The sequence below is a fragment of the Hakea prostrata genome, chromosome 2 (genome assembly GCF_041222555.1).
Source record: "Hakea prostrata isolate BN-2017 chromosome 2, UWA_Hpros_2, whole genome shotgun sequence".
NCBI classification, from domain to species: domain Eukaryota; kingdom Viridiplantae; phylum Streptophyta; class Magnoliopsida; order Proteales; family Proteaceae; genus Hakea; species Hakea prostrata.
The window spans coordinates 74,866,647-74,931,508 of NC_142601.1; the positions used below are offsets into that span (position 1 = coordinate 74,866,647).

General features: G+C 39.1%; 1 protein-coding gene and 1 pseudogene across 1 annotated transcript; both read right to left on the bottom strand.

Annotated features, from left to right (window-relative positions):
- Positions 1–44,916: 44,916 nt before the first annotated feature.
- Positions 44,917–45,341, bottom strand: LOC149026488 (putative 2' cyclic ADP-D-ribose synthase BdTIR pseudogene; annotated as a pseudogene).
- Positions 45,342–56,448: 11,107 nt separating this feature from the next.
- On the bottom strand, positions 56,449–59,688 carry LOC149026489 (uncharacterized). The gene is made up of 4 exons (XM_089143328.1): positions 58,129–59,688; positions 57,546–57,686; positions 56,945–57,397; positions 56,449–56,832 (listed from the first exon to the last, which is right to left on the bottom strand). The coding sequence occupies exons 1-4, from the start codon at positions 58,761–58,763 to the stop codon at positions 56,721–56,723; spliced, it is 1,341 nt and encodes a 446-aa protein (XP_088999454.1). The 5' UTR covers positions 58,764–59,688; the 3' UTR covers positions 56,449–56,720.
- Between the last annotated feature and the right edge of the window lie 5,174 nt (positions 59,689–64,862).

A 64,862-nucleotide genomic window follows, 5' to 3' on the forward strand; every position in this document is an offset into this window, starting at 1 on the left:
TTTAATCATCTATACTTTCCTGTTTTGATTTGTCTTTGTTCATTCAGATTTCACAATTATTTTCCGAGGGAACCAAAAAGGGTAAAACCCTAATTCTTGGGTAAGATCAAGAACCTCTAGTTTAATCATGGTAACCCAATTATTATGTTTCCTTTACTAGATCTGAATTCTTTCATATCCTAGTTCATTATCTTTAATCTTTCTATTTTTTTTCCCTCCTAACCTATGATAACCCTAATCAGGTTAACCTCATGATTTCTAGGTTGTAACTTGAGAACTGTTTTGAGTTATGGTTTGATATCCTCTATACCCTAGAATACTACCATGATAATTCCCCTCTTAATTATACCCTTTTGAACCATCGAATTCGGTTCCGGATTCTCAAAATTCGGATTCTTGCAGGCCATTTATCGCATTGGTCGACTCATTGGTCGACCGGTCCAACAGACCAATCAATCGACCAATGAGTACAGCAACCTCAATCTTGGTCTGTTTCGATTGATTTATGATCTTTTCCTTTATGCATCTTTCCTAACATGTTGTGTGCACTTGTTTAGGACTGTCTTCTCAGGTTTTGTCAAGATCATACTTGATTCTTTAAGATTCCATTCAAGTTAGAAGGTAAGGACAGTTGATTCCTTAACTACATAGATTGCTTGTTCTTTGGTTTCTACTTTATGAAACTATGAGATTACCTACTATTATTGTATTTTAATTCTGATCTCCTATTGTGGGAACAGTAGCACTTAAGTATATCATCTTTTCATTGTTTATGTTATATGAATTACTTATTACTGCTTAATCTGATGTTGCTTTTACATTCTCTTTTATATGATGAACTACTGGTTGTGTATGTCATGACTGATCTGAGAATGTGTTTGCTTAAGTTTGGTTTGGGATTGGGAAGTGTCCTTTTGACACTTCTGTCCTTGGACATTAGAGGAAATAGTATGGGATGTTTCCGGGGTTGCCCATCGACACTTTCCCGAATCAATGATTGTCATACCTAGGGATGTCTAGCAGTGTTTGGCTAGGATATACCCCTGTTATATCAGACCCGATTCGGAAGGGTATTGAGACTGAACGACCCATGGTAGCAATGGGGATTCACGGGCCTCAAGACCGGTGAGTTATATCCGTGAGAGGACGGGAATCACATTGTGGGGGCCATTTATTGGAGGGTTGCATATGGCTAGACTTGGGCTCATGGGCGCTCGAGACCGGTGAGTTATATCCGTGAGAGGACATGAGAGCTTCCCGTTTACCATATGTGGATAACCAATAGGGTTGATGAGTCCGGTGAGTAATATCCATGACTCTAGTGTGAAGGATACCGGAAAGGATCCCAAGAGGGGAGGAATGGAAGTATCTGGAACTGACTTGATGTAACTAAGTAGATGACTTGCATTGGGCTAGGCTTTTCCCTGACATGCGCTGGTACTTATGCCAAATGGTTGTGAGAGAGTGTGTTGACTTAACCCCCTACCATGGTTTGTCCGAGAGGGATGCCCGGACCCACTACCAACAGGAGCCGTATGCGTGACCTACCCAAAGAAGTACGGTGCTATGACTTAAAGCATGTCTGCCATAGAGACCAGCATACATAGAGTTAGATGCATACATACATTACTTGTTTCATACTGCATTGCATCATGTTATGTTTTGCCACATGTTATCTATGATGTTATGGATTAACTACCTTACTGAGTTTCTTCGAAACTCATTCCTGTTGTATATTTCTTTTTGTTAGATTATCCTAGTCGTGAATACAATGACGAGCAAGACAACGAAGCACAAGCTGATGAAGTGTATTACACGCAAAGTGCTGGCAACGATCAAGATTACTTTGATGATCCCCCGGAGGATCAAGCTGCGTACTACTTTTGAGAACGGCATTGAGTTAGAACGGATTCAGTGGATTGATGAAGTCCATACTTATGAAGACGTTATCTATAAACTCGAAGACGCTTGATCTTAGTATATTTATTAGCACATTTGTTTCAGTTGTAACCCCTTTTTGATTTTTATACTACGTTCCGCTATTTTGGTAAAGTGAGTTTCCGCCTCACTTCACCCCTTCTTGATATCATTGGATATCTGGTATCTTTCCGCACTCTGATTATTCTGAATGTTCTTTTCTTGTTTTGAACCTTGTTTATAATATTAAACCTTGATTTATTATGTTCATGATTATGTTATTGCATATGTGGGAGGATGATTTCCTCGATACTTGATCTTAGGGGCTGTGGATCACCCTCTCGGGTATGCCAGTTAGGGTACTGGCAGGGAGGATGTGACACTTGGTATGTGTGCAAAACCCCTTTAGGTTTGGATTTGATCTGGGCCTTCAATTCCCTGTTTAGAAGTTGCTGAACTGATTGGTCGACTGGACCAGTCGACCAATCCAATCGACAAATGGGTTCTATCTTTGGTAATTAGGTCTTGCTTGCTCTATTTAAGTCCAATCTCGAGTCTACTTCGTATTTCCTGCCTCCAAACTCTTTGGAACGAACCAAAGACCTCTGCAAGTCATCTCCCTTGCGTCCTTGGTGTTTATCTTGACGGATCTTCGTCAAAACTCGTGTTCTTACACAAAAAGGTATGTTTACACTCTCTTCTTCTTCTTCATCCTTGTTTTCTTTCCTTTTTGAGTTGAGACAGTAGAGGAGATGCTGCATTCTCTGTTGCAAACATCTCTGAACTAGTCTCTCATGATCTTCCTAAGGATTAATGGCTAATGCGATGATCTTAACCATGATCATTGCAAGCTTTTGAAGGAATCATGATCAAATCATGATCTTGTCTTTGTTCATCTTTTGATTTAAATTCTGATCTTCTTAGATCTACTATATTGATCATGTTAGTAGTCAATCACTGTGTTTTCTTTACATGATCCTTGATCTATCAATCTCTAGTTGTTTCTCTTCTACCATACCATGCTTTCTTCAAGAATCATGACTGATATATCTATGGTAGGTTTTGTTTCCTTATTTAGATTTATGTTCTTAGATCTATTTTCTTGAAGATCTAAGTATGTCTTCCATGATATCTTTATCAAAATCAATGATTCATTCTCCTATTGTTCTTGTCTATGATTTGTATCTTGAACTCTTCAAGAACCATGATTGATCTAATTATGGTAACTTTTTGTTTCCTAATTTGTAACTTGAAAAACTTGATTTGATTAGTGTTTTGAGGTCCTCTATATGTTAGGATACTACCAATGTAGTTTACCCCTTGTTTAGTACCCTTTTGAACCACCAAATTCGGTTCTTTATTCTTAAAACTCTGATTTTGTAGGCCACTGTCTCCATTGGTCGACTGATTGTTCGACTGGGACAGTAGACCAATCCAATCGACCAATGAGTACAGCAACTCCAGATTTGGTCTGTTTTGGATGTTTTGATATCTTTTCTGTTAGGGATCTTTCCTAATATGCTGTATACACTTGTTTAGGACCTTCTTCTCAAGTTTGTCAAGATCTTACTTGATTTCTTAAGATTCCTTTGCAAGTTATAAAAGGTAAGGATGGTTACTTCCTTAACAACATAAATTGCATATCTTAGTTTCTATATTTGAATCTTGTTAATTTATTTCTTTAATTAGATTCTTACAATGTTATACTACTTGTGGTACTTGTCTTAATATCAGTAACATTACTTGTTTATATTAAATTGACTCATGTATGATTTACTTACCGATTATATACAAGTTGTTTGTAATTATTGATTTCTTTCCATATATGAAGTTACCATATATGTGATGTTATGAATTGATGCTTGTGTATGCTTAAGTATGGTTTGGAAAGGAGAGGTGTCCTTTTGACACTTCTGTCCTAGGACTACTACGGGAATATTATGGGATGTTTCCAGAGATGCCCTCTGGACACCTTCCTAAACTGTTGGATGACATATTTAGGACTGTCTAGTAGTGTTTGGCTAGGATGTCCCGTTATGTCAGACCCTAATCGGAGGGGTATTGGGACCGAACGACCCGTGGTAGCAATGGGGATTCATGGGCGCTCAAGACCGGTAACCAACCCGTGAGAGGACAGGAATCACATTGTGGAGGCCATTTATCGGTAGGGTTGCATATGGTTAGACTTGGGCTCACAGGCGCTCAAGACCGGTAACCAACCCGTGAGAGGACGTGAGAGCTTCCCGTTTACCATATGTGGGTGACCTATAGGGTTGATGAGTCCATAGTCAGTGACTATGAGGACTCTAGTGTGAAGGATACCGGAAAGGATCGCCAGGGGGAGGAATGGACGTATCTAGATCTGACTTGATGTAACTGGGTAGAAGACTTGCATTTGGCTAGGCTTTAACCCTGACATGCGCCGGTACTTAGACCAATGGTGATGTGAGAGAGTGGTGACCTATACCCCAGCCATGGAATGTCCTGAGGGATGAAGGACCCATTACCAACTGATGATGAGTGAATGAGACTTTCCTAAAGAAGTACGGTGTTATGACTTAAAGCATGTCTGCCATTAGAGACCAGCATACATAGAGTTAGATTCATACATTCATTGTTTGTCTCATACCACATTGCATTTATGTTTGTTTTGTAATCCTGCCATTTATGTTATTATGGATTTAACTGTTTTACTGAGTTTCTTTAAAACTCATTCCTTTTGTACAATGTGTGTTAGACTACTCTACAGGTTCTGAGTATCATGACTACTCGTATGAAGAAGCGCAAGGAGAAAAGGCATATCTCCAGGAAAGTGATTGCGGTTACGACAATTACACTGAAGATCCCGCGAGTGGTTATGCTCCGTACGATGATTAGTCCGACCATAGAGTGGAAGCGCCCTTGTGCCATTTATGAGATTTATACTTATAGGGATATTGTCTATAAGATTGAGAACAATTTAGTTACCTATTGTACCTGCTATTGGGATTAGATGCTATTCTGTTTCTTCTCTTCTAGAACTACATTTCCGCTGGTTGTAGAGTGGGATTTCGCCTCACTTTACTTATTTGATTTAGACACTCTGATTATATTTAGTACTCTAATTTATATATATGATTCATTCTTTCCTTATTTGGATCTATGGTTTATCTTTCGCACATCGATTATTATTGTTCATGATTATGTTATTGTTTATGTGGGAGGTTGATTACTCGATACCTGATCTTCGGGCTGTGGATCACACTCTCGGGTATGCCAGTTAGGGTATCGGCTGGGAGGATGTGACAGATTGGTATCAGAGCCCAAGGTTCGAGGAAATCCTAACCACAAAAGACAATAACGGAACATTCCTGAGTCATAGATCTAAAATGACTCCTCTACTCTTAGAAGTGAATAATAGAACACTTGGATTAGAATTTAACCGATGAAGCATAACAGAACATTTCCGAATAACATACCATAATTATACTTAAACAAATGTCACTAATGCAAATAAAAGAAAGGTGCATAATATACAATAATTAAGTGAAACAAAATGAACTTCATTAATTTCAAAAGCTTTTACAACGATTACATCTGAAATGCATAAATGAAAACCCTAGGGTACAGTCTATCTAGGTGATCTCCTCTGATCTCTGTATGCTCTGAACTCCTCCGCTAGCTGAGTCACCTGATGCTCTATCCTATCCTGTCGTGACTCCATCCTCTCATACATCTGCTCCTGTCTGACCTCCATCCTCTCTAGCATGGAAGTCATCGATCTCATCTATGCCCCAAGATCTGAAGTCTCTGGAACTACATGAGAGGGGCCACCTGCCTCGAAGTGCGATGAAGGAAACTCGTGATGCACTGGCCCAGCCTCGTGCATCTCTGTATCGTCTCCGGCCTGATCATCACTATCAAGACCGATATCCTCTCCTCCATCCTCTGACTCCTGATCCTCATCCTCTGTCTCCTCATCATCCTCACCCTCCGGACCAGGAGATCTCACAGTCTGCTGCAGTCTCAGCTGACGAATGGTCTGAGTCCCGATGACATATCCCTGTGAACCAGTGTCCACTAGTGTATCCTCAAAACTCACCCCGAAATGCCTGAAGATCAAGGTCAGTAGCCTCCCATAGCAAAGGTTCCGCATGCTAGGCCGCAGAACCAAGTCCAGCATGACCTGCTGAATGATGTAGGAGAGATCGATCTCAAAGCCCATGTAGATGCGGTAAATGACTAAGGCCTCCATCACTGTGACCCGATGGTGATGTCCGGCCTTCGGCATAATGTTTCGGCCGACTATGTGACCGATAATCCGTGCAGAATCCGTCATCCGTCCGCTGGTCCACGGAGTGAAGCATCGACGACTATCCCATAGTGTGGAGCATATCTCGCGTAGCTCATACGGCATCAGATAGCTGTCCAAATCTGCTCCCGCAGGTATCCTTACACACTGCTGTGGATAGTAAGGAACCTGCAAGATCTCAGCCCGGTGATCGGGTGGAAAAGCGAATCTGAGTCTGGAAGACCCTGCTCCTGAGGACAAGTCTAAGTGGATGTCCTTGACCTCGAGCCTCCTCTGTGTAAGTAAGGTTGCTGAAGAACAACCTCACTAGCTCCGGGTATACCGGCAGATCCTCAGTGAAGAGATGTGTCCACTGCAACGTGTCGAATCTCTGCCGAATCCTAAAGACTTTGAGCTGGCGTAGGTGAAGCAGACGTCTCAGCTCGATGTTGCAGTAACTGAAGTAGGCCTCGTACAAAAACTCGGCCTGAGGTGTGTCGAACATGTCCGGTCTCCAAACCTCCTGTCTAGGCTCTGAAGGAACCTGACCTCTGTCCCTAAGTGCCCCTACAATACGACCACGACCTCTACCTTGTCCTCGCCCTCCCCTCTGCATAGTGTGTATCTGTGAAAGAGACAAGAGACATTTCCAGTTAGTGCTACTTTAAGATTTAAGTCAAAAGGGTATTTTCGTAATTTTTCAAAAATTTGAAATTTGATTTGAACATACTAGCATGTGCGCAATACTTGGAATTTCATGTCTATGAAGTTTGTTTGAAGAAAATCGATCGAAAACTTGAATTAAAGGGAAAAATTCAGCAAGAAGGAAAATTTGGGGATTTTGCAATTTAGGTCAAAATTGGATTTTTGAAAAGTTGAAATTGGTTAAATCAAATTTTATGGACCTATCTACAATATCATCTTGAGCATGTAGCATTTGATTTCGTGCGAAAATTTCAAGCGGTTTGTGAGAAAACAAAAATTTTCTAAAGTTAACAATTTCGGTACGAAAACGTTGCGAGATGAACACCAATATGTTAGAACTTGTTGTCTATGCATGGCATTGTGTTTAAAACCTAGGGAATATGTTTCTAAGTATTCCTAAGCATGATTTCTAGCATTGGATACAAGCAAAACATGGTTTTGTTGAAATGCAAGCATGAGAAGATGAAAATGGAAGAAAGAATGAAAGATTTACCTTGTATGTGATGGTTGTGTGTTGAAGTGTTGTTGTTGAAGCACCAAAACACCTCAAGAGCACCTGGAAGAACCTTTGGAGACTTTCCCTAGAGCTCTCTCACCTTTGTAAGAGGATAAAATGAAGTTGGAATGTGGAAATGAGGCTTATAATGCGAATTTTCGTATTCTGTCTTGATTGGTCGACTGGGTCAGTCGACCAATGGACACAAAGACCTCATTTTCTGCTGAATTTTTGGAAAATGTGATTTTTGCCTTATGGATTATTGTTTGATGACTATATGGATATATTTAAGCATGATTTAAGTTTTCAAATCATTTGGACTTGTGGTTTATGTTGAAACTTTGAAATTCGGTATTTTGATGTTCTCAGTTTTTGCAGAATGGTTACTCTGAGAAATGGGCGTGGTGAATCTAGTGGTCAGGGAGAGGGTGAAATACCTCAGGGAGGTGGTGAAATACCTCATGGAGGTAGTGAGATACCTAATGTTGATCAGGGTACCCATGAGATACCCGGTGCCCCGAATGTTGAAAGCTTTCGTGATATTGCCAATATTATGGGCAATATGATGCAGCAGCAAGCAGCTCAGTTCAACCAGATGTTGGCGTGTTTCATGACTCTACATAATGAGACTCGAACTGGTGCTAATGTGAATCCTCATGCCGCAGATCCTGAATGCGGGAGGTTTAGCTGGAACTCCTCATACTACTTTGATGGAGAGTTTTACGAAGATGCAAGTGCCCACTTTCACTTGGAGTTACCAAGGATCCCTTGTTTCCTAACAAGTGGCTTCATGAGTTGGAGAAGGCTTTCCGACATCCGCAATGCTCGGAAGCTCGAGAAGATTCTGTTCTTTGAGACGAAGTTGCAACAAGAAGCTGATGCATGGTGGACCTCCACTCGGCTGTTTTGGAAGGTTTGCATGCAGGAGTTGTAACTTGGGAGTTGTTCAAAGAAGCTTTTTGCTTGAAATATTTCCCCGAGGCGGTGAAAGATGCAAAGGAAGCCGATTTTATGGTTCTCACACAAGGATCTTTGTCTGTGTTGGAGTACCAACAGAAGTTTGAGGAGCTTCATTTCTTTGCTCCAGATTCTCTGAAGGTCGATCTCGCCAAAGCGAAGAAGTTCTTCAAAGGATTGCGCCTTGCCATTAAAGCTTACCTCACGATCCAGCCTATAGTGAGCTATGCTCAAGTGGTGCGAGAACTCGAAGAAGTTGGAAGAAACGAGAGAAGGAGAATGCTCGTATGCAAAGGCCCCGGCAGCCAAGGAACCCCGGGTTGGTGGATCGTAATGATCGGCGTTTTGTGAGACCTACACCCTACCCCACTCCTACTTTTCATCCTAGGAGTGTAGGTCAGAACTCGGGTTTTCAGCAGCCGGCCGGTTTAGACAGTATGGCGGAAACCGACCACCGGTGAGTGCAAGTGCTAGGCCTTGTGAATGCGAATCCTAGGCCTTTTGTTCGAAAGCCCCTGTTGCAGCTACCCCGTTGGACCTAGCAATCTGTTTGCTTTTACTTGCAAGCAAGCTGGTCATTTTGCTCGTGCTGTCCGAAGCGGCCTGTCCAATGCCCGCTCCGGTGGTGAAGAGTGCTCCTACTCCTCCCTCTGGTAGAGTGTTCAGTATTTCCAGTCTTTGAGCGGGATCCAAGCCATGAAGTGATTACGGGTACATTGTTAGTTGCTTCTATTTCTGCATTTGTCTTATTTGATACGGGTGCATCTCATTCGTTCATGTCATCTCGCATTCATCAAGAAGACTGACCTAATCCACGAGAAGTTGTCTAGTTGTTTATTGATTAGTACACCTACTGGTCTGTTGTGAAACTAGATAAAGGGTTAGTTAAATGTCCTGTGTTGATTGGTGAGAAGAACTTGGAAGCCAATTTTGTACTTCTTGATATGAAGGACTTCGATGTTATTTTGGGAATTGATTGGTTAACAGCCCACAAAGCTGTGTTTCTTTGTTCCTCAAAGAAGATTCAGTTCCATATTTGTGGAAGTCCGGTCTTTGAATTTCTTGGTGAGAAAAGAAGGGTTTGTAAGAGGGTGCTGTCTGCTCTGATGCAAGTCTATGCCCTAGTGGCAATGCTTCATCTGAAGGCAAGGGTAAAGTGGAGAAAAGAGTCGATGAAGTCGGGGTTGTGCCGTGACTTTGTTGATGTCTTCCACGATGATCTATCGGGAGTGCCTCCAGACAGGGATGTCGAGTTTTCTATTGATCTCGTCCCTGGTGCCGCTCCGGTATCTAAGGCTCCGTATAGGATGGCTCCTACTGAGTTGAAAGAGTTGCAAAACCAGTTGAATGAGCTCATTGATAGAGGTTTCGTACAACCTAGTGTATCACCTTGGGGAGCTCCGGTCTTGTTTGTCAAGAAGAAAGACGGTAGTATGCGCTCGTGCATCGACTACCGTGAGTTGAATAAGTGACTATCAAGAACAGATACCCGCTGCCCGAATTGATGATCTCTTCGATCAGTTAAAAGGTGCAGTTGTGTTCTCAAAGATTGACTTGAGATCCGGATATCACCAATTGAAAGTGAAGTCTAGTGATATCTTCAAGATAGCTTTCCGAACACGGTATGGCCACTACGAGTTTAGGGTCATGCCTTTCGGATTGACCAATGCTCCTGCGGTGTTCATGGACCTCATGAACCGAGTATTTCACGATGTGCTTGATAAGTTTGTGATTGGTTTCATCGACGACATCTTGATCTATTCAAAGAGCGAAGAAGAGCATGCGAGCCATCTAAGTTTCACTTTGCAAAGGTTGCGAGAAAAGAAGTTGTACGCCAAGTTTAGCAAGTGTGATTTCTGGCTTAAGAGAGTAGTATTCCTTGGCCATGTGGTTTCAGCTGAAGGTATTCGTGTCGATCTGAAAAAGTCCAAGTTGTGGCTGATTGGGAAAGACCGAAGTCGGTAACGGAAATAAGAAGTTTTCTTGGATTGGCGGGTTACTACGAAGGTTTATTGAGAACTTTTCTCGGTTGGCTGCTCCTATGACTAAGTTGACCAGGAAAGAAGAGAAGTTTGTTTGGTCCGACGCTTTGTGAGAAAAATTTCCAAGAGTTGAAAGATAGATTGACAAGTGCCCCGGTTTTGACTATACCTGATAGTTCCGGTGGTATGACAGTTTTTACCGATGAGTCAAAGATTGGATTGGGTTGTGTACTGATGCAACATGGCAAGGTCATAGCCTATGCTTCTCGGCAATTGAAAGATTATGAGCTGAATTACCCCACTCACGATCTAGAACTTGCCACTGTTGTCTTTGCTTTGAAGATTTGAAGACATTACCTCTACGGTGAGAAGATTGCCATTTTCACGGATCATAAGAGTTTGAAATACTTCTTTACCCAAAAGGAGTTGAACATGAGACAAAGGAGATGGTTGGAACTAGTCTCTGATTATGATTGTGATATTCAGTATCACCCTGGGAAGGCAAACGTTGTTGCTGATGCTCTTAGTAGGAAGAACCAGAAGAAGACTTTGGATTTGAATGCTTTGAGTCTACCATTGTGGTCTTCTATTGAAAGTTTTGATTTGGAAATTGTCCCCGAGAATTCTGATTTTATTCTTTACGCCATGACGGCAAGATCCGGCCTTAGAGATAAGATTGTTGCTCTGCAGAAGTTACGATCAAGAACTTTTGATCAAAGTTGAGAAGATTTCTTCGAATCTGAGTCGGACCCCGACTTTGGTATATCCATGGATGGTGCTTTATTGTTTAGAGGAAGACTGCGTGCGTGCACACAAACGAAGAAATTAAAAAGGAAATATTGAAGGAAGCACATCGGTCGGTCTTTACTATACACCCGGGAAGCACCAAGATGTACAAGGACTTGAAGGAACATTTTTGGTGGATTGGTTTGAAGGCTGATGTTGATAATTTTGTTGCCAAGTGTGAGACTTGCCAACGTGTGAAAGCCGTTCGTCAACCCCCATCTGGATTACTTCAACCCCTTCCTATTCCTAGTTGGAAGTGGGAGGATATCTCTATGGACTTTGTTACTAGCTTGCCTCGGACAAGTAAAGGCAATGACACCGTGTGGGTGATTGTTGATAGGTTGACCAAATCAGCCCACTTCATTCCTATGAAGATCACTCATACTCTGGATAAGCTAGCAAGGCTTTATGTGGATAATGTGGTTCGCACTTGCATGGTGTGCCAATGAGTATTGTTTACTGATCGTGATCCTAGGTTCACCTCAAGGTTTTGGAATAGTTTGCAGAAGGCCTTGGGAACCCAATTGAACTTGAGTACAGCTCATCATCCACGGTCGATGGACAATGCGAGCGGACAATTCGGACATTGGAAGACATGCTCGGATCTTGTGTGGTGGATATGGGTGGTAATTGGGATGAACACCTAGCTTTGGTTGAGTTTGCCTATAACAACGGTTATCAAGCAACAATAGGCATGGCTCCATTCAAGGCTTTGTATGGAAGTACTTGTAGGACACCTTTGTCTTTGGTGAGACAAGTGAAAGAAAAGTCTTAGGTCTCGAGATGATTGAAGCTACGAGTACTATGGTTGATATGATAAGAGAAAGGATTAAGTCTGCTCAGTCAAGACAGAAATCTTATGCTGATAAGAGGAGGACCAATTTGGAATTTCAAGTTGGAGAGAAAGTTTTCCTGAAGGTCTCACCAATGAAGGGTGTGATGAGATTCAATGTTAAGGGAAAGCTTAGCCCTCGTTTCATTGAACCTTTCGAGATTTTGGAAAAGGTTGGACCTGTTGCGTATCGATTAGCATTACCTCCGCCTCTTGCTGGTGTTCAATATGTGTTTCATATTTCGATGCTCCGGAAATACATAGAGAATCTGGAACACATTTTGCAACAAGCACCTGAAGGACTTAGTGCTTATTTGACCTACGATGAAGAACCGGACGAAATCTTGGATAAGAAGGACAAGTAGCTGCGGAATTGCACCATCCCTTTGGTGAAGATTCGGTGGAATAACCATACCCCTGAAGAAGCTTCTTGGGAGAAGGAAGAAGATATGAAGGAGAAGTTTCCTCACCTCTTTGGAAGCACATGTACGCTTTCAATTCCGAGGACAAAATTTCTTTAAGGGGGCGAGAATGTGAAACCCAGCCCTAACCTTGACCCGAAAACTTTGTTATTTGTAGGTCCAGTGACCCGAAGTAAAGCAAGAAGTCAGCTTTGGGCCATCCCAGTGGAGGACTTGGTGTCTGGCTTTGAATCCATGAGTGTTGATGATGAGGTTCTATTTATGGAAACTGAATCTTGATGAAGATCGGATTAGTTGATGGACTTGGAGTGCTGTCTATCATGGTTTGAAGGCATTTCTACCTATTAGGTAAGTCACATGGTATGTGTGCAAAACCCCTTTAGGTTTGGATTTGATCTGGGCCTTCAATTCCCTGTTTAGAAGTTGCTTTGCTGGTCGACTCATTGGTCGACTGGACCGTCGACCAATCCAATCGACCAATGGGTTCTATCTTTGGTAATTAGGTCTTGCTTGCTCTATTTAAGTCCAATCTCGAGTCTACTTCGTATTTTCTGCCTCCAAACTCTTTGGAACGAACCAAAGACCTCTGCAAGTCATCTCCCTTGCGTCCTTGGTGTTTATCTTGACGGATCTTCGTCAAAACTCGTGTTCTTACACAAAAAGGTATGTTTACACTCTCTTCTTCTTCTTCATCCTTGTTTTCTTTCCTTTTTGAGTTGAGACAGTAGAGGAGATGCTGCATTCTCTGTTGCAAACATCTCTGAACTTGTCTCTCATGATCTTCCTAAGGATTAATGGCTAATGCGATGATCTTAACCATGATCATTGCAAGCTTTTGAAGGAATCATGATCAAATCATGATCTTGTCTTTGTTCATCTTTTGATTTAAATTCTGATCTTCTTAGATCTACTATATTGATCATGTTAGTAGTCAATCGCTGTGTTTTCTTTACATGATCCATGATCTATCAATCTCTAGTTGTTTCTCTTCTACCATACCATGCTTTCTTCAAGAATCATGACTGATATGTCTATGGTAGGTTTTGTTTCCTTATTTAGATTTATGTTCTTAGATCTATTTTCTTGAAGATCTAAGTATGCCTTCCATGATATCTTTATCAAAATCAATGATTCATTCTCCTATTGTTCTTGTCTATGATTTGTATCTTGAATTCTTCAAGAACCATGATTGATCTAATTATGGTAACTTTTTGTTTCCTAATTTGTAACTTGAAAACTTGATTCGATTAGTGTTTTGAGGTCCTCTATATGTTAGGATACTACCAATGTAGTTTACCCCTTGTTTAGTACCCTTTTGAACCACCAAATTCGGTTCTTTATTCTTAAAACTCTGATTTTGTAGGCCACTTGTCTCCATTGGTCGATTGATTGGTCGATGAGGACGTGCCAATCCAATCGACCAATGAGTACATCAACTCCAGATTTGGTCTGTTTTGGATGTTTTGATATCTTTTCTGTTAGGGATCTTTCCTAATATGTTGTATACACTTGTTTAGGACCTTCTTCTCAAGTTTGTCAAGATCTTACTTGATTTCTTAAGATTCCTTTGCAAGTTATAAAAGGTAAGGATGGTTACTTCCTTAACAACATAAATTGCATATCTTAGTTTCTATATTTGAATCTTGTTAATTTATTTCTTTAATTAGATTCTTACAATGTTATACTACTGTGGTACTGTCTTAATATCAGTAACATTACTTGTTTATATTAAATTGACTCATGTATGATTTACTTACCAGTTATATACAAGTTGTTTGTAATTATTGATTTCTTTCCATATATGAAGTTACCATATATTTGATGTTATGAATTGATGCTTGTGTATGCTTAAGTATGGTTTGGAAAGGAGAGGTGTCCTTTTGACACTTCTGTCCTAGGACTACTACGGGAATATTATGGGATGTTTCCAGAGATGCCCTCTGGACATCTTCCTAAACTGTTGGATGACATATTTAGGACTGTCTAGTAGTGTTTGGCTAGGATGTCCCGTTATGTCAGACCCTAATCGGAGGGGTATTGAGACCGAACGACCCGTGGTAGCAATGGGGATTCATGGGCGCTCAAGACCGGTAACCAACCCGTGAGAGGACAGGAATCACATTGTGGGGGCCATTTATCGGTAGGGTTGCATATGTTTAGACTTGGGCTCACGGGCGCTCAAGACCGGTAACCAACCAGTGAGAGGACGTGAGAGCTTCCCGTTTACCATATGTGGATGACCAATAGGGTTGATGAGTTCATAGTCAGGGACTAGGAGGACTCTAGTGTGAAGGATACCGGAAAGGATCGCCAGGGGCGAGGAATGGATGTTTCTAGATCTGACTTGATGTAACTGAGTAGAAGACTTGCATTTGGCTAGGCTTTAACCCTGACATGCGCCGGTACTTAGACCAATGGTGATGTGAGAGAGTGGTGACCTATACCCCAGCCATGGAATGTCCTGAGGGATGAAGGACCCATTACCAACTGATGATGAGTGAATGAGACTTTCCTAAAGAAGTACGGTGCTATGACTTAAAGCATGTCTGCCATTAGAGACCAACATACATAGAGTTAGATTCATACATTCATTGTTTGTCTCATACCACATTGCATTTATGTTTGTTTTGTAATCCTGCCATTTATGTTATTATGGATTTAACTGCTTTACTGAGTTTCTTTGAAACTCATTCCTTTTGTACAATGTTTGTTAGACTACTCTACAGGTTCTGAGTATCATGACTGCTCGTATGAAGAAGCGCAAGGAGAAGAGGCATATCTCCAAGAAAGTGATTGCGGTTACGACAATTACACTGAAGATCCCGCGAGTGGTTATGCTCCGTACGATGCTTAGTCCGACCATAGAGTGGAAGCGCCCTTGTGCCATTTATGAGATTTATAGTTATAGGGATATTGTCTATAAGATTGAGAACAATTTAGTTACCTATTGTACCTGCTATTGGGATTAGATGCTATTCTGTTTCTTCTCTTCTAGAACTACATTTCCGCTGGTTGTAGAGTGGGATTTCGCCTCACTTTACTTATTTGATTTAGACACTCTGATTATATTTAGTACTCTGATTTATATATATGATTCATTCTTTCCTTATTTGGATCTATGGTTTATCTTTCACACATCGATTATTATTGTTCATGATTATGTTATTGTTTATGTGGGAGGTTGATTACTCGATACCTGATCTTCGGGCTGTAGATCACACTCTCGGGTATGCCAGTTAGGGTACCGGCTGGGAGGATGTGACAATTCTACTCACTTCTCTTCTTCTTTCACTGATGAGACGATGGCCAAGGTGCTGCAACCTTGCAAACACCTTGCCATGAATGTCTCTTCCCATTTATACATGCTTTTCCTTCATGCTTGCTATGCCTCACTTGCATCTTGATCCTTGCATATGCATTACCATGATTCTTTGCTTAACAACTTGATTTCTTATACTGGACTAAAATGTGGAGTATGATTAGCCTAACCAATTGGCTTGCAATTGATTGTAATCTTGTTCCTAACCCATTCCCCAACTTATTCTCTAGCTTCCCTTTCAATTACATCAATTTCTCATGAATGCTAGGATTCTTGTCTTTAGAACATAGGACCTCAATTTGGGGGTTTTCATTTGGACCATTGGATTGTGATAATACTTGCTAGGTAGTGTTATTACATTGTTATTAATCATCCCTCCAAGTTTCGGATCGATCTGAGCCCCAGAAGACCGATTTCGGACCAAATCACCAAAATCCAACTTGCTGTCCGAAACCACTTTTGGTCGATCCTCTTTGGTCGATGCCATCAACCAAGGAGCATTGACCAAACATGCTGCTGACAGCAACCTTGCTCCGTTTTGACCCGTTTGACCTCCGATCTTCCCGATTTCTTCTCTAATCTCTTATTTATGTTTGTTTAGGTTCTTAACACTATTATTGGATCATTCCTTTGTGACTCTTGGATCATCATCGACTTAACTTAAGGTAAGGATGGTTATCTCCATAAATACATAGGCTATGTGCTTATGTCTTGATGCTCATAACTTAGTGAACAGAGCCTCTTAATTACTTTTGAATATCATAGGACTGCTATACATGTTTTAGAACAGTAGTATTGTGATTTCATATACTCGTGTTATAATGATTTATTACTCTTGCTACTTGTATATATGATGGATCACTTTGATGTTATGATTTAACTTCTATCATGATGATGTATCAAATGTATGCGATGTGATGGACTTGAGTATGTGATTGCTTAGGTATAACTTGGGATTGGGGAGTGTCTTATTGACGCTTCTGTCCTTGGGCATCGTAGGGAATAGTATGGGATGTTCTCCGAAGATGCCTATCGACACTTTCCCGGGTTATTGGATGACATACATAGGATTGACTAGTTGTTTCGCTAGGATGTCCCTATCGTATCAGACCCGAATCAGAAGGGCATTGAGACCGAACGACCCGTTGTTGGGTATGGTTTGATGGGTGCTCAAGACCGGTAACCAACCCATGAGAGGACATAAACATACTACGGATACCTGAAAGGGGCCATTTATTAGTAGGGTTGCAAATAGCTAGACTTGGGCTCACAAGCGCACCGGTAACCAACCCGTGAGAGGACGTGAGAGCTTCCCGTTTACTATTTGTGGATGACCAATAGGGTTGATGAGTCCGTATTTTGGGATTACGCTGACTCTAGTGTGAAGGGTACCGGAAAGGATCGCCCGGGGCGAGCAATGGACGTATCTGGATCTGAGTTGATATGACTGAGTAGATGACTTGCATTGGGCTTGGCTTTATCCTGACATGCGCCAATACTTATACCAAATGGTGATGTGAGAGAGTGGTGACCAAATCCCCTACCATGGTTTGAGAGGACTTTACCCAACTACCACGGCAGACCCAAGATACGGAATTGGTTTAGGGGGGAGTGACTAACGACCCAAAGAAGTATGGTGATATGACTTAAAGCATGTCTACCTTAGAGACTAGCATTCATAAAGTTAGAATCATACTTGTATCATGTGTTTTATATCATATTGCATCATGTTATGGTTTGTATCATATGGCTTATGTTTTATGGAATAACTGCCTTGCTGAGTTCTTTTGAACTCACTCCTTTTTGCAACATCTTTTGTTAGACTCTATTGCAGGTACTACTACTATTGATTATGACAGTCAACACTCTGAAGACCAAGTTGGTGACTCATACCACACTGGTTACGGTGAACAGGCTGATAAAGACTAGTAGTCCGAGACTGAGACTTGTTTGGAGTAGTCTGGTTTTGCACTTATGTGTTAGGGATGGGATATCGCCTCATTCCCTTTTTAACCTTTTTATTTGATTTGTTGAGACCGTAGTTTAGTTTGTTCCCCTATCATTTTGGGAACCGGTTGTAACCCTTAATTTTATTCGATCTACCTTCCGCTAATGTTGTAGAGGGAATTTCAACCTCATTTCCGCATGTTGGTCATTTATTTTATTGGTATCTTTTCCGCACTCTGATGTCCTTTGTGATCCTTCTGAGATCCTTTATTGACTTTTATTATTAAATTATTTGAATACAAAGAATTGTTCTTGCTTTTGATTATATTATTGTGCTAAGTGGCTATGATCGTTCCTAACTTGATTGGCGGGATTGTGGATCACTTCCCCGAGTAATCCAGATAGGGTACCCCCTGAGTGGATTAGGCCGGGATGTGACAGTACGTGACTGACATAATATATAGGCCAGTGCTTCTTTTCCTTTTCCTAAATGAGAACTGCGCTTACGGCCGATTGTGAAGTAGCTAGATATACTTGTGAGGTTTCTCCCTTCTTAGGTTGAGAGAGCAAAGGTGGTTGCCCGAGCCTGACCTTTAGTTCCTTGAATGCTTTCTGATATTCGTCTGTCCATCGAGCCTCTTTACTTCCACTTAAACCTTTCAGGGCTTTACAGAAAGGTAAACATTTTTCTCCCGACTGTGAAATGAATTGGGTTAAAGCCGCTATCCGTCCTATTAGGCATTGCACATCCCGAACAGTCTTTGGAGGCTCCATGTTGATTAGGAATTGTATCTCGACCTTTAACAAAGCTGGCCAGGTGACCCTGGTTTATCAATCTCTTGATATCGGCCTTCAGGTGTCTACACTCATTTGTGTAGTGCCCGTCATCCTTGTGAAAACGGCAATATTTCTTCATGTTCTTTTCTCCCATTTTTGCTATTATTTTTTATGGTCATTTCAAAATATCTTGGTTCTTGATTTGCATCAAGATTTCCGATCGAGGAGCGTTCAGGGGTGTATAATCATCTTAATCGGGAGAGCACCATCTCCAAGTCGATCATGGCTTTCTGGCCCTATCATGGATGGGCTGCTTTTGTTTCTGGTTCTGTTTGGGAGCCTTCTGCTCCTTGCTGAGCGCTTTTGGCTTTCCTTGACGTGCGTCAAGTATCTCTGTTCACTTCGCTTGTTTTTGACACCGCTGTACCAATTCTGAGTAGGTGGTAGGAATGTCTTGAAGTAGTAACTCCAGTAACTTTCGATTTGTGAGTCCAGTAAACAAAGCCGTTTTGGCCACCTGTTCGTCCAAATTTTCAATCTCCATGGTGACTTTGTTGAATCTCTTTAGGTATTCCCGAATCAATTCATTCTTCCCCGCTTGATCGTAAATAGGGTTTCCTCCGTCTTCTTAATTGAAATGCCACTTTGGAAATGACCGATAAATTTTTGGACCAATTCCTCAAAATCGACAATCCTTTCTGAAGGAAGGTTTGAGAACCACTTTTGCACTGCCTCGGTTAGGGAGGAACCAAACACTTAGCATAGAATTTCATCATAGTTTCCTGGCTACGCCATAGTTTGTTGGTAGTAACTAATATGGGCAATGGGATCTCCCGAACCATCGAACGAAGTGAAAGTGGGGAGTCGAAAATTGTGTGGAAACTCGTACCATGAAATGGCCTCCACAAATGGAGTTTTTCTGATGACCGAATAGATGTCATCCGTCCTTCTCCCTCAGGAAAGCTGCCCTAGTCTTTGATTGATATTAGCTAGCTCCCGGTCGATATGCAGCGATCGTCCATTGTCCAACCGAAAGGTTCATCGACCTAAACGTCTGGCTGTTGGAGAGTGAGTGCAAACTCCTCTCAGCAATCTCGTTATGGATCCAATTCGGCTAGCTTGCAGCTTGTCATGCTGATCATCTCTCCTGGGTAGTTCCCCAGTTCTCAATTCATGGGCTCGCCTTCGGGGATTCTGGCCTTCGGCCGATTGTTTGTCTCCTTTGTTGGAAGGCGCTCGTGTGAGAGGTATATGCCCATTTGCTTCTCTTTCACGTCTTCTGGCCTCCACCTGATCAGGAGCCAGAGGAGCGACTACTTGCTTGACCAACGTACGGAGCATTTGCTGCATCTCTAAGAACTGAATTTGCATTTGATCCAGTTGCTGTTGAAGAGAATTTGGATGGTTTTCGTGTTCATTGCCATCTACTCCATCTTCATGAACTTCTCGACCTCGGCTTCCTTCAGGAATATCCAACGAATCATTCACATCAGGAGGGTGGATATTCAATTCTCGTTGAGCCGCCGCAGCTACAGCTGATCTGGTTACCATGACTTCTTGAAGCGTTTCCCACAGACAACGCCAAATGATGCGCCTAGAAATTGTTAAGCCTTTGGATCTATGAAGATGATCTGCAAAATAAGGTTAGACGTGGCCCGACCGCTGGGGTCGGGAGGCCACCTCTGAAGCTTAAGTCAGTCACTGAACTGATCACAATGCTCTGGCTGAATGCAGAGTCTAAATATGAATACTAATAGTTGGGAAACGATTCAAATACCTCTAGAATGAGTAGATCACCTGTTTGTTTATATAGACTTTACCTCAAATTCTCGATCGTTGGGTGAATTCTCGATCTCTTTAGATGGCCATCCGATCATAGGGTTTTGCCCTTGATATTCGGGGGTGCAGGTAGTTACCGATCTTAGCACGATTCTCTCTCCGCCTTGACGATAGTTGCTTCCTACAAGTTAGCTTCGCCTACCACAAGATTTGGGAGGTTGTTCGTGACTGGTAGCAAAAGTGTGGTGCCCTCACGATAGTTCAAATTAGGTTAAGGTGAGTCCCAATAGCGGTCTAACCGGAACAAAAGGTCCGAACTCGGACCGATGGGTTCGGTGCAATTTTCTTTGTATCACGATCCCTCAGCACAAAGAACTCAATGCGTTTCAAAATAACGTTTTGATTACAACTAACAATTTGGGGCATCTTCTCTATGACACAAAGAAACCTTCGGGATCAATCTTCAATTTCAAATTAAAGAAATACTGCTAAGAAGACAACTTAGCCTTCAAAGGGAATCCAAGGATCAGTGGAAACTGTGCTATGATAGAAGCTAGGGCTTCCCTCCATAGTGTGTTCCATGTTTCTATGCTTCGTCACTACATAGAGAACTCGGAAACACCTATTACCACAAGAACCTAAAGGATTGAGTGCAGATTTGTCTTATTAAGAAGAGGCAACTGAGATATTGGACTAAAAGGACAAGCAACTCCAAAATCAAACCATTCCATTGGTAAAGATTAGGTGGAAGAATCCACAGTAGAAGAAGCCTCGTGGGAGAAAGAGAGATGAAATGTGGGCGAAGTATCCTCCTCTTTGGCACCTCCAGGCACCTCAATTTCGAGGATGAAATTTCTTTTAAGGGGGGAGGAATGTGAAATCCCCCAGTATTTCTACCCCTTTAACCCGTGGTTTTAGGATTGAGAACCCGGACCTCGAGTCGACAACAACTGTGGGCCATTCAAGTCAAGCTCAAAGGATTGGAAATGTAACCAATGTTGGAGGATGACCCTTGTGATACTCAACAACTCTCCTAGAGTTCAAATGAAGAGAGAAGATTGATCACAATGGTGTAGAAGGGTGATTTTGGAACTTCCGTAAATCGATGATGGAGAATTTGATTGATGCAAATAAGGTATCAAATCGAAGATTGTTGAAAGACCTTTCAAACAAGACAAAAATCACCGAATTCGAAGTACGTTTGGGGTCCAACCATGGGCCGGTTGGGTTAACCAACCCCCCACCCCATTTTTTGTTTCGGGGCAAAACGGAATTTCGGGTTTTAAGCCCTATTTTATGTTTTAACTCATCCGTAACCGCATTTCTTTATGCTAGAACAAGGTTGAGGCTGTGGGAAGAGGAGAAACCAAGGAGAAGAGAGGTTTCCATCCTTCTAATGCTGATTTGTGATCCGAATCTTCGTGAAAACATTAGGAAATGTTAGTTGTCTTTAACCCTTCTCTTTAGACATATTTTTGTAGGTTTTTCTCTTCTCTTCTTTTTGAAATTTTGAAAAGGAAGAGTATTAGGTATCTTGGATGCTTTTTTTTTCTTGTATTAATGTGTCCCTTGAGTATGGGAGTAATGGTGCGTCCCCTTGCAAAAGATTTCGGAATTTGACTCTCCGAGTTACCCACGGGTGATTTAAGAGAGCTAAGTTGGGGCTTTTTGATCTAGATTAATTTGGATCAAATTGAAGGTACTTGTAGGATCCTTTTGGTGCCAATTAGACTTTCCCAATGTTTCGTTTTGATTAGATTTCAAATCGGTGGCGAATTAGAGACCATTCACTAATGAAGTTGAGAACTACCATTTTTAAACTAGTGGTCAGGATTCTGTTTTCGTTGGAAGATTTTGGGATATCCTTTGAGACCCAAATTGACTCTAATTTGTGATAATTAATTTTCTTGCATGAATAGGTTTATATATCTTTAGTCACCAATTTGTGGGAGTGAATTTTTGGACTTTGGAGAAAGGATCAAAGTGAAAGGTGAGGAATATATTTAACCTTATATTACATGTATAATGATGTTAGTTAAATTTTATTATTGATATCTTGACTTGTTTGAGTATTATCTTATGATTATGTCTTCTATTTCAATATCCTTTGAATGGTGATATGAGAATGTATGAGATGGATGAGATTGAATGGATTGAGTTTTTCTTTTACTTAAATTATTGTTATGAAAATATATGAATGATATTGAATTAAATTTCTCCTTTTATTCTATGTTACTTACTAGGGTTGTGGGTTAACCCATTGCCCTAGTGACCTTATGTGATTGCCTAGATTGTGATTGGGGAATGGGGAATGCCCTTTTGGTATTTCTGTCATTGGACATCAGTGGATGTGGTATGGGACACATTCCTATGGTGCCTTGGCACTTCCCTAATTACTGATTGACATACCTAGGGCATGTCTATAAATGTTTGGTTAGGTGACCTCATGAGTACTATTGCCCTTTTGGCAGGGGTATTGAAGACGGTTAACCCGTGATGTTAGTGGCTGGGTCTTGTATGCCAAACAGGCCCACTATCATCATAGAGAGGTAGGGTTGCATATAATAGATAAAGGCTTCCTGGGCTCTCAAGATCGGTAACCAACCCGTGAGAGGACATGGAGAGCATCATGTCCATTATATGTGGATGACCGCAGGTTTAAGGAATGGGATCCAACATATGCCTCCCATTGAAGATTCCATTCATAGGTGGGAAAAGATATTGAACCGAGTTGGTTGGTGCCATAGGGGAAGTATCTAGACCATATGTAGTGTGAGACCGTATGACTTTGCATTAGGCCTAAGATATTCCATGACATGCACCAGATCTTATACTAATGGTGATGTGAGAGAGTGGTGACCTAATCCCCAACCATGGCTTGGCAGAACTTTACCTAACAACGACGGAGAACCCAATAGACATGCTTGAGTGCCGTGAGGGAAGAGTGACTGAGACCGCCTAGAGAAGACTAGTGTATGACTTAACGTGTGTCTACCATAGAGACTTTAAGATAGAATTAGGAGCATAATATCATAATCATTCATATATCATATCATTGTCATTAATTATATTATCGATATTTATGTTATATGTGTGGTGTGGAATCTTGTGAATGAATGCATGATAGGATGTTGAGTTGACCTCACTGAGTTCGTTGAACTCATTCCTTTTTATATGTCTTTTTCTATTAGATTATACTACATGTTATGACGACTTCTTCCAAATGGAGGATTCATTGCCTATATATCTTCTTGAAGGAGTGACTGAAGAATGTGTAGACTCGCATGGAGCTTCATGCCAGTGTTAAGACTATTATTATGGAGTTGGATTCCATTAGAGAATTAGTTTAGTTTATTTTCCACTGCGAATAAAACTATCCTCTTTTCTTTTCAAAGCTCTGATGTTATACCTTTTGATTTGAAGTAATGGATGATTGTAACCATTATTTTGGTTTTGATAATTTTATATCTGAAACTTGATTTATTCTTGTTCGTTTGATTTTGCTATATCATATATTGTGTGGAATTTTCACTAAACCTAGATCTTGCAGTGTATCACGCCCACAGGTATTCAGGTATGACCGAATCCGGCTGGGTGGGGTGTGACAACAATCATCATGTCTTCTAGTGTGAGTTAGAGGTGAGTTGGTTCTTCACAGGGTGGATAGGGACAAACACAACCACAAGGAGAGCCTGAGAGACTTGCAGCAAGAGGGAGGACAAACCCATCATGGCAATATTGTGTGGCTAATGATGGAGATAAGAATAAAACACAATGTAATTTTTGTGGGAAGAAAATCTACTCAGGTGGCATCATTTGGTTTAACGGCCACATCACTGGGAGTTCGAAGGATGTGACAACATGCACAGAGGCTCATTCAGATGTATTGAAGGCACTTAAGGATTTACAGAAAGTGAAGGGGAAGAAGAAAGATGATCAAAGGAGAGTGAACAAAGCACTAGATGATGCTGTGTGGGGACTGGTCATCATACAGAGATGATTCGGATGATGATTAGGATGTTGATCCTGTTGACATGGTGAGAGATCAAGAGGAGAGGGACATGTGGCGGGCCATGGCAAAGAGCAAGTGATTGCACAATTAGGAGCAGGATAGGACCAGAGCTAGAGCTTCAGGAGCTGGTTCCTCTAGGGCTGTAGGGGCTAGACCATCTGAATTTGGGGGGAGGGGTGGTGTATTTGGCATATTTAGCAGATCACAGAGTCAAAGGGCCCCTTGTACATCAGATCCAATAGGACCAACACCATTTGATTATCCATGCCGTGGGGACCCGATCCTAGAGCAAGATCCTAAAGTTTTCAAGAAGGGGGCCAAACAACCCAAGATTTGTGGTGCATGGAAAGGTATGGCCAAGAAGGCTAAAATGGAAATATCAAAGTGGATGTATTACAGATCCATTCCAGGCAAACACGACGCGAGTCCATGCTACAGGCACATGATTGATACTATTGCAGATGCATGCCCTGGATATGAGGGTCCCACCGCTACAGAGTTGATGACCACTTTCCTTCAGGAGGAGAAGGAAGAGCTGGAACAATATATAGACAATACGAAACCCTTTTGGGATACATATGGATGCACCACCATGTCTAATAATGGACCGTTCCAATGAGAAAGTACCCTAACCGTGATACCTGGAGGTGTGATTCCAGAAGTCCCACAGTAAAGTCTAGAGAAACCATATAACCACATAATGCAATAACACAATTAGGGGTGTCAATTTATAGCCCGAACCGTTAAAACCGAACCGCACCGGCCCGTTATAGCAGGAACTGGCCCGAACCGAACCTTAATGGGCCATAATTGGGCTAAGGGTTGTGGAGCCCACACCAACCCAAAACCGAACCGCAACCCGTTTTGTAATTTTACATTAAATAGTATTTGAATCATTATATTACCATTAGGCAGTTGGTATAGACAATTAAAAAAATTAAGCATGAATTCAAAGATCAAATAGTCATTTTACTACTTAATATCTAGGTTCTTGATTTCTATAGAATGGGTGGGTTTTTTTTTAATGGAAATTGACCAATAGCAACTTTGCTTTCCATATAATTTTCACTTTTGCTGTAGGATGCTCAATTGTTTCTTCTTATTCTTTTTTCTTACACACCATAAACCGTTAGTCAACCCGAATATAAACCGTTAGCCCAAACCCAAACCGCACCAAACCGAAACCGGCCCGAAACCGTTATTTTGCTAATGGGCCGTGTTTGGGCTAGGTGTTTTTCAGCCCGAAACCGTTAGGCCCAGCCCAAAACCGCACGAAACCACCCCGTTGACACCCCTAAACACAATCATGAGCAAGGAATAATCAATTTTTACCTTTATTAATTAATCAAAGGAAATAATCTCGAAATATCATCAGAGTATAATCAGAGAAAACAACTATAGAGTGTAGTAGAAAAGAATTCTATAGGTCCAAAATGCGGAAGAGTAGATCCAAACCAAAGTAAGTCTAAAGCTATTACAATTGGAATAAACTAAGAACATAAAGAAAATTGTTCTATTCATACAACTCTTTAAACTCAAATAAAGTATTCTCATATTTGTGGACTTCCGTAATCAAAATCGGTCGCACTAGCTCCAAGCTAGGGCTAATCCTGGTATGCTTCATAATCACACAAGGCACCTTCACCATTATCTTCGTAATAGCTAACACCTTGCATAGAGTACTGGTCACTCATTGTTGCTTCGATGTCTTGACTTTTGAAGTCATTGGTACCTGCAACAAAACCTAAAAACATATCCCCCAAAGGGTGAGCTCAAAAGAACTTAGCAAGTAGTTCAATTCAAAATAATCAACTACAAGCAATTCATAGCAAACATGATGCAATGATATGAGACAATGTGTGCAAGTATGCTTCTAATTCTAAGTATGCTGGTCTCTATTGGCAGACACGCATTAAGATCAAACACCATACTCCTTTGGGTAGGTCTCAAATCATTGTCCCTCACGGCTTTGATGCACGTCTTTTGGGTTCTCGGTGGTAATTGGGTCTTGCATCCTTCTCAAACATTCCATGGCTGGGGTTTAGGTCAACACTATCGCTCACCACTATTGGTTTGAGTACTGGCGCTTGTCAGGGATAATACCTAGCCTAATGCAAGTCATCTACTGAGTCACATCTACTCGGAGTCGGATATCTCCCTTCCGTGCACTAGATAGTCCATTTCGGTATGATAGCCCCCCTTCCATGTCTATGCAGTTTGTTCAGATATCTCCCTCCCTAGAGTCACCTTCTACCATGAAGACTCTTAACCCTATTGGCCGTCCACATATGATAAATGGGAAGCTCTCATGTCCTCTCACGGGTTGGTTACTAGTCTTGAGCGCCCATGAACCCAGGCTTATCATGTGCAACCCTACCAATGAATGACCCCCACAATGTGAATTACGTCCTCTCATGGCTTTAATGCACATCTTTTAAGAATCCACATTGCTGCCACGGGTCACTTGGTCTCAATTCCCCTTCCAATAGGGTTAGATATAACAGGGTTTCCCTACCCAAATTCATCTAGACAAATCCTAGGTATGTTAATAAGTAATCAGGGAAAGCGCCAAAGGGCACCATAGGAAAGCATCCCATACCACCTCCACCGATGTCCAATGACAGAAACGCTAAAAGGGCATTCCCCATTCCCCAATCACAACTTAGACAATCACATCATATCATGATTTCATAGATATCTCTCCAACTCACAATCACATCATTCATAATCAATAACGGTATGTAAATCATATCATGAGTAGACTACTATAATTACAGAAGTAAGACCTTATAGAAAAAGTAAAACTACAGTAGCTAACACATGCATATAAGTCCTAACATATCAAGGCATGTATTTGTGCATATTGTGAATGAACGTACTCACCTTATATCCAACTTTGTAAACTTCGAAAAAGATATTAGAGAGCAAGTCCAAAATCAGAAAAATAACCCTAAACAAACATGCAGAAAGCATAAGGGACAAACTCTAATGATTGGAGACGAAACGGAGTCAAAACATAGCAAAGTTGCTGTCAGGCACACCCTTGGTCGATGGCCTTGGTTCATGGTAACGACCAAGCATTCTATGTACGGATAGAAGCTTCAAACTTTGGTCGAAAACTCTTCAAATCACATCGGAACACTCCGAAATAAAGGAGAATTCTAAACAACATATCGAGACTATCTATGATAATCTAAACATCACACAAAGCCATTGGAATAGAATTCCAACAAATCACCTAATAGGCTTAATCCGTGGATTCTCACGAAAATGTTAGAATGAATGGGGATTCATTCACAAGGTAAGAGAATAATAGATCATGCATAGAAAAAAACTTAGGAATAGATATAACATAGGTTGAAATCAAATAACTATAGTAAGAGTAAATCATTGTCTCATGCTAGATCAAAATATAGAATAACACCATATGGCTTAAGGAAAACATAGAGTGAATGGGGATTCACTCTAAGACAATGAGGATTAGAGACTAGATCATTACAGTAGTGTAAAATCTTCCTCACAATCAAAACAATTAGTAGAAACAGTAGAGAGAATAGATCAATGAAGTATAGGATTGCATACTAACCTTTTAGAAGAAGAATCAAAGGAGGAACTTTGCTTGGATTCTTGGGGATCTTCTTTGGCTTGAGGAGGAGGCTCTAGGGTTCTTCTCACACTCTCCAAAATTTAAGAGGCAAAGTGTTTAGGTTTAGTCCAAAGTTGCACATAAATAGGACTTCAAAACCCAAAACTTCCCAAAATACACAATTATGTTTGGAGATTGCCTTGGTCGATGGTATCGACCAAGGGGATCGACCAAGCAATGCCCATGGCCAAAATTACACAATTTTGGTCTTCAACAACCTCAAGCTTCACTTAGGTTCTCAACTAACTTAAGAAAGGATCTTACCTGACTCCATAGGACCTTTCGAAGTTGTCCACACTTTACTCAAGGTCCATCTTCCAAGTCCACTCCCATTTAGACTACATCTTCTTCCAAAATCACACAAGGTTTCTAAGATGGGATTTTTCACTATCAATCTCCATTGGTTCTAGGTCAGAGCCTATAGGTTCAATAGAGAGGGTCTACAACTGTCTTCTACCTTGATTTCGGGTCTTCAGACCTATTGCTTGGAAGTAGTAACGTATTGGTTGGTTATTGATCTCTATTGCTTAGAAGTAGTTGCATATAGTTATCTTTTCCGACTTTTTAGCAATGAGTTAGTCATGCTCTCTTAGAAATGAGTCCCATTTATGTATGCTTCTCTAAGGCTGTTTTGTATTGTTGAATAGAAGAAAAATAGCTCAGAAATTGCTTTGCTCTTGCTTGCTGCTACAAGTGGGGTCATGGTAGGAATTGTAACCTAATGAGCCTTTTCTCTCTCTAACAACAGTGTTTGAGTAATGAGTGAAAACCTATCAAATCAGAGATGAAGAGACGAAAAGAAAGACCCACAAGAAGAATTGAACCAACGAACTTAACTAGTAAATTATTGTGCTTGTGAAGAGAGCATGAGATCCAATCTGAGTTCATTTCCTTCACCGTTTTCGAAGCTTCCTCAAACTAAATCTGAAACAAAACATGGCAACAATCTCCTTCTTTCTTCTTTAGATTGAAGAACATCGGCAGCAAACCCTAGATTTGTTTCCTTTTTTCTTGTTCATCTCTTTCGTTGTGAGGGGGAATTTCAAATTTTCGACAACAGAGACTTAGTGTTGGTAAGTTGATTTGGGAATTTTAGAACCCATAAATCTGGTTCACTTTAGTCAAATCGGTTCGGATGATGGGTTCAAAAATTGGGTTCAACATTTAAGTTGTGGGTTTATGGCATGTGATGATTTGAAGGGTTAGGATCTAATTTGCAGACATGGTGCAAATCTATCGTTTTGGGTGTATGGGGGCAGGAACAAATTGGGAGCATAGGATCTGGACGCAAGAAGGAGTTGAAAAATGTATAAAGGAAATTTAAGTTGAACATTATCCCTTTTCATTTCCAATGAGAGTTACTTTTTTATCTTGAGAATGATGAAACACATCAAAGTTGTTTTGCAAAAAGCTTTTACAAACACAAAAATTGAACTAGTTTGTTTCTTGAGAATGATAAAACGACCCTATTGCCAAACGCATTTTGATTGTTTTTCTGTGTTCCAAGAACAATAGAACTTAGAAAATAGTTCTCTAGCCCGTTATTAAAGGCTCCCTAAGTTCTAGAACCGAGTTTTAGAGATGGGTTTGTTTTGCCAAAACAGATCATATCTTTCACTTAAAACCCACCCTTATGATCTCAGCCATTTATTCAAAATAAGACACCTATCGCATTGTGATGCTACACTGTTGTGCACAACAAACGATTTTTTCCCTCACCACCTCCATTAAACAAAATACTATTCCACTCATTTATATTACCTAGTCTCAGGGCTTTGGCTTGTTCATTCCTCTTCTCTTTTGGAACTTGACAATACCACATTCAATATTATTAAGGGTAATTTTCATCTGGACCCCTAAAGTTTGGTCCATATCTTTTTTAGTCCAAATAAATAGACACTTTGCATCTGCCTCCCTCGAGGTATCCAATAAGACCAATTAAGGACAAATTGTGATTTTTATGACCAAAATACCCTCACATCTATTCTATCTTAAGATTTTGAGTAATCTACCTCTGTCAACCTTGGACAAGTGCAAATTTTTATTATTATTATAACAATTGAATGACAACTGACACCTAACTTCTCACCATATCCATCTGGATCATGTGTAATGGTATTGAATGACATTTCCATTTCCATGTTTCCTTCCATACTTTCATGGCTTCTGAGCTGTATCTTCTCTACGACTAGATTTGCAACCACAGTAGTTGAAGTTTCTTCCAAATCTCCGAACACTTGAACCTCAAATTTCGGCAATGATTATCGGCGACTCAGACAGAATCTCAGGTACCCATGTCGTCGCAGTACCATACCCACGCCGTGGCCACAATCAATCCAATGCTAAATATGTGCACTCTTCTCACTTCCAAAGGCTTAGCAGTCACATTTGTAGTCACCGAGGAGTGGCTTTCCTTGATCGGTTCATTTGGATCTGCTTCAAACACACCCGGATTTCAATTTCTCACAATTTCGAATGTGATCCCATCGGAACTTAGTGGTGTGTCGTCGGATTTTATTGGATTCTTTGAGGCTGTTTCGACGAAGATGGAAGCTCCATTTGATTAGCTTCTTGATCTACTCGACCCACTTGCGACTTGTATTATAGGCGACACTTTCTTGGCATGGGCAGTTGCAATTGGGAACCGGAGGAATATTCCGGTGGCTTCGCTCTAGCCGATGGCATCTTCAATGTTTTTGTTGCATTATCATTATCACCTCCTCGATTGCAGGAAACTTGAGAGAAAAAAAAAAAAGAAGATTCCAAATATAACCAAACCAGAAAACAAACTGCAAGAAAAACAAAGCAAAGCAAAGCTTTCCCTTACCCATTTCAACCACCAAGTCTCTTTATCATCATCGTCTTCCTTTTCTCCTTTTTGGGTTTCAATTCAATGTAATTATTATTATTATTTTTATCATTATTAAACTAACAGATTCTTCATCTTTCGTCTTTTATTTTTCCTTTTGGGGTTATAGACGGTTATGGAGTATATACGGCAAATTGATTTAATAGAAAACCAAGTTATGGAATTTGAGGTTTCGTGTTTAATGGAGTAAATACCACTATCTCTTTTAATTTTCACCGTTAGATTTAATTATGAAGACATGATGCAAATCTTATGGTAAAATAGATGTGAGGGTATTTTAGTCATTAAAATCACAATTTGTCCTTAATTAATCTTATTAGATACTTTAGGGAGGACAGATGCAAAATGTACATTTATTTGGACTAAAAATGACATGGACCAAATCTCGGGGTCCAGATAAAAATTACCCTATTATTAAAATAATATAATTTAAATACGAGACATATTACACTTGTAGAACCAATGAAATACGGTTCAAAACAAGGGGTTGCAAGTAAGAAAATCATTTAATCAAAACAAATCAAATATCCAACTAAAAATTAACCAGACCCAACCTAATTAGATGGACAAATAAATCCAGCAATTAAACTTTACAATAGACTCTTATAGACTAAGGCTCTTTTTGGTATCAATTCTCATTCTCTATTATGTTTATTTAAAAGAAATAAGTACAAGAATTCATTATTGGACATGAATGAAAAATGGTTTGGTGACATTTATCGATAATAAATCATGGAATGAAAAATAAGTTTGGTGTCAAATAGAAAATAATTGTTAGAAATTGACAATGAAAATTAATACAAAAAAAAAAAACCCTATTAATCTAAATATTAACAATTAACTAATTAACAAAGAATGCATCAAACAAAATATTAACTAAATAGTATTCATATAAACTATGAGTCTTGCAAAAAAACAATCATACTCACTACAATTTCAATGTAATGTCTACTAAAATTAAAACTACATCAAACACTAGAAAGGAAAATAAATATCCATATAATCATCATCTATTCTAATAAACTTCCATGATTTGTTTCTTAATTTCTTTTCATATGCTTCCCATCGTAATTGCTTTGTGTGACCTACCATATAGGTGATGTCCAAGACCTCATCATCATTACTATCACTGCTTTCAAATTCATCATCAAGCTCTCCTTTCTCAACTTTCTCAAAATGCTAGCCTAAAGCCACTTATTTTTTAATAAAGTTATGTAAATTAACATAAGCAATAACGATCAAAACTTGGGTTTTGAACTTATATGGTGGCATTGTTTTTAAAATAGGAAAGTGTTTCTTTTATACCCCAAATGACTTTTCTATAATGTTTCTTAATGAAAAATGTGTAAAATTGAATATCTCATCTTGTCCTTGAGGTTGATGATGCCTAAAGTCTTGTTGATGATATTGTACATTCTTCAAAAGAACTTTTGCCCAACTTTTATATCACTTCCTCAAATTCTGTCTTAAAACAACTTAAAAGTCACTAAGTTAGGTAGACAGATATAGGTGTTGCTTCTATGACTGAAGAAAAGTGAAAAGAACATTTCTATTTAAAAGAAATCTATTTAGAAAAGTTGAGAAAGAAAATTAGAAATGACAGTTCTGTTAGGGTAATCTGGGTATTTCCTTTCCTATGTTGGTTTGTTATTGAACCAGTTGGTTCATTTGTTGTATAAGGCATAGTTGGCCGGTTCACTTTCATTCGTATGCAAAGCAAACGAATTAGGGGTTTCTAGAATTTGGGAAATCAGATTGAGCTCTGGCGATTCTGGCTATGGCATCGTTCTACCTTGTTCTTCATCTTTGATCCTTGCTCTTGTATGGTCCTTGTATCATCTGAAGAGAAGATGCTCAGTAGAAGGAAAGGAACACTCGATGGCTTTCTTGTGGCATTGCGGTGAAGGCTTGGCTATGTTTCTGGCTGTGTGAATCATCTTCTGTGGTATGTTCTTTGGAGTTATTCTAAAGGGCTTTTGTTCCTCTGATAAAGAGGGATACTCGATGATGACTTGAGCCAATTTGGTTGCCATATACGGTGACATCTGTACCTTATCTCTTTCCCCGTTTTTTGTAATTTTTGATTGATTATAGTGGATCGGACTTCAGTCTTGAGTCCCGGAGATGTAGGTTCAAAAGAACCGAACTCCGTAATCAAATGCCTGTCTCTCTTGTCTTCTTGCTTCCAATTTTGTGGTAAATCTCACATGACCAAATGGTTAGGCTAGTTTAGGGTTTATCGATTGTTTTTCCTTTTATTGTTTCAATCTGATTAATCGTATAGGTTAATTACCAAATGCAATCATAAATTAGACCTGGGAATATCAAATTGGCATCAGAGCCATGTTAGTCTGTTAGCCTGAGATAGCCTGTGTTTCGGTGGTTTTCTTTTTCTTGTGATTCGGTGGAGACTAATTAGAATTTATGTATGAGTTTTATGCTTAATTGGTTTATATGATCTCATAGGTAATTTTAGGTTAAATTATTGAATCATTTTTCCTGATTATATAATCTATGTATGCTTCGGTTGCTGCTACTTATGGCTAGGACTTGATCATATACAGTTTGTGTATATTCTTCTGTCTCTGTTGGTTAGAATTGATGATATACATTTGTTCTGTATAGTTTCAACCATTGCTGGTTCGGATTTGATTGTATATATATAATCTGATTTTTTGTTTAGTTCTCCACCGTTAGCCTTGTGTTAGCCAGTTAGCTTAGTTAGAAGGTGATGTTTGATCTCATACGGTTCTTAGGCTTTTACATTTGTTAATTTTCTAATTTTGCATATACCGCTTCGCTGCCCCCTGATCATATTTGGTCCTATGCTTGAGAAGAATTGTTAATTAAATGTATGGAATAAAGTCTATGTATGAGATGAATAATTCTGAGATGATTAATTCTTGATTAATCATTGATTTTTATAATTTTGCTGAATATTATTTTATAAAATTGCATTATTATATTAGGTTGTTAATATTGGCACTTTACTTGGTTTGTATTGGCCTGTTGTGTTAACATCTAATTAAATAAATGCTGATGTTTTTGTTTTGAATGATATTAGCAAACAAAGTGTGATTAATTGATGCTTGATTAGTTTAATCTTCTTTTTTTCAGAATTGCTTATATCAATATTGTTTGAATTATTTCTTATATACTGATTTGTGAGATTTACCGGTGTCAAAGTGGAGTTAAGCAAGAGATATAGTCTATCAGGGGAGGGTTCACCTCCCAGTGTGGTCACCACAGACTCTAGTAGAGCTGTAGGTCTAGGGGAGAATCCTAGTTACCTAAGTTTGGATACTCCTATGGGGGGGGTTCCAGGGTAGACATTGAGAAGTTTGATGGGACAGGGGACTTTGGGATTTGGAAAAGAAAGGTCAGAGCTTTAATGGCTCAACAGAAACTCCTAAGATCCATAGATGACCCAGTTGTTTTCTTTGAAAGCATTGATCCAGTCTTGAGGATTGAAGTGATGGAGAATGCAATTGGTTGCATGCTCTGGAACATCACTGATGGTGTTATCCGGTGTTTGGATGATGATGACAATACCCCTATTAAGGTTTGGAATAAGCTTGAACAAATCTACCAGAAAAAGAATCTAGGTAATAAGATTTATCTGAAAGAAAATTTGTATGGGTTTAAGATGGACCCTACAATCAGCCTTGATAAGAACCTAGATGTGTTTAAGAAGTTGATTCAAGACTTAGCCAGTATTGGGGAAAAGACCAAATTGGAAAACCAAGACCTGTCTATCATCCTATTGAATTCCGTTCATAATGACTATCTTGTTGTTAAGAATTCAATTAAGTATGCTTGTCAAAACATTTCCCTAGAACAATTGATTGATGCTCTAAAGAATAGGGAATCAGAGTTGTTGACTTTTGGAAATACTTCAGGGAGTGGGGATAATTTGTTTGTTAAGGGCAAGGGCTCTTACAAACATAGGAAGTCCAAAGGGAAGGGTAAAGTGTTTGACAATCATGAAAATAACAACAAGAATAATAATGGGAATAACAAGTCTGATGCAAGCACCAAGAGATGCTTTTATTGTAAGAAGGTGGGACATTTTAAGAAAGATTGTTTTGCATATAAGAGGAAACTGCAAAAAGGTGAGACATCTAACAATAATGTGCCTAATTCTGGTGAATTAAATATGTTTGAGGTCCTTTGATGACCTAGGTGCTTTTTGTTGTAGTACTTTGTTTTAAGACCTGGTTATTTGGGTTTCCATTGGATGCATACTTTGGTTTATCCTATTTTGTTCCTTTGTTAAAGGGAGGTGGTCTATTTATCTTTAAGGTGATATGCTTGTGTAAGGAAGTTGTTTATTTTATAAATCTGAGACAACATGTTTTGTGCCAGGCTTTCTATTAAAATTGGTTAAGATATGCCTTATTGTGTGAGAATTCTTGACCAATTATGATAGTGTTGGCATGTTAAGTATTTGTTGTTGTTTTGTACTCTCATGGATGCTTTTATTTGCATTGGTATAAATGTCTGACTGAGTTTTGTAATGCTAGAGTGGTAATAGGTGGTGTTGAGACTGTTTGGTACAGTTGGTTACACATGAGGAAATTCCTATTTCACTTGGTATAGCATTAGGTGTATCCCCGGTGTTTGGAGAGGTATAGTCTCCATGTTCAGCATGAGTGCTGGTTTTGGCACAGGTGTTGTCAAGTGTTTGGAGAGGTTTGGTCTCCAGGGGGAGATGTTTGTTCTCCAGTTCAGCATTGGTGCTGGTCTTGACATAGGTATTGTCAAGAGTGTGTGTCCTCACATGTTGTTGGGGTTCACTTCAGGGGATATGGTCTGTCAGCTTGTATGGTTTTGAGTGAGAGTAGTTATTGTTAGATTTATGGAGTTGTCTGGTAAGATGACTTGCACCAGTTTTATTGGTTATGTTATGTCTTGTTTGCAGTCAGATTTTTATGTGGTCATTGAGTTTGGTCTTGTAGGTCAGAGTTGTTAAGTCTTATTGATTTTACTTCTTTTATCTCTGGTTTGGTTTCTACTCTAGGTGACCTGGATTTGTCTAGTTGTTGACTTGTGCTCGTCACTTGTAGTGAGTGGGTGAAGAGATCCTAGTTTGAGTAGTGGTAGTAGACCAGTGATGGATTAGAAGTATTATTGCCTATTGGGTTTGTTTGGATTATTTTCGTCTTGTTGGTTAAATGTAAGACTATAAGAGTGTTTGCGATCCTGAGTTACTCTCTTTATTATTTTAATGGGTAATTGGATACTTGTTGTCTTTCTTTACTTTAATGTAGAAAAAAGAATGATTTGCAACTTCTTTAGGCATTTTAACAACTGATTTTGAAAATATGACTTGTTAATGAATCCTGTTGTGATTTCATTTGAATAGCATTCGCATTGATATATAAGACTTGATGTTTGAGTTTTTGCATTTTTAGGTTGATAGTTGCCTCTAGTTTCTCATTTCATTTTCTGTGTCCTATATCTGCCTTTATGTGGTTTACATATTGATTGCATGATTGTATTCCTTGGGGAAGTTTTTTTTAAATCAGAATTTGAAATGAAAGTATTTGGATCTGTTAGGAATTTTCCTAAGTTTTGGGATCTACTGGTTGAGGGGGGAGAGTTTATGTTTACTTGTCATGTTTTATATATTTGAATTGTTCAATCTCTCTTCTCTAGTTGGTTAATTTCTCTTATGTATCATGTGATATGTTTTAGACTTGACTTGGCTTATATTTTAAGCATTTGTGTATATTCATGGGCTGTGTTGGCATTGACAATTATGTCAGGATCCATGTTGTTCATCTGTTGATGTTTGTGAAGTTCTGTTAATCTAGGTTGGTTTTGGATATCACCATGGATTTCTTGAAGTTTATACTAGTCTCTTGTTTAAAGTCTTACTTGTTTAAATTATATATTTATTATGCTTTGGTTGGCATGAGTAAGTCTATGTGGTGGGTTATTACCTTTTGTGGAGATTGTATACTTTGTTTTTCATTTATCTATGGTGTGGTGATGTCCAGGTATGTCTTTTGTTTGTTTATATGGTTTGCATATATTGCAGTTTTAGGGGAGATGCTGCCCAAATTTTTTATGACTCTTGTTCTGTTTGTCTCTGTTATGAGATATATGCCTAGTGTGTGCATGTGTACTCTCCATGTTGATTTGGTTGAGTTGTGAATCATGAGTTATTGATTAGGGTTTCTCTACGTGGTGCAGTTTGTTGCATGGTGTATCTGCAGTGAGTCCTTTAGTGTTGCATAGTTAGTGCATGTCTAGGTATTTTGCATATTTGTTATTCGCTTTGTACTGTGGTCTCTTTGTTCTTTGTGTGCAGGTACACTTGGACGATGACGGTTGAAGCCCGGTCTACTATAGTTTAGAAATTACAGATTAAGGGGGAGATTGTTAGGGTAAAGATTGTTAGGGTAATCTGGGTATTTCCTTTCCTATGTTGGTTTGTTATTGAACCAGTTGGTTCATTTGTTGTATAAGACATAGTTGGCCGGTTCACTTTCATTCGTATGCAAAGCAAACGAATTGGGGGTTTCTGGAATTTGGGAAATCAGATTGAGCTCTGGCAATTCTGGCTATGGCATCGTTTTACCTTGTTCTTCATCTTTGATCCTTGCTCTTGTATGGTCCTAGTATCATCTGAAGAGAAGATGCTCAGTAGAAGGAAAGGAACACTCGATGGCTTTCTTGTGGCATTTCGGTGAAGGCTTGGCTATGTTTCTGGCTGTGTGAATTATCTTCTGTGGTATGTTCTTTGGAGTTATTCTAAAGGGCTTTTGTTCCTCAGATAAAGAGGGATACTCGATGATGACTTGAGCAAATTTGGTTGCCATATACGGTGACATCAGTACCTTATCTCTTTCCCCGTTTTCTGTAATTTTTGATTGATTATAGTGGACCGGACTCCAGTCTTGAGTCCCGAAGATGTAGGTTCGAAAGAACCGAACTCCGTAATCAAATGCTTGTCTCTCTTGTCTTCTTGCTTCCAATTTTGTGGTAAATCTCACATGACCGAATGGGTAGGCTAGGTTAGGGTTTATCGATTGTGTTTCCTTTTATTGTTTCAATTTGATTAATCGTATAGGTTAATTACCAAATGCAATCATAAATTAGACCTGGGAATATCAAGTTCCCAACCAATGAAAGTATCAATTACATTATTTCGGATAGTTCTATAACTGAGGTTCTATAACCTGGTTGAAGGATTGGCATTCTCATATTCCATTTTGCTCGAACTGAGGTTAAAATGCTTGCTAAGAAATTCATTAAACCAAATCTTACTTCTCCAAATTGACCCCAAAAAAGAGAACTAAACATGAAAACAAGAAAATTATTACCCGAATGCATGACAGGGTGTATTGAAAATCACTTTCTTAAAGAGGAAATCAACAATTAACATTTGTAGTTGTTGGTCATGAGAATATCTGGTTGGACCTAATTCTGAACTAGCAAAGAACAGACGAGGACATATCTGGAGTTTGGGCTGCCCAAACAAAACCTCTTAGTAGAGAATAAAATTCGCAATATGTTAAGAAACTGAAAATTGAGATTGTGAAGCTGCTGGAAATTAAGGACAAACAGGAAACAAGGATATTGTGATTGAACGGTAAGGCTAAGCCTTAGGTTTATAGTCATGAGCTAATAAACAGAGCAAGAATAGTAAAAAAAAATTAAAAAAAAAAAAAAAAAAAAAAAAAAAAAAAAAATTTTAAAAAAAAAAAAAAAAAAAAAAAAAAAAAAAAAAAAAAAAAAAAAAAAAAAAAAAAAAAAAAAAAAAAAAAAAAAAAAAAAAAAAAAAAAAAAAAAAAAAAAAAAAAAAAAAAAAAAAGAAAAAATAAAAAAAATTTTAAAAAAAAAAAATTTAAAAAAAAAAAAAGATGAGCAAACAAAATGAAATTGTGATGGAACTAACTGATTATCATTTAGTAGAAGATGTATTTATACAAGATGTAAACTCTAGATCTAAGTTAGTTACAGAGTATTCGTGAACCATAAATTCTGTCAAGTAATAGCTGTAGAAGAAGAACATCTGGTAGAGACAGCTGTCTTAGAAGTATTGTTACAGTGTATTGGTAACATAGGAGTACTCTCTACAACACACCCCCGCAAACTCAGCGCCGGGGACCAGAGACTGAGGTTGGAGCAAAGAGTAGCAAAGCGGCGATGAGAAAGTCCCTTTGTAAAAATATCAGCAATCTGATCAACAGTTGAAACATACCGAACAGCAAGTTGTTTAGAAGCAACAAGAGATCGAACAAAGTGGTAATCGATTTCAATATGTTTTGTGCGGGCATGAAACAAAGGATTCGCTGTAAGGTAAGTCGCACCAATATTATCACACCAAATAACAGGTGTAGAAGCAAGGGATTGACCCATCTCATGAAGTAAACTGCATAACCAAACCATTTCAGCAGCAGTAGAAGCAACAGCTCTGTATTCAGCTTCAGTCGAAGACCTACTGACAGTGCGCTGTTTATGGGAAGACCAGGAAATCAGATGCTTGCCAAGATAAACACAATAACCAGTGGTTGATTTACGATCCACCGGACAACCAGCCCAGTCAGCGTCAGAGTAGGCAAGCAGAGAAACAGAATTCTGTGGAGCAAACATGAGACCAGTGCCAAAAGAGCCATTAAGATAACGGAGAATACATTTGACGGCAACCCAGTGGAGATGTGTCGGCTGGTGCATGAATTGAGCAACACGATTAACAGCATGATTAATATCAGGGCGTGTAAGAGAAAGATATTGCAAAGCCCCAACCACTCGACGAAACTCAGTAAAATCAGTAAAAGAGTCACCCTCAGTGGTTAACGAAGAATTGGCAGCAAGAGGAGTTTGCACAGGTTTGACATCAGTCATATGAACACTAGCAAGAAGCTCCCGGGTATATTTGTTCTGAGTAACAAAAAGACCATAAGAGGAACGAGTTACCTCCAGACCCAAAAAGTAATATAAATCACCCAAGGCTTTAACAGGGAACGCAACCGACAGAGAGCGAACCAGAAGATTTATAGCAGTTGAGCTGTTTCCCGTTAATAGCAGATCATCCACATAGATCAGAAGAAACAAAATCACAGAGTCTTTGCGATAGATGAACATAGACGAGTCAGCCCGAGAAGCAGAGAATCCATAACTCAACAGAAAACCACTTAAACGATTAAACCATTCCCGTGGCGCCTGCCGTAATCCATAAAGAGACTTATGGAGACAACAAACAAAATCAGGTTTTGCTGGATCCTCAAAACCGGGAGGTTGACGCATATAGACAACCTCAGATAAATTGCCATGGAGAAAAGCATTTTGAATATCATATTGAAGTAATGGCCACTGATGAGTAACAGCCAAAGACAAAACCAAACGAATTGTTGTGGAACGCACCACAGGGCTGAAAGTCTCTGTAAAATCAATCCCAGGACGTTGAGTAAAACCCTTCGCCACCAGCCTTGCTTTATGGCGTTCAACAGTACCATCAGACTTGCGTTTGAGGCGAAAAATCCATTTACAATCAACTAGATTCTGATCAAGGGCAGGAGGAATAAGATCCCAGGTACCATTGCGTAGCAACGCATCAAACTCAGCTTGCATCGCAGAACGCCAAGCAGGGGATTTCATAGCAGTGGTATAACAAGTTGGTTCAATGTCATCCAAGGAAGAAGATGGTGATGTGGCCAAAAGAGAGAGACGTTGAACTGGACGAAGAGAACCAGTTTGGCGACGCGTAACCATTGGATGAACTGAAACTGTAGGCAAAGATGGTGAAAGAGGCATGATTGAATCCACTAGACCAGGAGAAGAAGGGGCTACTGGTAAAGGAGAGATTGGTGAAGAGTCAGAAGCATGTGAACAAGGCAAAACAGAAAGAGGAGAAGCATGGGCTGAGGGATGGAATGGGGAATGAATGGGAACATTAGCCATAGGTAATGCGCTGGGATGTGCTGAAGCAGGAGCCGTATTAGAAGAAGAGGAAGGAAGAATAATAGCAGGCGTAGTGGAGAGCCAGGAGTCAAACAAAGAAGGTGGAGACAGTGAAGCCGGATTGACAATAGGGGTAGATGATAGTAAAGGAAATGAATGCTCATCAAAAACAACATGACGTGAAACATACAACCGATTAGTAGCAAGATCAAGACAATGATACCCTCGGTGAGTAAGAGAATAACCAAGAAATAAACATGGTGTGCTACGAGGTTTAAGCTTGTGACGAGCATACGGACGGAGCCAGGGCCAACAAACACAACCAAAAACTTTTAACCAAGAATAGTCAGGAGGAGTGTGAAAAAGAGTTTCAAGAGGGGACAACGAAGAAGTAGTAGAAGGCAAACGATTAAAGAGATAGACAGCCGTCAGAAAAGCATAAGACCAATAAGCAAGAGGAACATTAGCATGAAAAAGAAGAGTAAGGCCCGACTCAACCACATGACGGTGCTTGCGTTCAGCAGCACCGTTTTGAGCCTGAGTATGTGGACATGAGATACGTCGAGAAATACCAGAGGCTTGTAACAAGGGATCTAAAGCCAAAAATTCCCTACCCCCATTAGTTTGCAAACTCTTTATAGAAGTAGAAAAATAGTTCTCAACCATAAGTTTGAATTTAGAAAAGATAGAGAAAACATCAGATTTATTGATCATTGGAAACAACCAGGTGTAACGACTGTAATCATCAACAAACAAAATATAGTAACGATATTTGTCCACAGAGACTATAGGAGCAGGGCCCCATACATCACAATGAAGCAATTGAAGGGGATGGGAACTAACAGTAGAAGAAATAGAGAAAGGCAGCCTGTGACTTTTAGCACATGCACAGGAGTTACAAGTAGAAGTAGCAGAAGAGAAGGTAGGTAAATTCTGAGAAGAAATCACACGACGAACAAGCTTATTCGATGGATGACCAAGACGAGAGTGCCAATCAGCCAATGAAGCACGAACAGCAGTCATAGAACAGAAAGAAGAAACGACTTGAAACGGCAACTCATAAAGACCATCTTTACTCGGGCCTTGATAGAATATCTGATGTGTCTGTTTGTCCTTGAGCAAAAAGAAAGTAGGGTGAAACTCAAAGTATACAGCATTGTCAGAAGCAAAGCGATTGATAGACAAAAGATTACAATGAATTTGTGGAACAAACAGAGTATTCGAAAGAATAAAAGTACGAGAAGCAAGAGATACAGAACAAGATCCAACACGATCAATGGAAAGCGAAGTACCATTACCTACTACAATACGATCAGGCCCAGAGTAGGGGGTGGAGATAGCCAGATTGCTAACATCTGCAGTACAGTGATTATTAGAACCAGAATCTAAAAGCCAAACAGAGGAAGAAGAAGAAGAGGTTAATGCAGAGTAAGAAACAAAACCAAGAAAAGCATGGTTGAAGCGTTGAGGGCAATGAGAGGAGCGATGACCAGGCTGATCACAAAGCTGACAGACAAGAGAAACGCTTGAGGGACAAGAAGCAGGCACAGGTGTTGGAAGAAGAGGAGCAGAGGAACGACGACCACCAGAGAAATGTGGAGAGCCCCGACCAGAAGAATTGTATCTAGAAGAATTAGCATTCTGATCTGCATAACTACGGCCAGAATAGTTACGGCCAGAATATCCTCTTAGAAAACCACCAGAAAAACCACGGCGATAACCACGAGTTCCAGTAGAAGAGACAGTAGCAGCAATATGTGCCGTAAGAACAGAGGGACTGCCGGAATCAACAGAACGCAGAAAACATTCATGACTAACAAGCAGGCTAGTTAACTCAACAAAATTCACTGGAGGTTGACGCAGGCGGATCGGAGTGGCAAAATCTCTGTAGTCACTACCAAGACCACGAAGAACAGCTAGAACCAAATCTTCATCAGTAACTGGTTCAGCAATAGCAGCCAAGGCATCAGCAATCGACTGAGCATGTTGAAGAAACTCAGCAATAGATTCAGATCCACGTTGCAATCGAAACAACTGATCTTTAAGATCCATTACACGAGTACGAGTAGAAGGAGCATAAATGCGAGCCAGTTTATCCCAAGCATCGCGAGCAGTAGCCGCTTGAACAACATGAGCAACAGCAGTTTCAGACAATGAAGAGATGAGCCAACTCAGAATAATTTGATCTTGACGATCCCAACGCACAGTAGCAGAATCTTCAGACAAAGATTCACAAGAAGACGCACCAGAAGGCACATCAGAAGAGGAAATCGGACGAGGAAATGTACCATCAATGTAACCGTAAAGAGCATAACCTCGAAGTAACGGCACAAATTGAGCCTTCCAGAGTGGATAATTGGAAGGACCAAGCTTCAGAGGAAGCAAAGAAACTACATTCGGTGAGATCAGAGCAGAAGATTGCAGCGAAGAAGAAGAAGACGAAGTCATCAGGATCAAGAAAATCCTAAGCTCGCAGGAGCAAGAAAAGCAACTGATACCATGTGATGGAACTAACTGATTATCATTTAGTAGAAGATGTATTTATACAAGATGTAAACTCTAGATCTAAGTTAGTTACAGAGTATTCGTGAACCATAAATTCTGTCAAGTAATAGCTGTAGAAGAAGAACATCTGGTAGAGACAGCTGTCTTAGAAGTATTGTTACAGTGTATTGGTAACATAGGAGTACTTCCAAAAAAAAAAAAAAAAATAAAAACAACACCCCCCCGGGGGGGGGGTTAAAAAACAAAACAAAGAGACATATGATCTGAATTAGAAGCAAATTAAGAACCACTTGTGTATTTGGGGCAAATCTAAACATAAAAAATGACGAAGTCAAATGTAATATTGTCACAATATGTTGGCGAGGAATGGAACAACAAGGCTTCAAAACCCAATAATGTAAATACAATACAGCCTCAGACACGCCTGGGAGTCTTGTGTGCATTATAAACACCTTGCTCTTAATCCTATGCTATTCTAACCCAGGCAGCTAAACTTGTAGGCAGAGAGAGAGAGAATTGTGGTGGCAGAAGCTTAATATAATAATCTAATGGCATTAAACTAAGGCATATTTCAATGGGTATGTAGTACAGAACTACCTGTTCACTCGATTCACCAACATAATTTCATGTTTGAGGAGAAATTGCAGCTTCTACCAAGATCTCAAGCTCTTAATAAGTCTGCTCGTGCTTTCCCATTAAACGGTGGAAAAAATGAAAGAACCCAAGAACAAGCAAACATTGAGAGATAAAGTAGCTTTCAATCCACAGAAGAAAACCTTGTTGTGTTCTAGTTTCTGCAAATGTGGGAGAGTTCTAGATTGGGTATGGAAAAACTTGTTGGCATAGGCAAACAGAACCACAGAAGAAAAACTTGTGTTCTTGTTCTAGTTTTAGTTCGCCCTCTCTCTCTCCCTCTCCTCACTCAACAGTCAGAGAAGCTCAAAAGAGAGTGAGAAGTGAGAAAAGAGGGTTGTTAAGCAAGAGTCATTCTTGCGTTAGGATGTGAGGGCTTGAGAATGAGAAAGGAGGGAAAAAGTATGATTTTTATACAAGAATGTATATTACCTATTTTCCCGATCATAACTTTAAAATTTCAAGCAAAACATATGCATAAATGAGGAGAATTTCATTCTCACCCATAATCCATAATAGACAAAAAGTCTATTATAGATTTTGGAAATTTTTATATATATATTTTTTTTGGTATAAAGGCGCTTTTTATATTATTTTAAATAAAAATAAAACTGATTATAGATACCAAACAATTTAAAATAATGAAAAATTCTCCTAAATCAAAGCAACAATTTTATCAATATTTCTACTATTCCCATTACTTCTTCGGAATTTGCTTGGTCCAAGCAGCGAATGGTAAAGATGGAAAGTTGGGTCTTTGATTAAATCCTCATTGTAGATTTTGCACATGAAAAACGAATTCTATGTGGGAACAGACTCAGTTCGGTTCACACAGTTAACAATGAACCATTAAACCAAAATCTATTTGAAAAAAGAAAAGAAAAAAAGAGTCGTCTTCTTCCTTTTGGTCGTTCTTACTCATTGTTGTTTAACCTACAAAGTCGAATGAAACCTGCAGAATAAAATGAAAATCCAACTCATCAAATACCTGATTGTACTTGGGTCTGTTATCTCTGAAGAGAAAGGGTGGCAAACACCATACTGCCTAATCCCACATCAATGTAAATATCCATTTAAATTAACATAATAGCCGATGCGGCGGATAATAATCTATTTCTTCGATCCACCGATCCCCGTCAAATCATGGCCATCATGCTGTTAAAACTCTTTTTATCTTAGCTGTCCAATCCCTGAAAGATGCATGTAGCAGGAGCCAGTAAATAAGAAATGTCTAAAAGATCAATGAATCAGACTATTAGAAGTTTCCAACACTTTAGGAGAAAAAAAGGAGAAAAAGAAAATAGCTTACTGATCTTTAGAATTGAACTCGATGCCCGCCGTTTTCTGGATGAACTGAAGGGCGCAACTAAACCTATCCATCTGCTCGTCTGAGAAACTTCCATCACTCTTTACAGTCAGATCAGAAACTTTGGTGTCAAAGAAGATGGGTATCACTTTCTTGTTATATTCCATCATCATAGCCAACTCATTGAGACAATTTTTAGAAGTGCAATAACCTGGAGAGATGATCACCACCTCAACCTTACATTCACTTATAGCAGTTTCAATGGCCATCTCAATTTTTTCTCCGGACATGATACTCTTCTCGTCCAAAAAGGGATTGAGTGCTAGATGGGTGAGAAGAAAGTGAAGAGAATAAGCGATCGATGTTGCGCTTCGTGTTTGGCCCACGATGGTTTATGAATACATGAAAGGGACGAGAGACCTTGTAATCATCTATCAGACTAAAGGATGAGCTCAATGTTTGCCATCTGGTGTTGTATGAGGAAATTGTTTAGTGCCTAGTGAAATTGAAAATCTCATCCAAACTAATATATTGTGCATGCTAATTTTGTGCTAGTCCAGGGGTACAAAGCTACTTCTTTCAAAGTAAGGCTAAGCTATAGTTTCTATACGAACCTGAAATCTGTGGTCTCTCTGTATGTCGTCTGGGACCTCATCTTTAAATTTCTTAAATCAATTAAAAAGGTTTTAGCAATTAACCGTAGAAATTCCACCCATTCGTGCCTGCAGTATAATTCAAACAAGAACGAAAAGAAATAAGTTGATTTGAAAAAGAGAAAATTCGTAAGAACTGGACGTGATGATGGAGTGAGACATTTAGCATGCATGTGAAGTTAAAAAATGAAAGTTAGAATTGGAAAAAGGGCTAGGTACGTTAGTGTTAATTATTGCATTCTTTCTATTGATTCACACCAAAAACCTTTACCGGTAAACAGAGAATTATAAATGCGTCATAGCTAAAACATTGATGAACAAAGGAAGTCTTTTTATAATAGTAGTCCACTCCCTGAAAGATGCATGTACGAGCCAGTAAATAAGAAATGTTTAAAAGATCAAGAAATCAGAATATTACAAGTTTTTAATATTTTAGAAGAAAAAAGAAAAGGAAAATTGCTTACTTTTTAGAATTGAACTCGATGCCTGTCTTATTCTTGATGAACTTAAGAGTGCAACTAAACCTACCCATCTGCTCGTCTGAGAAACTTTCATCGCTCCTAACTGTCAGATCAGAAACTATGGTGTCGATGGGTATCACTTCCTTGTTATATTCCATTATCATAGCTAACTCATCGAGACAATATTTACAAGTGCAATAATCTGGAGAGATGATCGCCAACCTAACCTTACATTCCCGTATGGCAGCTTCAATGACCATATCAACTTTTTCTCCAAGCATTATATTCATCTCGTCCAAAAAGGGATTGACTCCTCCATGGGTGAGAACCAAGTGAATCCCTTTTTCTCCAAGCATTTTATTCAGTAACATACCCCTGTGTTTTGTTGACAGTTCCAGGCGTGACTGCTTGGAAGGTTTAATATAGAGTTTCAGAGTTTTGGGTTAAAAAAACCAAGGGGCCTAGAGCAGAGGTCTCATGTGCCTCAAACTGAGATGCAAAAAGTCTACCTGCAACAAAAAACAAAAACAGAAAAAAGAACCGCAAAGAGTGTTCTTTTAAAGTAAATTTCAGTTCTAGTTATACTTTTCCTTCATTTTGTTGTAAGGTTTTGTTTTCCTTTATTACTCAAGAAGACAGTCTTTTGGTTTTCACTCTTTTTGAATTGGGACATTTTTATTTGGAATCTTTTAATTAGGATTGAATGATGATTAATTACTTAAAAATTTATTTGTTTTCAAAATAAATTATTCAATAATCTTAGGAAAAATTTGAGGGACACAGCAAAATGTATGGGTAAAAGTATACACTCCTAGAATTTTGTCAAATTGGCATAGACACTCCAAAATAATGCTAAATTGACATAGACACCCTAAAATGTTACTTGAAATTGCATTGTGATACATTCCTTTAATATTTTCCGTCAAGTCATGGTTAAATAGTTTTGTGATTCCTATGCTACACCTATGTTGTTGTCAATTTACCATTGAAGCATAATAAAATAAGAAACATAAAAATAAAAAGAGATCTTGCCGTGAAGGAGGAGGAAATTAAGAAAAAGACAATGTTTAGAGAGAGCAAAATGATGATTTCACAATAAGCTCCCCCCCCTCTTTTTTTTGATGTTTTCTATTTTTATTGAGTTACAATTGTAAATTCACAATACCATACCACTAGTTTAGGATTTACAAAATTATTTAATCATGACTTAATGAAAAATCAGACATAATCATGCTTCTAGAGTTTTGACTTTGATAATTATTTACCATCTTCACCTACAATCTAGAAAGAATGAATTTGTAATGGAAATAAGAGAAGAGAGAATAAACAAATGTTTAGAAAGTAAACGACAATACCATTATTCCTTTCAATGGCTTTGCTAATTATAGAAACAAAAATGATGATCGGATCAACTGCAGCCAAAATTCCAATGATAATTGCAAGATGCTTTGAAATTTCATCTCCTTGAGAAGAACCTGTGGTTCACAATAAGAAAAAATATATAAAGAATATAGGATAATTATTCTATCTATCTGCCTTTTCCTTATGAGTAGAAATAAATGCAAATTTTGTCTTCATATTAGGTTTGACTACTAACATCCCACAGTTTATCTCATCAATCATGTTTTCCTTTGCTTTCCACTCAAACACCACATAAATAAGATGATGTTGTCATTTTAAGGTCTTTTGTTAAATGAACTTTGCTTTATTCTTCAAAAATATTATTTCAAACTATTTAGGAACAATTTCGTTTTTCCTTCAACCATCACATCTTTATCAAACATTGGATTCCCTATTCTACCACAATTGAATTGATCAGTTTGAAACTTCTCTCTTTATTTTTTTATTTTGGGTAATGGAAGCTTCCTCTTGTTTCTCCATTGAAGTCCTCACCCTTCATGCCCACGAGAGAGGCTCATTACAAGGTAAAATCAAATGCCCAACACTTATATGGCCGTAGGCTATTTCTAGGAAAAGAGACCTGTTTCAGTGGTGATGAATCTGCATCATGGTTCTATGTGTTGGCATCATATATATCACATACTAGTTTTGCATGTGACCAATACTGTACATGGTAGGTACGATAGGTAAGCTGCTTAGAAAATTCAGTTTAGACAGTTTTTTTTTTTTTTTTTTTTGGTAAACAGTTTAGACAGTTTTAGGGATACTTATGTTATTGGCATCATACAGGTTTTACAATAGACCCATGCCCAATCTACCACCATGAACTAGAACCATAACAGTAGCACTTTTCCTCTCTCTTCTTTTCTTCATGTTCCAGCTTTTTGGGTTAGGGCTGCATTATGTGACGCACCATTGACCATATCCAAGCTAATGAAAATTTGCTACACAATCAGACCAGGCTAGTCCTTACAGAAGTTGAATCCTACAACTACATTAAGCTGCTCCAGAGCTTGTTCTTATGGTTACACAGGGACTTGTGATCTACATCAGTTTTCTCCAACTTGACAGAGGTGTAGTTCATGAGTCCATTGGAGTTATCAAATCATAATCGCATAATGAATCTTCAATTGAAGGAGAAACCTTATCCATAAAATAAAGGCGTCAAAAAATACATCCAGTAAAGCATGGACATTGCTTCTTTATTAATTAGCTACTACCAAGACATAACAAGCTATCAGATTAACCAAAATCTAAAAGTAACAGAATACCTTTACCTCCTTTTGATATTATTGCATGTGAGTCTCCTACATTTGCTACATATAGATGGTTACCAACCAAAACTGTGGTTGAGGCCGTAGAACCATCATCATGGACATCCTTTGCCTTCTTTCTTCTTCTCTGCCTTGTGAAATGTAAGAACAGAGAGAGTATGAGAGAGAAGGACAAGATAAGATACTATTTTCCATCAGTTTTTATTTGTTCCAAGGCAATGTATATATCTTCTACTAATTCCGATCGTGCAGCTTCCAGCACCAAATCAGTGGCTGGAATGGATAAACTGAATATGCATAAAGATGTAGAACAAGCAGAAAATGCACTACATATAGAATTGAAAATCTAGAACGCAATCCATGGCCAATTTAGTATCTGTCATAAATTTTGGATGCTTCAGGAGATTCTCAAATATGTGTTCCTTCAAATATTCAGCCGCACGAGAACCACCGTGACCTATCAAGATAACACATTATGATCATAAAAATCCAAAATCCTGTACTTTAAGGAAAAGAGATCATTAATTATAAGAAAGAATCAAGAATAGTCAAGATCCCATTGGGATTGGCCTTGGCTAATCTGAGCTCAGCTAGAATCAGCTGATCCAAGCTAAACTAGTCAAGTATCAGCCAATCCAGATTGCTCAATAACAAAGTGATCTCTCAAATCCTTGATTTTAAGTCCTAAAATAAGATGTGGTAGTCATTAAATCAGAATATCAAGGCATATGATCACATTACCAAAAATCAAACAAATTTTTTCAATGATCCACTAACAGTAACATTTACCCCATACTGTTTCTTTGTAGGAGCTGGAAGGGTGGGGAGTAACATTGTTGTTCATCAGATTTCTATTCACGTTGAATTTGAAGAGGTAAATCAGATGAATACCCTCTTTAGATAGAATTGATTTCTTAAAGCTTTACGGTGAGACACTAAGACTTGTAACATGGTAACTTTTGAAGCCCTCCATTTAAGGTACATACATTGTAAGTATGTTAGACATTTTAACATCATAGAAGTCCTCCATGCTTGCGCTTTTTCCCCTAAAACTCGAATAGCCACAGCTCAACCTTCCATCTTCACTGAAAACCAGCTAAAATAATTCAATGAGTCAACCTTATTGTTGTCTTACCTTGAAAAGGAATCAAGTAACATCTCATAATATTCATCAATGCTGCGAGAAATTATATCTACACATAGATTGTACAACTATAATGAAATGTGTTATCAACATATTTGTCAACCATTCATGGGCCAAAAAACTGGTTCCTGAACTGGCCTCAAATGTCATGTATAGTTCAGACACTTCTCAGCCTTAAGGCTCAAATGAAGTCTCACCTATTGAGAAGTTACAGGAGGATTAAGCTTCCCCTTAACATGGGACTTGGCAGAAAGCTCCACATGGTGGGTTCGCATTGAATGTACCTAGAATACCCGTTATCCCCTGCGGATAGTAGAAGCTTCGCACACTCCAAGCCTTCCTCGAGCCCTAAGTCAGCGGCTTGATTGACCTTTCTTTATGAGCTTCAGTCACATCAGTAGAAGGATATGCCAGATCTGCGTTCTGCTAACAGGACATTTCGACGGCTAAGACAATCTAGCTGACCACATCTAAAAGCCCTCATATTCAGAAGACCATCTCCATCGTTCCAATCAGGGGACGAAATCATAGCTGGAAACCACCAAAGGCTAAAGGTTCATTATAAATAGTAGATGATTGCACAGGTAAAGAGGAGGTTCTCCAGCCATTACTTTTCCTCTTAAAGTTCACCAAGAACATTCTCTCCATGAATCTCTTGCATACTCCTTGAGCATTTATTCTTCTAGGAGTGATTCACAGTTTCTTCTTCAAGGACTGACTTAATCATTGGAGGTGGCTCCCCGTCCTTAGAGACGGCCCAATCTCACCTCTTTTTTAATCACAGGTGCATGGCTTGGATTAGGAGCGAACCTGTAACAACCCCCGTTTTTCTAACTCGGAATCCGTATTGTAGGTCCGAGAACCCAAAGGTTTAGTCGGGTTAATTTTGTGGAGTGTCCAGATAGGAGTCCATGATCCATATCTAGAACCCATGGATCTGGATTCTCTTGTTGATCAACAATCTGCCTTACTGGGAAGTTGGATCTCCGGTAGAAGGCATGTGGTGTTTGGAGATGTCCGGAATGAAGGTAAGACATCCCCCATGTGTTGTTTAGGGCTAGAATGTGTTTGTGTTTCAACCCCCTGAGCAAAGCACCCTTGTATAGCAATATACTTGGGGGCGGTTGCTAGTGGCGGTTGATTAAACCAAGCGACCGCCCGGTTCTGCTTACGGGAAAATGCCCTATTTTGCCCCTTGTTCGTTATAAATAGCATCCCTCGCCCTATTAACGCATTATTATGTTCGGGATTGCTATTTTGGGCGATTAGGCGGCAATGGAAACGTGCTAGAAGGTGGGCAAAGTGCTGTTAATGATATGGAACCTTTTCTCTTCTATTCTTGGTAATTCTGGTTAAGGTAATGAATCTCCATCTGCCATTCTCTTCTTTTTAACCTCTGATTGATATGAACCCATCCCCATTTTGTTAGTGGTTACCCAATTGATTAGTTGTATCTCCCTTTTCAATGTTCTTGATGAGATCCTGTCCATAAACGAATCCCCGCATTTGTTTAATGGATGGATCCCATCAAGGGAAATGATTTGAGTAATAAATCTTTGTTAATTTTAGGGTTTCTTGTTACCCCCTTGTTCTAGACCTATTAAGCTTGAAATTCGGACTAAGATCATTCCAAAATGGATTGAAATTGGATGATAAAAAGTCTGATTTTCAGAGTTGGAAATTATCTGAAACAGGGGCGGTCGCTTGTGGAGGTCGCTTAACTTAAGCAACCGCCACAAGCAACCGGCTGGTTTCCAGTGATAGTGTAGGTTTGATTTTGGATTTGTTTTGACTCTTGACTCTTATACATTCTTGTAACCCTATGCCTAGGTGTTCTCTGTTTCAAATAAAAGTCTTATAATAGTTTTTAGATTGAAGTTAGAGGACTTCTACTAAATTACAGGTAAGGACATGCATTCTTATTTATATGCAATTACATACACATGATAATTCAACTGTTCTATTTACTATTCTTTGATCATGTAACTTGCTGTAATTGTATAAAGCATGTGAATCTTATTGTATACTTGCTGTTAGTGGTGTTCTTTGATGTACTTCATCTTTTATGATATTGCACAACTGTTCATGGTATGATAAAGAGTGATGTAGTGTAGTTGTGATGGAGGAGGTATTCCATTGAGATATCTTGGCTGGTGTATATCTTAAAGCATGTCAGCTATTAGAGACTTGCATAGTTAGATCTTAGTAGCATTCATATTTCTGCATATCATCCATATCATTTCATATATACATTCGTGGTGTTGTTCCATTGGCCTAAAATGAAGGTGTTGTCATTGTTGGCAACTTAAGTGGGTTTTGATATGGTACAGCAACACACAAAAAGGTTCCGAGAGAAAGAATCCAATTCAAATAAAGAAAACTCAAGAATCCCGTTTTTGAGGGTCTCTGTCCAGTTTTGATCAACCTCTTCATCGGATGGTCATCCAGTGTCCGATTGAGCCGATTTTTGGAGGAGAGCTTTACAACTTCTTGATCTTCAAATCCAACGGTGGGATTGTTCATTGGAGATCTCTAATTTAGTCCGATTGGTACGTCAAAACACTCCTTGTTTAAGTCAGATAGGAACTCTGAGTTTGATTCAAACTCTGAGTCCAGTTTTGATCAACCTCTTCATCGGATGGTCATCCAGTGTTCGATTGAGCCGATTTTTGGAGGAGAGCTTCAAGACTTCTTGATCTTCAAATCCAACGGTGGGATTGTTCATTGGAGATCTCGAAGTTAGTCCGATTTGTACGTTAAAACACTCCTTGTTTAAGTTAGATAAGAACTCTGAGTTTGATTCAAACTCTGAGTTAAATTAATCTATAAAAGGAGAGCAAACTCCAGCAGAAGAGTAAGGACGTTTTGAGGAGCTTGGGAATAGCGTGGAGGTCGAACCAGAAGACGTTGGTTGGCTTTGGAGATCTGAAGTATGGGAATAAGAAGTCTTTTGTTTTGCTGAACAAGAAAGAAAGTGAAAGAGAAGAAAGAAGAAGCAGCAGAAGAAAAGAAGGAAACATGGTTGTATGGCTTTTTTAAAGAGAGAAAACTGAAAAAGATTGAAAAGAGAAAAAAAAAGAGAGTTGGAGAAAAAAAAAGAAACAAGTATTGTTACCATGCATCTTACACAAGTTGAGGTAACTCGTATTCACAAGTGATTATCTATTATTTTCTAGGTTATGTTTAGTGATGAAGAATCTAGCTCATGAATGTAATTTGGGGAACTTGAATTATTGGTTTACATTGTGACCTAGCAAGTTGGAGCTTGTCTAGGGGGTTGGGGTTGGTGCCCTTGTCTAAATTGCATTTTAGACTAAAGCAGGGATTGGTGTTCTGTGACTGTTTGTTGTAGTCAAAATATCTAAGAGTGTATTGAGTAATATACGAAACCCTAGGTTGGGTATTATTCCGTGGATGTAGGCAATTTGGCCGAACCACGTAAACTCTGGTGCATTGCGTTTTTGTTTATTTTTCTTTGTTGCACATATTGGAGTGCCTTGATTGCAGAGTGGTGGTACACTGTCTGGTAGACCCAGCCACATTGTGGTGAATTTTTGAAGACACTGATTCACCCCCCCTCTCAGTGTCAATCTGGGAATAACACATTCGTGGATTGTATTGACATATATATGAGAATTGTCCTTTCCTTACTGAGTTCGTTAGAACTCACTCCTTTCATTATATATATTATATGAGTTGTACAGATGGTGGCTCAACGTCGGAAGTTGGAGATGATTCATATGAAAGAGCCTTCTCGTATGAAGCTGATGTGAGACAGACAGTGGTACATGGACTTGCAGAGCATGGAGCCTCCTGAAGATGCTTGTGTGCACTTTTAGCAACCCATTGATGGCTGACGGAGGCAGATTCCCAGGATTTTGATGATCGTGTGAAGAAAGATTAGATGACATCTTTACTTGCTAATTTAGAAAACTAGTTTTTAGATTTAGAAAAGAAAACCAAAGAGAAGATTATCAAGTTCATTTATTTTGCTTCCGCTGAACTCGATATTATATTTGATTCTTGATTCTTTCCTTTGGCTATTTCTTGGATTTTTATTGGAGTATTTGGACTCCTATAACATTTTTATTAATTATTGCTCTATTCTTGCTCTTGATTTCATGTATTTGTATTTATTATTATTAATAGACTAAAACCGTGGATCCTGTGATGGATCGCACCCACGGGTTGTCAGGTGGGTAACCGAGGCTGGCCGGCAGGGGTGTGACAGAACCAGAGAGCTAAGACCCTATTTCTTCACACCAACAAAATGGACCAAACAATATTGAATAACCAAAAAAGTGAAAGAGAAACAAAAAAGAAGGTGGGGGGGGGGGGGAGAAAGAAAGACAGATCCACGGTATCCAGGTAATACATAAATATATATCGGCTGGTGGGGTCAATGCTATCAACTTCAACAGTGATATTGATACAATGAATTATTCCTTTGAGCCGAGCAAGAAATACAAACAGGAGTTCACCCGGCTCAAGTAAAGAATAAAAGGGATTAAATGCTGTGAAGTTTCAATAATGTTACAGTTATATGCCTTTGATGACCAACCAAAATTAGGCAATAGATAGGACCAATAGTTCATCTGTCTCTAGAAAAGTATAATCACCAATGGTTGAACAGCTTACCCTTACTAGCTATGGAATAATCACCACTGGTTGAATACCTCACATAACACCAATGTTAAATGTGTCAATGATATATCACCATGTTGCTAGGGGCCGACACAACTCCTCCTCGCAAAATGACTTATACATTAAGTCGACGATATATTGAAATATCGGTCGAATTTTCGACCGAATTTCAATTTGATTTTTTATATTTTCTCTCTCTTCTCCAAACTTCCACATAGTCTCTCTCTCTCTCTCTCTCTCTCTCTCTCTCTCTCTCTCTCTCTCTCTCTCTCCTATTTCTTGCACTTTTTACCATATTTTGGTCTGATCTTTGACATCTACAAGTACATCTTGTATCTTTATTGCAGGATATCACGTTATTTCTATCAATCAAGAGGGATTTCGCATAGATCTGTGAGTTTTTTCGTCTTACATGTAACCATTCTTCTCCAACTATTTTTTCACAAAATGCATGTCATAATGTTGTTGGATGGTTATGAAATTAAAATATGTTTAATGCCGTGAACAAACCTACGAGCTCACGGAGTCGAAAATTTTTTCACAAGTAATTTATTTATTTTTTATTTTTGGAAGTAAAAAATTGTATTTTTTACATTAAAAATGCTTACTTTTTAAGTGATATATCTGTTGTATGATGATAGAAAAAACATATGTAGAACTCCATGAGTTGATCTACGGATTCACGGAGTCAAAATATTTTTTCACCAAATAAATAATTATTTTATTTTTCAAAAATTATTAAAATATTAATAAAAATATTATTAATTATGAAAAAATGGAGAAAATAGGGGAAAATGGGGGAAAATGTTTTGAAAATTATGGAATAATTATGTAAGTATTACTTAAGTGTTGCCGTGTGGCTTCATCGCCGGTTTTGATATGGACAACTTATTTTTTTGCCCAAAAAATTGTAAAAATTTCTTTTATATTTAAAATTAAATGAAGAATTGCTAGTTATACATTTAGGCACATTGTACACGATTGTTTATTTCTATAGAGAAAATTATTTTGGTGTTGTTTAGTGACTTATGCAATCATTTTGAATGCAACTGTCATCATGTATGCTAGTGGGATTCAAAGTGGAGCTGGTTCTTCACAGGGTGGACGGGGACAACTGCAACCATAGGAAAAGCCTAAGAGACCAGCAGCAGGAGGGAGGACTTACCCAGCATGGCAATACTGTGTAACTATTGATGGAGATAGTAATAAAACACAATGTCATTTTTGTGGGAAGAAAATCTACTCAAGTGGCATCAGCCAGTTTAAGGGTCACATCACCAGAGATCCATCTAGATGTAGTGAAGGCATTTAGGGATTTACAGAGAGCAAAGGGGAAGAAGAAAGACAAAACAACCCTATTGCCAAATGCATTTTGATTGTTTTTCTGTGTTCTAAGAATGATAGAACATAGAAAACAGTTCTCTAGCCCGTTACTAAAAGTTCCCTAAGTTCTAGAACCGGGTGGTTTTAGAGATGGGTGGGTTTTGCCAAAACGGAATCATATCTTTTACTTAAAAACCAGCCTTACGATCTCAGCCATTTATTCAGATTAACAAACCTATCGCATTGTGATGCTGCACTACTGTGCACAACAGATGATTTTTTACCCTCACTCACCACCTCCATTAAACAAAATACTATTACACTCATTCATATTACCTAGTCTCATGGCTTTGGCTTTTTCATTCCCCTTCTCTTCTAAAATCTGACAATACCACATTCAATATTATTAAAATAATACAATTAGACATTATACTTGTAGAATGAATGAAATACGATTCAAAAGAAGGTGTTGTAGGTAAGAAAATCATTTAATCAAAACATATCAAATATCCAACTAAAAATTAACTAGACCCAACCTGACTAGATGGACAAATAAATCCAGCAATAAAAACCTTACATAGTACTCTTATAGACTAAATCATAGCAAAATTGTATCAATATTTCTAGTGTGATCCCATTAGTTCCTCTACATATTGGGCTTGGTCTGTAATCTCTGAAGAGAAAGGGTGGCAAACTCCATACTGCCTAATGGATGAAGGCCCCACATCAATGTAAATATCCATTTAAATTAGCATAATAGCTCATGCGGCGGATGATAATCTGTTTCTTTGATCTCCCAATCCTTGTTAATCATGTTCATCACGCTTGCTAAAACTCTGTCTATCATATCAGGCCAATCCCTGAAAGATGCATGTAGGAGCCAGTAAATAAGAAATGTTTAAAAGATCAAGAAATCAGAGTATTACAAGTTTTTAATATTTTAGGAGAAAGAAGAAAAGGAAAATTGCTTACTCTTTAGAATTGAACTCGATGCCTGCCCTTTTCTTGATGAACTTAAGGGCTGAACTAAACCTATCCATTTGTTCGTCTGAGAAACTTCCATTGCTCTTAATAGTCAGATCAGAAACTTTGGTGTCAAAGAAGATGGGTATCAGTTTCTTGTTGCATTCCATAAGCATAGCTAACTCATGGAGACAATTTTCAGAAGTGCAATAATCGGGGGAGATGATCGCCACCCCAACCTTACATTCCCGTATAGCAGTTTCAATGACCATCTCAAGCTCTTCTCCATGCATTATACTCCTCTTGTCCAAGAAGGAATTGAGTCCTAGACTGGTGAGATCCCGGTAAAGCAAAGCAGCGATGTTGCCCTTGGTGTCTGGCCCACGGTGGTTTATGAATATGTGAAAGGGACGAGAGACCTCGTAAGTAGCTCTGAAACTGATGCCGTTCAAAGTTTGCCATCTGTTTTATAAAAAAAATTGTTCAGCCCTTAGTGAAACTGAAAATCTCAACCAAACTAATACATATGTGCATATCTGGTGCTAGTGCTGGGGTGTTACAAAGCTACGACGTCTTTCTAATTAAGGCGAAATCAGTATAGTTTACGAACCCGAAATCTGTATTGCCTCTGCAGCTTGCTGAGAAACCCCTGGTCTCTCTGTATACAGTCTGGGATCTCAACTTTATATTTCCTAAATCACGGAAAACGGTTTCAGCAATTACCGGTATAAATTCCCCTGCGGATTTTCCCCTGCAGTATAATTCAAACAAGAAGGGGAAAAAATAAGTTGATTTGAAAAAGAAAAAAAACCGTAAGAACTGGACATGATTGGGTGAGACACTTAGAATTGGAAAAAAGGGTACGTTAGTGTTAATTATTGCATTCTTTCTATTGATTCACACAAAAAATCTTTACCGGTAAACAGAGAATTATAAATGCGTCGTAGCTGATACATTGATGAACAAAGAAAATATTTTCTTTTCTTTGGTTTGGTTTATTCCAATCGGGATCAATGGCGTTTTAAGACTCAAAATGATACTGGGTGGTTAACTAAAGGAAAGCTAAGAGAAGTGTAGTTTGGAATTACCCATTGAATCCCTGTATGTAATTTTCTTTTGTTGAACTGGAGATTTTTTATACATAGAGTGGGATATTATATATGCTGTTCTTTACTACGAAATATGAGTCTTACCAGTTGACCAACGGTGGATTGGCATTAAATCCCGGTATCATCGGTGCATTTTCAATAAATCCCTGTATGTACCATCCTCTCAATTCACCGACCACTCTCAGAGCCTTCTTCCATTCCTCTAAAGTTTCGGTGTCGCAACTCTTCTGGAGGTGTTGAAAGGCAATCTCAAAGCTACCAGTCTGGTTTCGGACATCTGAGGGAGATACACCACAGAAAACGGGCAACACTATTATTTCTCCTCGGTTACCCTTTTGCAAGAACTCTGCAATCTGGGCAAGTTCATTGAGGCACCATGCGCTGAAAGCGTAACCGTGGGAGAATATGACGATGAAGATCTTGGACCGGTGGATCGCTGAAATCAGTGACTGCCACATTTGATTTCCGAGGAGCAGTCCATCTTGGTCTAAGTAAGTGAGAATTCCTCTATCCTTCAAGGCTTGGAAGAGGTCGCTAGTGATGTTACGGCGGGTATCCAGACCTGCAAAGCTCAAGAACACGTCGTGCTCCCTACTTGCCGAAGCGGGAGACGGTGATGAAGAAGAAGAAGAAGAAGAAGAAGCGTAGTCTCGATGGTCGTACTTCCCCTTTGCAGTTATCATTTCCTTCCTCTTAAGCTGAGATGAGAGATGATTCATGAGAAGAAGGTAGTCGGCTCGGAAGAACAAAAGAACTGATCAGATGGCTTCAACATCTCCCTCCGTTAATCATTCAACATTTAAGATCACCCAAGTCAAGTCAGCATGAAGCTTCACAGCAGCAGGCAGCAGCTACCAATCATCTTCGGGAACGAAGCTTTCCTTGCAGCTTCCCGTAAGGCAATAAAAATTTATTGGGTAGCCATGAGAGTCTTCCATCGCGTTACTTAAAAATGTGATATTGGATGGTTAATTAAAGGAAAGCTAAGAGAAGTGTTGTTTGGAATTACCAATTAAATCGCTGTATGTACCATCCTCTCATTTCACTGCCTTCTTCCATCCCTCTACGGTATTCGTGTCGAATCTCTCCTCCTGGTAGTGTTGAAAGGCAATCTCAAATCTATCAGTCTGGTTTCGGATATCTGAGGCAGATACACCATAGAAAACGGGCAACACTATTATTATTTCTCCTCGGTTACCCTCTTGCAAGTACTCTGCAATCTGGGCAAGTTCAAGGAGGCACCATCTGCTGGAAGCGTAACCTTGGGAGAATATGACGATGAAGATCTTGGACCGGTGGATCGCAGAGACAATTGAGTGCTTTAATTTCATGCCTTTCATGAGCTTTTCATCGCCTCTGAAAGTGAGAATTCCTCTATCCTCCAAGGCATGGTAGAGGTTGTCCGTGGTGCTGTACAGGGTTTCACCTCTATGGCTCAAGAACACCTCGTACCCCTACTTGCCGAAGTGGAAGACGGTGATGAAGAAGAAGAAGAAGCGTAATCTCGGTCATCGTACTTCCGCCTTGCAGTATTCATTTGAGCCATTCAAGCTGAAATGAGACTGGAGAAAGTAGTCAGAAGAGCTGATAAGATGGCTTCAACATCACTTTCCGTCAATCAATGAAGATTTAAGATTACCAAAGTCAAGTCACCAAAGAAGCTTCATAGCAACTTCTATAAACACGAAACTTATAGCAACTTGTCGGAGGGCAGTAGAAATTTCCAGGGTAGCCGTGAGAATCTTCGGTCTCATTGCTTGAAATATAAAATAAGAAAACCAACGGTGATTTTCATTTCCATGCCGCAAAATGTTTGATCCAAGTGATATTCACTAGAGATAAAATGATATTATTTTCTATTTAACTTTCCTAGTGTTCAAAAAGTTTAATAAAAGACAACTCATGAATTCATGATGTCCATACATCTTTTGAATGTTTTTTCTTTTCTTGTCTGTTGTTTAAGAGAGATTTTTTTTTTCTTTCTTTTCTTCTTTCTTATTCAGATCTTGAACAAAGGATGCGTGAGGTACCAATAATTTGATGGTGGAATAAGTTTCTAATTAAACATCCTACTGGCTTGAAAAAAAAAAAGAAATAAAAAATCTACAAAAATATTTTGATAATAATATATAAGATGATTTAAACCAAATTTAAGGTACAAATGAAAATTATCTCAAAAAGGAGGGGGAAAAAATCATGCTTTCTACCTTTCCAATCGACATAGGACATTAGCATTATTGTTAACGCAGAGTTGTTCTAGTGGTGAGACCAGCACCTCTTGAAGAGGCCGTGGGTTCAACTCTTGCTGAGGCATATTAATATCCCCATTCTCCGGCTTAATAAAGCCCATTTGTACCCAAAAAAAATCATAAATTATTAAATCCATTTCTTGTATTCAAACATTAACTAATAGGTTCTTGAGCTTAAACCAAGAAAATGTTTTAGCAGTTTTTGCTTTTCAAATAGAAACTTTTATTTTGTTACTTTTTTTATTAATTTTTTTTTTTTAATTTTGGTAATCGTCGTTTACATGTGTGAACCATGTGAAAGTTTTGACTCTAGGAGTTAATCTTATCTTTTTTTTTTTTTTTTTTGATAAACAAAGATAAAATGCATTAATCAAACTTGAAAACACTTACAAATATGATCTATTGTTCTATTACAATCATCCACTAAGTTAGATGCTCCTTCAACAGTTTTTTCAAAGCATAGTTGGAGTTGTGGGGATGGGAAGTTAGCATACTTTACTGTTTGTGTTGTTTTAACAACCTTAAGTAACATAGATATTTCACCAAAAGGCCATGTCCCCGCTATTGGTTTCCGTAGGAGAGATCTGGTAACCCACTGTAATTTGTCCAAATCTCCTTTATCTCTACCCCAATAGCTGCTACATGGTTGATACCTATTTGTATCCCAAAAAGTGTTATCTCCAAAATTCCCTTCAAGCTTCCATTTCCAAAAGTGATGGATTTTAGATGTCCATTATATATATATATATATATATATATATATATATATATATATATATATATATATATATATATATATATATATATATATTTCTTTTCGGTCAAGAACTAAAAAACATATCATTAAGTAAAAGAGTGTAAGCTAGGAGACCTAGACAATAAAGATACATCAACCGTAAATAAAGGTGGGACATTCCACCATGAACGAGAAAGGGAAAGACGACAAGCTCCCTTAGCAAGAAAATCTACAAAACCATTACTAGTCCTAGGAACAAAATTGAAGATAACTACATTAAGACTCATGACAATCCGCTGAATCTCAGAAATAAGACTAATACTAGACCAATCTAAGGAAGCACTAAATCCTTGAAGTCCCAAAACAGCCGGGAGACAATTGGAGTTCACTTGGATGTGAGATATCCCAAGCGAAAGTGCCAAAATTAAACCATCTCTCACAGCCGAAAGTTCCATCAATGAAGCTGAGGGGCCAACCCATTGGTACATTGTGCGGCGACAAAAGATCCATTGGTGTCCCATAGAATGCAGCTCCTCCCTCCCTTTCTTGTATTGCTCTCCCAAGCACCATCCACAAAAACTTGAAAACAACAAACATCTCCTAAGTGGTTTGCAACGGAAAGTGTTTGCTGATGATCTGGAACCTGAGAAGCATTTAAGAAATTTTGGATATCTACAAATAAGAAAGAGAAATGATTCATCGTGTAATGAATGGAAGCATTTATACCACAAAAGATAGCTGCATTCCTAGTGATAATGGGAAATATGAACTATACTAAACCAGTTCGGTTTAACCCGAACTAGGTCGGAAAGATCAATCAGATCGGGTAGACCAATCAGGTCGGACAAATCCGAACAGGACCAAGTAAGGTCGGTAAAGCAATGAATCGTACTCCAAGAAGAATAGCATGCCAATAGAATTCAACTATTCGTATTCAAGTAGTACTCAATCACTAAGATTCGCATTACCACCGACTTACTAAGGTTTGAGTTCCACTCAATCACTAAGAGTCGCATTACCACCGACTTACTAAGGTTTGAGTTCCATCCAAACTCATACGTAGAAAGTCTATAAATATGTAAGGGAGCACAAGAGAAAGGTATGCTGAATAGAACTATCACTATTAGTATTATTATTGTTCATTACTTTCTTGCCTTCCTTAGTCGGATTCCTAACTAGATCGTCAGAGGTGAAAACTCGACCTCCGCGGTCGAGCTCATCCTTGCAAGTTCAACCGGCTGAAGGGACGAACAGGATTGTGCATCAACAATTGGTGCCGTCTGTGGGAAACTCTGATCAAAAAGCTATTATGAAGACGAGATCAGGTTTGGTAATCGAAGATGGGTCTGACGAAGAAAAGGAGGTCGGCCAAGGAAACCTAGAGGGCATTCCAAACCTCTCAGGAATGGAGAAAATTCCCGAACTCCAGATTCAGCAAGATCCTCCAACTCTTTCAGATCCTCAAGCAAGTCAATACGCGACAATGCATCAAATTGTGGAGGTTCAAAAAGAAAAATTTGCGATGAGAAAAGAAATCTCATCCCTAAGCGAGTGATCAGGATGGCCATGCAACACGTAATTGCTCCCCACACAGATTCTCAGAAGAAAAAAAAGTCGCGAAGGGAGCAGGAGTGACCAACCACCCGTGATCGACCAGATACAACGATCTCAAAAGGAGCTGCAGAGAGAGGTAGCAAAGTCTCAAACCTCGAAAGAAGCTATTCCAGAGAAGAATCCTCTAGTCGACGAAGACGAAGATCGAGGAAGTAGCACAGATCCAACGCTTCAAAGGACAAAAAGAACCATAATGGTTCAAAGAAGTGGGATGAAGAGATGAACAAGCGCATCACCGACTTTGACGAAATAGTCAAAAAAGCGCTAAAGCTTGGAAAAGACGAGCTATACGCCGTTTTGAAAGAAGATCCTTTCATTAAAAGAGTCTCGGAAGCAGAGATGCCAATAGGTTTCAAATGCCCGACCTTCAAGGCATACGACGGATCGAAGTGTCCTAAGCATCGCATCACCCATTATAAATCTGTCATGTCTACTTCTAGACACAATGAAGCAGCTATGTGCCGTAGTTTTCCAGCATCCTTGACTGGAGCAGTGATAGATTGGTACCAAGCTCTGCCTCGTGGTACAATAAAGAGTTTCGACCATCTAGGTCGGACTTTCTTATTGTGTTTCCAAAGCTGAGTAGAAACCAAAAAGAGAGAAGATACCTTGTTCGCTGTAAAACAAGGGCGAACGGAGTCCATTAGAGATTTCCTTGCGAGATTCAATAATCTGACCATGCAGATTGAAAATCTGGATGAAAAGATAGCCTTCCACGCCTTGTACCAAGGACTCAGCCATGAAGGCCTACTTGAAAGACTTTTGCTTGACATGCCTGAAATGTATGATGATCTCAGAGAGCGATGCCACAAACAAGCGGAGATATCGGAAACAATCGAATCTTGAAAGAAGGAGCATCCAACCACTGAGGTAAGAAAATACAAAGAAAAATACCAACCTATCAGAAGATCAACCATAGACCCGACCAGGGATGGTCGACTCCGAACGGGAAAGGTCACCGGCTATGAGGAGATCAGAAATCCTGATGCAAATTAAAGATCGAGGAATTCTCCAGCGGCCCGAGAAGCTACATTCTCGTCCAGGAAATCGTGATAAAAGCAAATATTGCGAGTTCCACAAAGATCACGGACATCGGACGATGATGATCGCCGACTAAAAGAGGAAATTGACAGGATCATCTCTCAAGGACAAGCTACAAAATACCTCCGACCTACCCAACCTGATCAAAAGCAAATAGAAGGGGGTAGGAAGAGGCATAGATCTCCAAGCAGAGAAGGACGCCAAAACAAGTCCCGACCACAGGAAGGAGGAGACAATAAAAAACGACCACCAATATTTACCGTGTTCGGTGGCCCAACTGAGGAGTCAAGTAGACAAGCCAAAAGAAAAGCACGATACGTGGGGAATGCCGAGCCTGAGAAACTAGATGAGAAGGTCACTTTAGAGCCGATCACCTTCTCATCCAAAGATAAACATGGGGTAAACACTCCCCACGACGATGCCCTTGTCATCAAAGTCACTCTGGCCGGAACAGAGGTCCATAGAGTTCTAGTAGATACAGGGTCATCAGCAGATATCTTTTCATTAGAAGCTTTTAAGAAATTATAGCTAGACGAGAAAATGTTGATCCCCTGTGGGATGCACTTATACGGTTTTACAGGAACCTCAACCCGAGTAGAGGGCACCATCAGATTAGATCTTCGTATCGGCGAATACCCCAGAAACAAGGTCATCCAAAACAAATTTTATGGTCGTCCGAGATTTGTCAGCTTATAATATGATCTTAGGACGACCAACCCTTTGTACTCTGGAAGCGATAGTATCATCCTTACACATGAAGATGAAATTCCCAACAAAAAAGTGAATAGGAGAATGTTCCGCCGATCAGAAAGGAAGCCGGCAGAGTTACGCCAATTACATGAGAAAAAGAGTAAAAACAAGCTCTACCATGGAGGTCGAAGTTAGAGATGATCGCGATGAAGAAAACATGCAAAGAGCCGAACCAGTAGAAAAGTTGGAAAATATTATGCTGAATTCAAGGGAAGATCAGGGAACTATGATAGGAGCAAAACAAGAAGAAGAGTTCAAAAATAGTCTAACCAGATTTCTACAGAAAAATACTGACGTCTTTGCATGGTTGGCAAAAGACATGCCCGGAATAGACAGAAAAGTAGCCGAGCAAAAGCTAAACATTGACCCTCAAGCAATTCCAGTAGTACAAAAGAGAAGAAATTTTTCTTTGGAAAAGCATTAGGCCA

Excerpts from the sequence above, each read along its gene's own strand:
- LOC149026489 (XM_089143328.1), bottom strand. The coding sequence starts at position 58,763 with ATGAATCATCTCTCATCTCAGCTTAAGAGGAAGGAAATGATAACTGCA. Across the intron at positions 57,687-58,128 it reads AATCCACCGTTGGTCAACTG|GGGAAAATCCGCAGGGGAAT; the intron begins GTAAGACTCATA and ends ATTATACTGCAG. Across the intron at positions 56,833-56,944 it reads ATCGAGTTCAATTCTAAAGA|GGATTGGCCTGATATGATAG; the intron begins GTAAGCAATTTT and ends TGCATCTTTCAG.